Genomic DNA, 72,089 nt, shown 5'->3' with positions numbered 1-72,089 from the left:
CCACAGAGACCCCTGACTGAAGGGACTTCGGTCAACAGAGCTGTAGGCTGTGATTGACAGCTTCTAAAATACAGCTGCAACTTTGATTCATTCATCTCCCTTCATGGAGATATTTGTAAACATCAACCACATCAAAGAACATTGCAAGTGTAGACGTGCATAATACGCATCTGATTATCACATATCAGCTGCACGTTCATCGAGTGGAACCTATTCTGGTTTGTGTAGAACGGCCTGTCATCTGCAGGTGCTCGTAGGGTAACAAGCATCCCATCGGTCATCCCCTGGACCCGTGGCATGTCGTGATAGTGGCAAACCCCACTGTCTAGGCATCCTGGCGGATGTATTGTGCTGACTAGGGATATAGGGCCTCCGTGATGGAATGGATGCATCTGTGCAAAGAACGGAGAGGGCCCTACTTGCTGCCTGGAAAGACCCCGTGGCATAAAGGTTCCGGGTGATCATCACTTTGACGGCCACCAGGTTGGGTATCCTCCCCCATTCCCCTGCGATGACAGGTGTGCCATGATCTGGCAGATATGTTGCACTGCCTCCCTGCTCAGCCGGTGTCTTCGACGGCATGCCCGGACCAGCAGGTCCTCGAATGACAGGCGCTACCGGTATACACGAGGCCCCTTGCGGCACCTCCTTCTCTTCCTCAGCCTGTTGGGTGGCCGGCTCTCCATCCTTGGCAGCTGCCTCCCATTCCTTTGGAACAGGCTCCACTGCTGCAGCTTCTTCCTCAAGCAGTGCCAGCTCGTACAGGGGCCGGGCATTCCCAGGGCAGCAGCAAAGAAGAGGAAGGCTACCATTGCTCGTTGAATTCCAATATCCATTGTGTGCAGGAGATGAAAGACCTACATGTTAACGTGGTGCATGTTACCCTCATGCCCAACCTGGTCCAACGGGGTACATGGTGGCCCTGGTTGTCATTGGGGGCTCTGCCCCGACATGTCTCCCTCCATTCCTACACCCCTGGCCCCATCGGTCCCGGCACCATGGGCACTTTGGGACTGGTGCCCGTCCCTGCTACCACTGTCAGCGGTACGCTCTACAGCCCTGCCCGGCACCCCCATAGGGGCGATAGTGGGAGTTGCCGGTGGTGACCAGTTGGGTGGGGGGGGTATGGTGGAGGGTGAGGTGGGGGGTAGGGCCACCTATACAGCCTGTGTCACTCTGTAGAACCAGGGGCCATGGTGGGTGGTCAGGAGGGTGCACGGCAAGATGGCTGCCTTGCAGGCCGCGGTAATAGCGGTCCCATGATGGGTCACCCTGGCAACATGGCGCTTCCCACCCTCACTCCATGGCCCTGACATGGCCCATACCAACCTGCCAGTATCCGGCCCAGCAGCCCACAGTCACGCCTCTCCGTGTTTTACCCCCTTTCTCTTCTTCAGCCATGACGCCGGTTTAAAAACACAAGTATACCGCGCCGTCGGGAATTCGGCCCATCAGAGGCGGAGAATCGCGGAGGTCCTGGCGATTACCGGATCCGGCCCGCTAATTATACGCAAATGGTGTTTACTGTACGTGGGTTCCAGAACGCATTGTCGCCCCTGTTGAGACAACAGAGAATTGCGATTTGGCAAATCGGCACCCGCCGCGATTTTGGGATTGGAACCGATTCTGCGCCCAGTCTAATTTCCCGATTTCAGCGTCAGCTGATGGAGAATCCCACCCCTTACTACCTTTGTGGATACTTTATCCAGAAGTGATGGTCCAAGCTGGGAAATGTCCCGATTCCTACTACCCGCCTTGAGGATGAAACTTCAGGCTTTGGTGAGAGGCATCCCATGCCTTGGGCAAAATCAAGTGCAGGCGTCAAATGGCCCACAGGTAAGGGATCTGCCTCATGCATCACCCACTGTGGCTAAATTGCAGCAGGCGTGGGGAGGAACGTGTAGGCAGAGGGAACAGCGTGTATGCCATGTTGTGCAATTTTACCCCCCTGTCATCCTGTCTCTGAGGGACTGTAAAGGTCTGGATCATTTCCTCCTGATAAGATGATTGGCCAATGTCACCTCCTTTTGGCTGCAGCAATCAGATTCCTTGAACAGCGCATTTTTAAACCTTGTTTCACCAATAGCAGACAATGTTACACTGACAGGAATTCACTGTCCAGTAAGAGTTCCTCAGAATCAACCATTGCCCAGTGGAGCTTCAAGTTCATTGGAGATAAAGCCCGTCCTCACATCATCCAGGTTTCATGTGTTTATGGAGCCTTAATCAATCTGTTTTTACGCCATCTCCTTCTTAATGGACTTTGTACAATGACCAATGGCCAGTTTTACTGCTCTGATGTTGCCACTCTTTGTTCACATGGGCAGGTTGTCCGTTATTTATGTTCAGAGATCTTCATAACGGTTATCCAGTGGCAAATGATCATATCACACTACTGAAACAGAGGGGTTTCATTGATAAGGCCTACATGCTATGAACATTACATTCCAGGAAGCAAAATGACATCACATAGATTAGGAGCAGTGTTGTGTTTTATGGCTGTGAGCCTCTTGGCTAAACATTCCACGGTGCGGTGGTGTTTGCTTATCTGTGGAAAAGCAATCGTGAGCTTTTTACAGATTACTTTACTTCAAAAAGCTTTTGACCTTGAAAAGCATTATTACAATCCAAGATCAGATCCCAGCAGCGGCTAGGATACTGGACAGAAACCCCAATATTTATTTTCATTTTGCAAGACTGTGAGGAAACGTACCTCGCTCCAGCAGTGATTTCATCGAAGAGATAGGGATGTGGAACATTAAAACAAACTTTATTACGGACATAGTATTAAAATATCTTTAACACCACACCAGAAAATAACTTAATTACCCCTTAAACAATACTACTCAATACAGTGAGCACAATACCCTTAACTGCCATCTTTATTCCCACTGAAACAAGGAAAAACCATCTCAGCTCTCAATCCACTCTCAAATACCATTAGCACTCAGGATTACTTGTTTTACAGATGTGTTCCTTCAGAAAGAAAGATCTTTTCACACTGTTTTAAAGACAAGATCTAACTACTGTCAGAACCATGCAGAAACTCTGGCTGTATGTCTTCAGAAGCTGTCTCAGCTGGTTTCAGTTCCCTTTGCTCTCAGATAGGTCAGCACTGCTTTAAAGACTGTTAATCGGTTTTAACTGAATTGCAGTGAGAGAACACTGCTTCACGTCTGGTCACAGCCTCATTCAGCTCACAACTGAACTGCTTTCTGCAAAAATGCCTTAGCTCCACCCAGCAACGACATCATTTTACCAAGCTGAAGTCTAATTAACTCCACAGAGAATCCCCTTAATCCTAACAAAATTGCATTAGCCCAAGTCTGCCATACTGGTTTAATTGCACACCTGGCTCCCAAAATATACTTACCTTACAAACCAGGATTTATTTTAAAACATGACTGCAGCAGTCAAACACACTCTAACCCAGGCTTTTAACCCTTACTGCACCAAATACCAATAATACAATACATCTGAAATTCTTACATTCTTCACAACATGCTAGTTATAGTTTGGTCAAGGTTTTATATTCAGTCAAGTCACATCAAACCTTTTTCTACGCAGGGATGCTTCAGCATGCAGTGTTGTTGTCACCGTTAACGGTCTGAGGATCCATCTTCAGCCAATGAAGCACATGGAGAGGAGCCTCTATTACTTCCAGCCTGCTCCCTCCCCTGCCCTTTCAGGCCCAGCACACACTCACATGGTTTACTGGAGTAATTTGGAAATGCCATTATACACTTAACCTGTCAGGGACTGTTCCTGAGGACTCTGTTGGTGGCCTGGCTTTACCACTAATTCAGATCTCGATTTCCCAATTCCCACCCAAAGTGTGATATAGGGTGCAATTCAAGTGCAACATGTCTAAGTGTCATTTTGGGCCTGTTTGGTGGGGTGTTTCTCGGCGGCCATGTTGGAGAGATGGCGGCCCGTATTCAACGGCACGCAGTACTGAAAATGAGCCAACACGAGCTTCTCAACATTACTGACTCCCTCGCCGTCTGATCCGCCTGACTCGCGCCGCAGCTTCTCACCGCTAACAAGGGGAAGCTTGGGTATATCTTGCAGCAAACTCTCCATGGTTCATTGGAAAATGGCACAGGCTGATGAAACGCCAAAGAGCAACTGAGTATACTGGTACAGACCCTTGTGAGCATTCATCATACGTACTTCCTTGAATCCTTATCCAGCTCCAACTGCTGGTACACGTGGGCTGAGTCGTCCGAGTTTGGTAAATCTTTGTCCTCTTGCTAACATTGCGTCTAGGTCCTCAATCTTCGAACCACTTCAGCTCTGTCTCAAAATATTCATGCAAATCATAGGGCACTGGCCAAGATGTAAAAAATTTGGGATTGGAGTCTGAATTAACATAGGGCTTTGACTCCCTGCATTTTTCCCAGTTCATTGTGAAAGACCTCTTGGAATCTATTTCTGAGCAATTAAATTTTCTCTGGCTCATCCAGTCTTGTCCCAATAGGCTGGGGCCCCGGCCCTTCACAATGATGATAGGTAGTTCAGTTGATTGATACCAGTACATCATGTAGTCCCCAATATTTTAAAAGATTCTCCTGTATATGTAGTTAACCTCGCAGAAGTGTCTTTCAACTTCATCTCCTCGGACCCACCCTTTAAATATTAATCCCTCTGTTCTCCCATCCAGTGGCAAAATCTCCAATGTCTACTTCCATGAGGAGCAGAAGGTCATTGACCAACAACTCAATTCTAATAGGAGCTGACTGTTAGGCCACCCTGGGCAAGTGTGAGGTCAATTCCAGTCCCATGTGCCCTGGACTTACAACACAAGTGAATTAACCAATAATTCTTATAAAAATTCCCGAAATCTTTCGCCCTTGTCTGCCCAATAATTACAGTCACACGGTTTGAAATTGAAACATAATTACTGTTCATTTATAACAAGGATGATGAAATATGCAGCAAATGCAACTGAATAACAAGCTCACCTACCACCCTCTTTAACTACCCCACCCCCTACCCACACACAAGGCAGACAAACACAGAGAGGGGTGGAAAGGGGTGAAATAATAAGGGTGAAGGTCAAAGATAAGAGTCTTTGCTTCAAATAGTGATTCTCAGTTCCTTCACAGTATGCGTGTGGATTCAAGTCTCTGGTTTACAGCCTGCAATGATATTACACAATTAGTAATATTACACACAGCTTCTCCTGGAGAGACCCTTTGCTTCACATCAAACTTTGCTTCCAGGCCTCTGCCTTTTCTGGAGAATTGGTTGGTTCACACCAGCCTCTTCTGAAGAGAGAGTTGGTTCTCACACTGGCTTTTGGACAATTAGATGGATATTTTTGGTGAGAGTTATCAGATTCTGAACCTTTTCTGCACAGCCTATAACGGTTCTCATATAAACCGATTAATCCAGACTTTCTGCTAGGTCAGAAACACAGGGAGGATTCTCCATTCCTGAGCATCGTGGGTGGGACGGCTGACGACGCGCTAATGGCCTTGCGGCAGCGCTCGGCATGAGTCCCAACGATGGCGATTTGGAGGGGGCAGAGCATTAGCAACTGCCGTTAAACCAACACCTGCCGTGAATCCAGCATCGGAACCCATTCTCCGCCCCATTGCTGATCCCGATTTCAGGGTAGGGCTACGGAGAATCCCAGTATTTTTGGAGAAAAATGGAATGGAAAGTGAATGGATCTCCCCCTTAATCTGCCAAAACGAAACAGAAAGTTCCTTAGGTCTCTGAACCATTTCAGTGGGATCAGATCCAATCACCACCTTTTACCAAATAGCTTACAGCCTTTTGGGCCAGTTCATCGGCCACCAGCCACATCAATCAAACTGAGTCCCAGTCAATCTCTGTCATTGATCAATCTCCAGTTTAAACCAGCACAGCCTTTTTGGATTCTTCTGTTTGAATTAAAGGCATAGGCCACTTTTCTTAAAGACACATGCCCACTCAACATCCGTGGATTAAAAATGTAACAGCAAAGGAAAAGAAAGGGAAAATAAGGGAATAAACAGGAACAAACAGGAAAGATCATTACAATATATACTTACGTGATGTAACTGTAATACGCGGACCTGCCTTTGGAGTCATTCTGAAAGTTGCCCTTTATATTTTATTACACACTTAAGTTGGACTTATTTTCTTTCTGCTTACCGCCCCATTGGTTCTTCCTCTCGCTGTCATGAATGCAATGTAGCCCTTCTGGTTGCATTCGAAACACACCCAGCTCTTAAATCTACACACTTCATGATGGTGCTCTCCCCCGCACCAGGAACACCCTTCCCATCTCCGGGTTGACTGACCCCATCATCTGTCCTGCTCTTGTTCACTGCTCCTTGCTCATGTAGTCTTCCACACTCACACCAAACTCAGTAGGAGCTTCTCTCCAAAACTATTCACCTCTCAATACTACACGCACTGTCCTTCCATAGCACCTTTCTCAGCACTCTCCATAGTTTGTGCAATCTCCATGGCTTTGCCCAATGTAACATCTGTTTCAGCCAGCAAGTTTTTCTGTTTGGTAAAATTGTTCATACCACAGACTAGTCTGTCTCTGAGCATATCTTAAGAGTATGGTTCCAAAATTGCATTAGTCAGTCAGCTGTCTCAATCTGACCACAAATTCCCTGATAAATTCTCCCGGGATCCTGCTTGTGAAGTTAAATTTATATCATTGTGTGATTACAGATGGTTTGTGATTAAGGTGCTCCTTTACTAATGCACCAATTACTCAAAATGTTTAGTATCAGGGGCCTCTTGAGAAATTAAGTTCCGGATCAAGTAGTATGTTCGGTCTCCAGATACTGACAAGAGAATTTCTGCTGTTTTACTTCCCCCTCTATTCCATTGGCTCTAATGAATAATTGAGGGCACTCGATGTATTAATCTCACGTTTGGGGCTACGACACCACAGGTTTGACCTGACAGATCATACACGGGCAGAATGTGCAAATCCCACACAGCAGTCACCCGAGGCTGGAATAACTCGGGTGCGGCGCTGTGAGGCAGCAGTGCTAATCACCGTGCCACCGCGCTGCCCAATTGCCGCCCTTTAATGCACCAAGTGTCCGGGGCAACCTGCAAACAGGAAGCAATGGTCTGCAAAGTGCTGCATCAGTCATCTAATCAGACTTTATGTTTTTCCAGCACTACTTTCCTAACATTGATCTCCTCCCAGTAGACTTTCAGAAGTTCAAAGGTTACCTTCATGTCTCTCTCTCTCTCTTTCTCTCGCTCGCTCAGTCATTAGGTTTATATCTCTCATTTATATCTCTCACCTGGTTGAAAATGGTCTCAAGTTCTTTAGGGTGCAGGGTCCCTGAAATATTTACTTCAGCAGATCTCACAGGGGGCTCATGATTTGGTTATAAAATGGTGTCTCCTCTTTGATGTTACCTCTTGTACCTTTGCCCTGGTCCAGTTTTAAAAGCACTGCTCAGAGCGGTTTGAATCAATTGTTTTTACGATCCATGTTGGAATCAACAAACAATAAAGAAAAAAAAGTGATTGCCAAATGAACCCAAGGAAAAATCAATAAACAAGATTTCACCCTATTTCTGGAGGTCAAGATCCAAGTCGGTATGAATTTTTCATTGCAGTGGAAACAACAAAGTTAGATCTTACTTTTATTCCAAGGTTGCTGCTTGTAATCCACGGTGAGTGTTCCATTCCAATTATGTCAACTGTGAGTTTATATGTAGGTGAAATCCAATATGCTTAAAGAACAAGCGAGGAGATCAAACTCTGACTGCCCAAAACATCTAAAGGCACAAAATGTTGAACTACTATTATTCCCCTGAGAAACCTCCGAAAATGGTTTACTCCCACCCAAACAGGTTTCTCAACCCAATACAATTAACAGCTCAGACAAGTGCCATGTCCATATAAAAAACAAACAGCTACCTTACATAAACTGGCAATTTCACTGACTGACAGATTTTCTGATGAATTGAAGAGGAAAGCCTCCACCACTGCCTCTGAGTACTATTAGGATGCCGTCTGAACTGTAGGAAGGTAGAAAGACATGTCTCTGTGTAAAAACATTCCCCCTCAGGTTCCCATTAATTCTTCCCTCCCTTAACTTAAACTATGCCCTCCAGTTCTCGATTCCCCAACCATGGGGAAAAGACTGAGTTTATTCACCCTATCTATGCCTCTCATGATCTTATACACCTCTATAAGATCACCCCCTCAGTCTCCTACGCTCAAAAAAATAAGGTCCTAGCCTCTCCAATCTCTCCCTATAACCCAGTCCCTTGAGTCCTGGCAACATCCTTGTAAATCTCTTCTTCACTCTCTCCTGTTTAATAACATCTTTCCTATAGCAAGGCGACCAAAACTGAACACAATACTCCGCGTGCAGCCTCAACAATGTCCTGTACAATTGCAACATAACTTTCCAACTTCTATATTCAATGCCCTGACTGATGAAGGCCAGCGTGCTAAAAGCCTTATCTACCTGTGACTCCACCTTTAGAGAACCGTGCACCTGAACTCCAAGGTCCCTCTGTTTCACGGGCAGCACAGTAGCACAAGTGGATAGCACTGTGGCTTCACAGCGCCAGGGTCCCAGGTTTGATTCCCCGTTGGGTCACTGTCTCTGCGGAGTCTGCACGTTCTCCCCGTGTCTGCGTGGGTTTCCTCCGGGTGCTCGTCTCCTCCCACAGTCCAAAGACGTGCAGTTTAGGTGGATTGGCCATGATAAATTGCCCTTAGTGACCAAAAAGGTTAGGAGGGGTTATTGGGTTGTGGTGGAAATGAGGGCTTAAGTAGGTCGGTGCAGACTCGATGGGCCAAATGGCCTCCTTCTGTACTGTATGTTCTATGTTCTATGTTCACAGCACTCCCTAAGGTCCTACCATTCAACGTGAATGTCCTACCTTGATTTGACCTTCCAAAATGCAACAACTCACACCTTTCCCTAGGACCAAGCAAGTCAAGACTCACGAGCTCGTAGATTTGCCAGCGTGGCCGGGATACCGAGGGTGCAGGGGGCAATCGATTGTGTTCACGTCCCCATGCACCCGCCTGCAGGGGACAGGGATGTGTTCACAAACAGAAGGGGGACATATTCCATGAATATTCAGGTGGTATGCGACCCCCACATGAGGATCATGAACGTCTCTGCAAGGTTCCCAGGGAGTGTGCATGACTCCTACATACTGGCACAGTCGTTCATCCCTGCGATGTTTGAGGGACGTCCCCCCCGGCTGAGGGGCTGGTTGCTAGGCGACAGGGGTTATCCGCTGAGGTCTTGGCTGATGACGCCTATACGGAGGCCTCAGACCAATGCGGAAACACGATACAACGAGGCCCATGCAGCAACCAGGGGTGTGATGGAGCGCTGCCTTGGCCTCCTGAAGATGAGATTCAGGTGCCTGGACCGCACCGGAGGGGCCCTGCAGTACCAGGCCGAAAGGGTCGCTCACATTGTAGTGGTCTGCTGTGCGCTGCACAACATCGCGATGCAGAGGGGAGATGACCTGCTGCAGGAGGCGGAGGGAGAAGCCAGTGGCAGTGGTTCCAGCACAGAGGAGGAGGAGGAGGAGGAAGAGGAGGAGGAGGAGAGGGAGGAGGAGGAGGCTGGTGGAGTGGCGGGCGCAGCACGCAGACACGACCCAGGTGCTGGTGATGTCCAGGAGGCGGCACGACGGACCCGGCGAGGACGGCGGGCATGCGACGCCTTGGTGGCAGCACGGTTCACGCATCGCATGTGACGTCCCCGCTGACCACCAAACCACCACCTGCATCGCTAGTCGTGCAGAGGGTCAACACACAACTTCCACCACCACAACCGCCCCACACCCCCTCTCAGTGTACCCTGCTCCACTTCGACATCACCCTTACCACTGGGTCCAGACGGTATGGCACAACATTGATGGCTGTGTCAGCGGGTGTGATCAGTGCCATGTGGAATGATGACAGCCCGCTCTGCGATGAGCTGTGAGCTCAGAATCGTTAGAGAGAGTCTGACCCATGGCAATAGCTGAAGCATCCACCTTGGTGGCCGCTGAGATCGTCACTGACACTCCATCACGTGCCCGTGTGGGCTAGCTGTGGGAGGGGTGGGGGGGGGAGGGGCAGGGACTGCACACCCGGCACCGAAGTTTCACCACTCGTCAACCCCAGCGACACTCGGTCACCATCACAAATCCTGTGGCTGTGGAACAATCACACGGTATTACAAGTAAGGTGGAACAGTGCGTTTAATGTTAACAATTATTTACAGGTGCCCTAGCCCCTACAACTAAACTGTGCCCTTCACCCATGCCAACTTACTCAGTGTCTATCTTAGTTGCCTTACGGGCCCTACCACTACGTCTAAGTGACTCCCCAGATGATACAGCAGGAGTGGAGGAGGATTGCTGTGAATCGCCCCCCTCGACTCGTTTCTCCTTGGCCAAGTGTTTCCTGGGGCGACCCGGTCTTGATGGGCCAGGCTGCTCTGCGGGCGTCTCGGGTGACATTGTGCCACCCTGCTCTGCCTGCTGCCCACCCGATGCACCAGGGATGGGACGGGGGGAGGCCGAGAACTCCGGGACGTCCCGTGATGGACTTAATGGGACAGGCCCCGAAACCTCCTCCTCTCTCGGGGAGCCCGGTGGCCCCCGGGCCTCACTTTGGGACAGAGGTGCGAGCGGGGAGGTGCCCCGTCGCACCACCGACACCTGGCGCTGCCAGTCCTGGAGACCTGCAACGGTATCCACCAGGATCCGAGGGTTTGCAGAGACGGAGTCCAGGGAGTTAGACATTCCCGCCAGGGACTGTGCGATCTCAACCTGTGAGTGCACGACGCCATCCAGCACATGTGTCAGGCGGTTGATGCTCTCGGCGACTGACGGCTGCGACTGGCCAATGACCTGGTGAAACTGGGCCAAGGCCTGCAGGGCGCCGGCAATGTCGTTTTGCCTCTGGCACATTGCTGCCTGTGAGAGGGCAACCCTGTCCAGGGCCGAGGATGACGGTGCATATGAACCCCAATGCCTTGCATCACCTGGCCCATTGCCTCCACCGCGGATGCCACCCGTGCGGTGTCGGACTGGGTCTCTGCCATGAGCGGCACCACTCCCTGCTCGTGGACGCGGTTCGACTCCTCTAACAGCGTCTGCAGAGTCTGGAAGGAAGCCCTCATCCCGTCGTTGTTTCCCTGGGTTTCTTGGGTTAGGTACGTTTTGGCGCAGCCATTTGGGTGCGGCCGTTGTGGCGCGGCCGTTTTGGCGCCAGCCGTTTTGGCGCCAAAATAACATTTCTTTATTTGTGAATTAGCCTCAGGTGAGTTGGCTGCTGGTGCGGGTGCGTTGAGTTGGGTGCTGGTGCGTTCTATCACCATCTTTTTATATATTTTTTAACTAAACCAATTCGCATACCCATTTGATGGCTGAGGCAGTATCAACGAAACGTGGTAAAGAAAAATTTGTTCATAACGGATTCCTTTACGTCTTTGACAAAACAAGCAAAGGTGACAGCGAAGTGAAATTTTGGCGTTGTGAGCAAAAAAACCGGTGCAAAGCACGTCTCCATACTAAAGCTGCAAACGTGGTGAGGCAGCTGAACAGCCATTCGCATGATGCTTCTGCTGCACAAGTAGAGGTTGCACTCGTGAAAACTAAAATAAAAAAGAGAGCACAGGAAACCCTTGAGGCACCGACTGTAGTTGTTAATGAATGTTTGACAGACATATCCCAAGCTAGTCTACCAGCCATTCCTAATATATCTGCATTGAGGAGAATGATAAGCAGAAAGCGTAATTATGTATTGAACGCCCCCACCAATCCAAGTGATTTACAACAATTGATTGTGCCAGAATGCTACAGGATATATGTCCCTCAACCAGGAGTGGAAGAAAATTTTTTACTTTGTGATAGCGGACCAGGTCACGACCGGATATTAATCTTCGGAAGACAGAGCTGGCTACAGCACTTATTGACATCTGATATGTGGTTTGCAGATGGCACATTCAGTATTGCTCCCAGCCTCTTTTCTCAGATATATGTAATTATGGTAAAAAAAACACGGAGGAGTTACTCCTACGGTTTATGCTCTTTTGCCCAACAAGCAACGCACCACATATGCGAGAATATTCGCATTATTGAAAGAAATCGAACCCAACTTGAAATCCAGTTCAATCGTCTGTGATTATGAACAAGCTGCGCACAGTGCTATGAAAGACATATTCCCTGATGTTCAAATAAAAGGATGTTTTTTTCATTTAGCTCAAAATATGCAAAAACATCTAGCTAGTATGGGGTTCCGTAGTTTGTATAACACTGATCCAGATTTCGCGTTAAAAGCTAAAATGATTATTGCCATTGCCTTTGTACCTTTGAACAAAATCGATGAATATCTGGATGCTTTAGCGACCCAACTGCCGCAAGAACTTCAAGACTTACTCAACTGGTTTGAAGATACATATGTTGGTCGTCTGAACAGACGAGGAAATGGTAGACGAACACCTTTATTTCGCCCTGAGATTTGGAACCTTTATCAGAGAACATTAAACGGGGAAGACCGCACAAACAATAATGCGGAGGCAGCCCACCGTCGATTGAAATATGAACTTGGCATGCATCATCCCACCATATGGAAACTAATTGATGGCCTGCGTAAAGTACAGAAAGGTAGAGATGCATATTATGAAAGGTTACTAGCCGGCCATGAACCGCCACAAAAACTAAAAAAGTATAGAGATGCAGATAAAAGAATACATGAAACTGTTCTTAAATTTGAAAACATGGATGCTATCGAGTACTTGAGGAGCCTTGCTCATAATTACCAAATGAACTAAACTAAAGGTTTTTTAACTTTAGTTTTTAACTAAATGAACTAATTTAAGGTTTTTAACTAAATGAATTAATTTAAGGTTTCTAATTTACAATAAAGATAAAAGAATACATGAAAGTGTTCTTAAATTTGAAAATTTGAGTACTTGAGGAGCCTTGCTCATAATCACCAAATGAACTAAACTAAATGAACTAATTTAAGGTTTTTAAATTTACTTGCAACAATTTGCAACAAGTTACTAGCCACAAAAACTAAAAGAATTTCTGTCGTCTGCGCCCAAACGGCCGCGCCAAATTGAGGCATCGGCTGTGCGGGTGGATTGAGAAACTCCAGGAACTCCGAAAACGTCTGGGAGCCAGCTGCATCCTGGGCCTGGTCTGGCCTCCGCGAGTCCGGGCCCTCGGTTGCTCCGACCTCCACCTGCTGTACCTGCTCAGCTGTGATGTGCAAACCAGACTGTGACCCAGGAGACTCATCACTAAATAGGCCAGCCGGGGTGAGTGTCTCTGGGATGATGGATGTTGTGGGAGATAGCAGTGCCGCAAGCCCGATGTTTTCGCAATTTAGCCCCTCCTCAATGGTGTGGGGCCGCTCAGAGTCCGGAGGGTTATCCCTGGCCATTTCCGGGGGTTGTGTTCTCGCCACCCTCTGGGCGTCCTGATCCGCAGATTGGGTTGGGGAGGATGGGGCTCCCCGCTGATCGGGCACCCTCTGTCGTGCGGCCCCGGGTGAGGTGGCGGAAGATGCCTGTGTCCATCTGCAGACAGACGCCTTGGTCGTTCGGCATCACGTCCTAGGGAAGAGAATGAGACGGGTTATTTAGATTTGCTCGGCAGGCCGCTGGACGGTCCCAGTGGGCAGCGTGTGAAGGGACAGAGGATGGGGGAGGTATCCCAGTGGGCAGGGTGTGTGAAGGGACAGAAGATGGGGGAGGGGTGGGTGTTTGTCAAGGAGGGTTGTCTCACTTGCTGCAGATCTGCCAACCTCGCATAGCGCGACATCCCGGGTGGCAGACCCCCCAACAAGGTCCAGTGCCCTCTGCTCAAAGGTGGTGAGGGGGTGCAGGTTGGGCAAACCCCCTCCAGTCTTGTGCCGCTCACGGTTGTTGTGAGCGGACTTGGCCTGTTGGGGGAGGGTACATAAGTAGATCATTACAATACGGCAGGTATCAGCAGTCCGTTCAGATACTGGCACAGTTTGGGGTTCAAGTTGTCATAAGACGATTGCATCTCTCCATCGGGGCCAGAGCGCTGGGTCTGTGACAACTTTGTGAACCATCCTCAAATAACTCTGGCCCAATCCCCCTCCACCCCCCGTGCCGGGGGGGGAGGTGGGTGATTAGGTAAAGGGGGGGGAGGGATGGTTGTGACCAGGGGGCACCTTCTTGGCACTTACCCTGGCAGCCCTGGTGAGGTCGTGTAGCTTTTTCCGGCACTGCTCTGCAGAGCGAGGGTTCTGCCCCACAGCACTGACGGCAGCGGCCACCTCACGCCAGGCCTGGCGTACCGCGCTAGCAGGTTGGCGATGCCCTCTCCGCGGGCGGAGGATGCCCCTCCTCTACTCAACAGCATCGAGCAGAGTCTCGACATCGGCCTCCACAAAACGAGGTGCAGTTCTCCTGGACTCCGACATCATGGCCGACAGATTCTGTGGTCGCCCGCGCCTTTTTACGGCGTCGGGCGGCGTCACTTGGGCGTGATCGTGTCGTTGCCGTGTTCCGTCATCATCGCGCACGTGATTGACGCGGCCGCGTTACTAGCCCATTTCCCGGAAGTGAATACGTCGGGAAATGGACCCTTCCCGACCGTCGTAAAACGCGCCCGTTTTTTACGACAGTTTCGCGATTTTTCGCGGGTGCGGAGAATCGCGCCCACAGTTCTGGATTCAGCCGCTTGAAAATGTGCGTAAACAGCAATGCCACAATGATGTCCCTCACACAGAGAAGATGACTGAGCAACATCTTAAGAGAGGAGCTCCAGCCATGTCTTGATATTGTTTAATATTGCTTAATGTTGTTAGTATGTAAACAAAAGACCATTGTCTCCAGTAAGGTCTCTTCAAAAGTGAGAATCTAATGATTCCTGAGGTAATACCATGATAACAGAATCACCGTCTAAACATGTTATTTGTGTGTTGACAGGAATCATACTCCAAAGGATTGAAGCTGCTTTGTGATGTCATAATGATGTTCTAGTGACTTCAGAGCATTCCGCTGTGGCGTCAGAGCATTCCGCTGTGGCATCAGAGCATTCCATTATGATGTCAGAGCATTCTGCTATGATGTCAGAGCATTCTGTTATGATGTCAGAGCATTCCACTTTGGGATCAGAGCATTCTGCTATGGCGTCAGAGCATTCCACTGTGATGTCAGAGCATTCCGCTGGGTGTCAGAGCATTCCACTGTGATGTCAGAGCATTCCGTTGTGGTGTCAGAGCATTCTGCTGTGACATCAGAGTGTTCCAGTATGACATAAGAACAGAAAATGCTTCTCTATTCACTCTTCTCCTTTAAATCCTTGTTCTCAACTCCCTCCCAACCCAGATTTTCCAACCACCTATCCTCACTGCATTCGTTCTTCAGGCTCTGGAATTAATGAACGCTGTTGATCTTTATTCATTAATGTTGGCCTTTTCTTTTATGTTGTTAATTTCCCTACGATGAAAGTCGCTCAGTAAGCTCAGGGCACCACTAGCATCTCCTGTATCTGATCTGATGGATTCCTCATTCTCAGTCTATTAAGCCCTATATTAAAAAGATTGTGTGCTGTGTGCTGTTCGAGGACTGCTAGAAATCACACAATCTCCGCCATTATATCCCGAGAACTGGACGCAGAATGCTAATTTAATATTTGTGGCATTTAACTATAGCTTTGTACACATCTCAAAGACAACCTGCTAACTCACAGAATTAGTATTTTTTCCTTCCTTCATGGACAGACAATTTAAATATTTTAATGAGGCTGGCAGGGTCTGATTTAATGTGTTTTACAGGCTTAATTGTGGCTAGCTGAAGGGAGCGGAGGACAGCTTCTTGAAGAAGGTAACTGCCTTTACAGCAGTGCTTCTGGGCCAAGAGAAACAGTGACCAGGGTGCTCCATTTGGGAGACTAATGTGTTGATGCCAGGACTGAATTGCATGCAGTTGGCGTTCCTGTTGGGGGCACTATTTGGGGAGCAATTCAGGACATGCTAATGAGCCTGTACTCTGCCCACGTGAATCTAGAACAATTCGCATTCCCGCCGGCGTCTGATTCGTTGGGGCTGGAATTGATGCTATCGAGCCCGACAAGCTGGAGCTTCTTATAAGCGCTCCATTCCCCACACGCACTCTCATTCCAGCCAAGAAGATGGCACTGAGGAGACCTGCCCCCCACTTTCTGGAAAGTGAGCTAGGCAGGATGCTGGACATGGTGAAGGAGAGGCAGACACCCTCTTTCCCAAGTGAGCAGGAGGCCTCCCTTGGAAATCGCCTCCATGCATCTCATTATGTCTTTTATGTGACCCATGGAGCAAGGCAGCCCATAATTACAGGGAGCGAGAGTAAACCGGAGGGGTAATCCCGGACCTTAGGGTACAGACCCCAAGGAGCAAAGGGTGCTGGAGTTAGCCGCTGAGGTACAGATGAGGGCTATCTCCAAGGCGGAGGTCAGCATGTGGCAATCAAGTCAGCCCCTAATGCAAAATTATGTTCCTATAGCAAGTGAGTCACCCCTCTCCCCGAGACCACTACTTCCAACATCTCACCATGGGTGCGATCTAATGGAAACATTTCTAAGTGTCATTTGTGGCGCTTTTTGCTGAGAGTTTCTCCCCAGCTCTGTTGGTGAGTTCCCCACCACTATCTAACCACACTTAGCCACTTTTTGGGGGCCCTGGGGAGTTTCTCCCCGGTCAAGCCCATAATTAGAATTATTTTCATCACTGGGAAGCTGAACCCGCTGGCCAGACTGGCTCCTCAGAGGTCGGGCCATCATTTTGAAAGGGTGCCTCGATTTATAAGTGGGCTAGTTGGTCTCTGACACCCCCCACCCATGGACAATGTCACCCCCACACACATGGCCATTACTCCACACCCCCCAAGTGACCAACCCCACAATGGGGTTGCTGAGGACCCCCCGTTTTCAGGCCATTCCATGTCCCCTTTTGGGCCCCCACTGTTTGGCCCCCAACCTTCCAAAGGTCCCTTCACACCCGCCCGCACCACTCCCACCATTCATACCCCCCTTTCTTGAATGGGCATGACCCCTCTCAGGCCCTGACCCTTGGCATTGCCACCCTGGCACTTAGGCACCCTGGCACTCAGGCACCCTGGCACTACCACACTGACACCCTGGCAGTGCTGCATCCAGCTTGGCAGTGCCACCCAGGCACCTTGACAGTGCCAGGATAGAAGTACCAATGTGCCAGCCTGGCAGTGCCAAGGTGACTGGGTGCCGGGGGAGGGTCAGCAGGCCACTCTGCACTGTCCTGACCACCCAGGGATCTCCAATGGCCCGGGAGACCCCCGGGTGCTGTTCCGCCTGGCCCACGTTTGTGTGAATCAGTCCTGAATGGTGCCTGGCTGGGGTATCCCTGGAGAGACCGGTAGATGCCAGGAGCCCGATAGATCCTGGGACAGCATACCAAAGCGGGTTTTGAACCTACTTAGGCGTGGGAGGCCATTGTGGGCAGGACCAAGAGGGTGGTGAATCTGTGGAACTCTTTGCCGCAGAAGGCTGTGGAGGCCAAATTACTGAGTGTCTTTAAGACAGAGATAGATGGGCAGCACGGTGGCCTAGTGGTTAGCACAACCGCCTCACGGCGCTGAGGTCCCAGGTTCGATCCCGGCTCTGGGTCACTGTCCGTGTGGAGTTTGCACATTCTCCCCGTGTCTGCGTGGGTTTCGCCCCCACAACCCAAAAATGTGCAGAGTAGGTGGACTGGCCATGACAAATTGCCCCTTAATTGGAAAAAATAATTGGCTAATCTAAATTTATTAAAAAAAAGACAGAGATAGATAGGTTCTTGATTAATAAGGGGATCAGGGGTTATAGGGAGAAGGCAGGAGAATAGGGATGAGAAAATATCAGCCATGATTGAATGACAGAGCAGACTCGATGATCTGCTTAATTCTGCTCCTATGTCTAATGGTCTGATGATCCTGATTGCGACGCCACGTAAGATCTGGGATCTGCGACACCAGCCGTGTCACGCTCCCATTTGGATCCAACGCGGCAGGTAGGTCGTGTCACATGCCCTTTCTGTTTTGTCTTGAAGGATTACCATCAGACCAGGCCGGGCCACTCGGGCTAGCTCACTCCCAGCCAGATCTTCAGCACACCCTGGAGCACCAGTCCAGGGAAGATACCGACTTCTTGTCACTGCTGTCACCTGTACCCTCCAACATCGCAAAGACTATCACCTCAGTAGGGCATTTTAGTGATGAGGCTCCTGCGCCACCTTGTGTTGCGCACGTCACATATTCTGCAGCACATCAGGTGGAGGCAGGGACCCCTGAGGCAGCAAGTGGTAGGAGGACTTAGAAACTCTTAGGAGACTCAGAAACCTTTCCACTAGATCACGCCCATGCTGAGATCTTGGGAAGGAGTGGTCTGTGGGAGAGCGGTGACTCAATTGCTATAGGGAAATCCCAGGAAACAGCTGTAGTCTGGACAGTTATCGCGCTCTGGAAAGTATGATCCCATCACTAGTATAGATGCAGACACAGAGCCAGGGTTTACAGGAGGGGGTGTCAGCAACTTTCCAGCACCTGCAGGTGCACCTGGAGGAGTCCAACCACTTTCAGGTGAAGGAGCTGGTGCCGACAATGCGTGGTATCCAGGCCAACACTGAACGGGTGGTGGCCACGGTGGAAGCCTTGAGTCAGAAAGTCAGAGCCATGGGGCATATTGTGCGGCCGATGGCTGAGGCACTGGATAGGGAGCCTAGTCACAGGCCTACATGTCCCGGGCCCTCGTGGATATTACTGCAGCACTCCAGTGCTTGACCCATTCACAAAGACTGAGAGCATCAAGAGCCAGGTCTAACTGACCTTGACCAGTCACAGAGGGACATGGTACACTTTCAGATGGACATTTCACAGTGCCAGAAGGACATGACCGAGGCAGTGGAGGACATGAATCTCTCGCTGAGGGACTTGTCCCAGTCTCAGAGCTCCATGGTTGACGGCATCGAGACCCTAGTTCAGATGAGGGTTGGCCTCCAGGACTGGCAGTGCCAGGTGATATTGGAGCCTCCGGAGCTCACTCTGGCCTGACCTCTGTCCCATGGAGTAAACCGGAGGCCATTGAGCACCCCGAGGTAGAAAGAAGTTATGGGGCCCGTGCCGGTGCCCAAAACACTTGAACGTTCCACCTGGGGTCACCCTCAGAGGTGGCAGGGAACGGGACCAGAAGTATGAGGCTGCCTTGTATGACAGCTTACGCAGTTAATGACCCGTCAGCGCTCACCATCTCCATAAGGCCCATCTCCGCAAAGGATTATGGGCTTGTGAGATGGAATAGCCAGCACACATGCAGGGATCACCTGTTGGGACAATGGACTGTGATCCTGAAGGCAGCAGTCAGACTTTGTCAAACGATGACGAGCACCAGAGCTCATCTCACAGCGTGTCGTCATCATCCTCCGTCCCATGGACAAGACCTGATGGTATGGCCAACCCAGGGCCTGTGGTGATGCTGGTGGGAGGGGGAGGGGGAGCTGGGGTGGTGGGATGCAGTGAAGGGCAGACAGGGAAGGTGCAGTGAAAGACAGGAAAGGTTGTAAGCGTCTATGGGGAAGGAGGTGCCATTGGGAAGGGTGGGGGTGAATCGAGAGTTGGGACAGGGTGGCAGAGTTGCCGGTGACCAGACACCGGGTGCATGATTTTACGCCCGATCACGATTCCCGTTCCTGACATCGCGAGGCGGAGAATCCAGCCCAATAGTTCAATCTCACAGCCTTCCAAGTTCATCTCCCTCTATCAGACTCTCCCCAACCCATTTTGGGATTGAACCCTGCCTCCTGCCTCAGGATCAGCCCATCCGAGTCCCCCAGAACTATAGGATCTAATCTACCTGGTCCTGTGCCTCACTCCGGAGTCTTCACTGGCCAACTAGAAGCACAGCCTGGCAATCAGGCTGCTTTGAGGTGGGAAATGTATCAATGACTGAAGGAAACTTGCTATTTCTGATAGGTAAAAGGGTCATTGATTTAGTCATTTTAATGTAAATATGAAACGCCCAGTTTAAAATCCATTTTAAAATGGATTTCATCATATAACTTCAAGCATAATTTGGATTACAAATACACACAGCTTGCAGAATTTGCAGTGGCAAAGCACAGAATCTGAAACGTCTAAAAAGCTAGCTAAAGCTTATGCAACATTATACTGAAGGTCAAATTGACATTATAGTTCATATGAGCTCTGCCATTGTTCAAATGAACAGAATCACAGAGTTCAGCACATACCAGTTTAATGATAAGAGCAGAGTTTGCATTCCAACACACATTTAAGAATTCTACATGCAACATTTATATTAATTTTAAAAGTTCAACAAGATAATGTTGCACATTGATGATTGACAACTAACCACCCAACCAAATGCATTTGAGACCCATCCAAGCCAATCAGCACATTGCAGGGATAGGGACAGATGGAGTCAGACTGATAACATTCTCCTTAAACATAGAGGTTCGGGCAGCCATTTTCCATCCAGGATCACCAGTGGTGGACCTACATTTTTGGGGCCTTGAAGCTTGAACTGTTATGGGGGCCCCTTCGCAACCAGCAACGAAGTCTGGGTAACCACTGTTATCTTCTTCGATGGTGTTGTTCCACGACAGATCACCACAAAGGTTTAAAAAATTTAACCACTACATCTCAGATTTTGATTAAAATTGCTGTACTGGATTATCTGACATGTCAAAGTCACTGGTGTGAATAAAAATTTCCTATGCCTTATAGTTTTCGAGTTATGGGGGGATGAAAATTAGGGAAATGTTATATACATGCATGATGCATCATAGAATGATGAAATAAAACACAGAAAAGACCACAGTCAATATAATCTTTTATTTTAGACACCTATGAGAATACATACTACATGAAGCACATTTTACAAAATACTCTTTTTTTCCTGTTTTTTCTAGCAACATATTCACATACAGTTTTGTCACATGAGAGCTTCCTTGCAATGGCATTTTCTAGAGACAATATGCATAAAGAATTTAAGCACTCTTCAGTCATGGTAGACCAAAATTTGTTCTTTATAAAGGATAGCTTTGAAAAATTATTTTCTGCTTCACAGCTCGTGATAGGCATTGTCAAGTACAGCTTAAGCGCAGTAGTAATATTGGGGAACATTTCAATTAGGTGTTGTTCACAAATTACCTAAAGAAATTCTGCACATTGCATTTTAGATGGCGTGTTTTCTTCTGTGTTCTAGGATTTCCTAAGGTGAAAATATTCTTTGAACTGATAACACTCGTTTACTAATTTGTGGTCAATATCACCTTTGTAATACGATGTTATAAGTTTAATACTGTCCTCATCAATTTCAGAATTGTTCACCAATTCTGAGAGGAACTTGAACCTTTTCGCAATCTGCTCATATGGGTCAATCCTCTTGTGTAACTGGATTATCAAACAGTCATAGAGTTGATATAGATCTTCTATCCGAAATTTGTCAGCTCCTCTCAAAGAAGCAATACCACTTGTTCCATCTGAAAATGTCCTTGTAACAATGCGTTTGGAAGCATCAGAATAACTTGAGGTGATATCTTCACACAAACCTTTTGCTTTTGATTCATAGTGTGCAATCCTATCAGCTGAATTTTCTCTGATTTCTTTAACAAACGAAAGTAAAGACGATAGCAGAAGATAACCTTCAAACACATCAAAACCAGGGGTTTGGAGTTTCTTACTTGTTTTGTTGAAACGCTCCAGGACTTCTTCCCAAACGACTGTTAAAATAGCATATTCCAGCTTTACCAACTTGTGGTATAAATTCTTTGCATCTCGTTTACATTCAGGCTTTTCTTCTGAGTCTTCAAAAATATGTTTGAGAGTTTGTAAAATACCCAATCTCAAACTTTGGGATTGTTGAAATATATACAACAAAAAATTAATCAATTTCAGTCATGCGATATTGTCGCATGCTTTGAAAGGAAAATATTTTCAGTCTACTTTCTGAGAAAGGGTTTGTTTAAAAACCCCTTCTCAGAAAGTAAAGTGCCATTTTTAAAGATTTATAATAAATATGCTAAATAGGCTAAACTAGGCTATGTTCAAGCTAGCCTACACTAGGCTAGACTAAGTTAGGCAAGACTAGGCCACCAAAACTCATAGGCTAAGGTAATGTAATTTTACCATTATTTGAACATTTTTCATAATGAACACCTGTAATTTAGCGCAAATTCACCCTTTTATTACTTTTTCATAAATACTTGTAATATAGTATTAGCCTAGGCTATGTGGTCGTAGCCTACCTTCCGTTCACCTCTTCATAATAACAATAGGCTTAGGCTAATCTAACTCTATTTCACCTTTATTACTTACCTTACTTTTCTAAATATAACATTTATTTTTGAGTAGGGGTAAGTAAAATATTGTATCCTTATGAACACTTTATTGAAAAAAATTCTTGTCTAGATCGCTATCATGTTGAAAATTCATGTTAGCATTGAGATGCCTTTTCAACGGCTTCCCTTTTTTGTTACGACACGTCATCTACTGTTTGTATTTCTGTCATAAATGTTAATAGTGTTTAAATTATTCATAATTATTTTATATTAAATATATTTAGAATGAAACATCCTTAATTTGAATGTTATTTTGTTTATGACTAGCCTACATGATACTTTAATAACCTTTAAATTTTTATTTTAACTATTATTTTGTATTGAATTACACTATATTATTAATATTATTATTTTTTTAAACCCCTTCTCATACAGTAGACCCAAAATTTTTAAGCAATGTGGACTAAAGTGGCTTCTGGGGCCCCTCCGGGATTAGGGGCTCTGAAGCTTAAGCTTCATTAGTTTCATAGTAGATCCGCCCCTGAGGATCACTCTAGACCTTTCATCGAACTGCTCACTATCCTTATTTTCGTATTTTCATATTTCCACTCTAACTCTTGAAGTTCACGCAAGCCGCTTTGCTTTAAGCATTACTGTATTTTTGAAAGTTAAATCTATTGTAAACCATTAAGCCAATTATTTATCTTAAAGTCTTTTGCTGGCAAGGGCTTTATTGGGAACATTTGATTTGTAACTGCAAGAAGATCTTAGTCTCTCAATTATAATCTATTAATAGACACAAGAAAATATTTTTATTTCGTACCCGAGAAGTGTAACTTAAATTCTACTGAGTTTTGAAGTGTATATGAGACTACACTTAAAGTGCACGGCAGATTCCTACAATGATTAAAAAAACACATAAATCTACAGCATGTGGGGGAGCCGGACTTCCAGCTTTCTACCGAATGTCCAATGCTCTGTCCCCCACAGCAACTTATGCAATCCATCTCTGTTATTGTCGGACTTTATCTGATGACCCAAACTACGGTAGCATGGTGGTTAGCATAAATGCTTCACAGCTCCAGGGTCCCAGGTTCGGTTCCCGGCTGGGTCACTGCCTGTGCGGAGTCTGCACGTCCTCCCCGTGTGTGCGTGGGTTTCCTCCGGGTGCTTCGGTTTCCTCCCACAGTCCAAAGATGTGCGGGTTAGGTGGATTGGCCATGCTAAATTGCCCGTAGTGTCCTAAAAAGTAAGGTTGAGGGGGGAGGGGGGTTGTTGGGTTACGGGTATAGGGTGGGTTTGAGTAGGGTGATCATTGCTCGGCACAACATCGAGGGCCGAAGGCCCTGTTCTGTGCTGTACTGTTCTATGTTCTATGCTCTATGCTCTATTCCTGGCCACAGACTGAAGTAAAGGGCAGATAGTAATTGAACTACAGTGGCACAGTGTTTAACACTGCTGCCTCACGGCTACAGGGCCCAAGGTTCAATTCCGGCCTCGGGTGACTGTCTGTGTGGATGTCTGCACATTCTCCCTGTGTCTGTGTGGGTTTCCTCAGGGTGCTCCAGTTTCCTCCCATAATCCAAAGATATGGGGCCTCACGGTAGCATGGTGGTTAGCATCAATGCTTCACAGCTCCAGGGTCCCAGGTTCGATTCCTGGCTGGGTCACTGTCTGTGTGGAGTCTGCACGTCCTCCCTGTGTGTGCGTGGGTTTCCTCCGGGTGCTCCGGTTTCCTCCCACAGTCCAAAGATGTGCGGGTTAGGTGGATTGGCCATTCTAAATTGCCCGTAGTGTAAGGTTAATGGGGGGATTGTTGGGATACGGGTAACGTGGGTTTAAGTAGGGTGATCATTGCTCGGCACAACATCGAGGGCCGAAGGGCCTGTTCTGTGCTGTACTGTTCTATATGGGGTGGAATTCTCCGCTCGCGGGAAAAATTGGGAGGGCCGTCGTGAACTTGGCCGAGTTTCACGACGGCCTCGGAGGCCGCTTCTCGCCCCCTATTCTCCCCTCCCGGCGGGGCTAGGAGCGGTGCTCCGTAAATCTCGGCCACGGGGGCGTTGCGCCAAGAATGACGCAGCCGGCGCGCCTAATGACGTCAGCCGCGCATGCGCAGGTTGGCCGGCTCCAACCCGCGCATGCGCGGCTGACGTCACGATGCTGACAGCTCGAACCTGCGCATGCACGGTGGCCATCTTTCCCCTCAGCCGCCCCGCAAGACGTGGTGGCTTGATCTTGCGGGGCGGCGGAGGGGAAATAGTGCATCCGATTTAGACGCCGGCCCGACGATCGTGGGCACCGATCGTGGGCCTGTCCCCTCCCGAGCACAGTCGTAGTGCTCTTTCCCCTGTACTCCCCCCACAAGCCCCAAACGGGCATATCTCACCCGTTTCACGATGGCAGCGACCAGGTGTGGTTGCCGCCGTCGTGAAACGGTCGCGAACGGCAGGCCGCTCGGCCCATCCGGGTCAGAGAATCGGCGTTCAAAACGGCGAGCGGCGATTCTTCCGAGCCGGGGGGGGGGGGATCGCGGGGGGGGGCGCCAAGGGGGCGTGAATTTTGTTGGGGGGCCCTCCCGCGATTCTCCCACACCGCGTGGGGAGCGGAGAATCGCGCCCATACAGTTTAGGTGGTTTGGCCATGCTAAATTGCCGCTTAGTGTCCAAAAGATTCGGTGGTGTTACGGGTGTTGCCTTTTCTTTCTTATACTCCTTTCTCGGTCCTTTCTGTGGCTCTGTTCCAATTATGGAAATCAGTGAATTTGCCTTTCTTTCTATGTTATCTATGTCCTAATGCTTAGAGTCGCCAGGTATCAAATAATACCACCACAAGTTTCAACCGGCTATCGATCAAAGAGCCAAGCGCCAGTGAGTTAGTTCAAGGTCAAAGGTACTTTATTTACACACAATTAGTCATGCAACATAAACGCTACTAATTAACTACACCTATCGACTAAGATAACCTGTACTTAACTTCGGGCACCCGGCTTAGGTCAGAAAACAGTGGCCACTGTTTGATTCTGGATCTTCTCGGGTCCGGAGGAGTAACTGCTCAAGTACCAGTTCTTTGTTTTGGTGAAAATGGGCCATCAAATGCTAATCAGCCCCATTAAGATGCTAATTGGTAGGAGTTTCAATACTGTCTGGACTTCTTGTTGACAAATATGCATTTCAGGCTCTGAGCCTGCCTGAGTCTTGGCTTGTCCATTTTACCCGCTAGGCTTTGCGAGTTTCTCTGTACCTAGTTGGGAGTGACCATCCAAGATGGCTACACGGGGTTACGGGGATAGAGTGGAGGCATGGGCTTAAGTTGGGTGCTCTTTCCAAGGACCGGTGTAGATTCAATGGGCCGAATGGCCCCCTTCTGCATTGTAAATGTTATGATACAAAAATTTTCCCAAGTACCTAAAAATGGTTCCTAACCATGAGATCCATGAAGACTGATGTTTTCTGTAAGCGATTGAGTGTAACATTCTGAAAAGTACAGTGATTTCTACAGCTTTCATGCAGGCTTTTCATAGAGGGCTGACTGCTGTTTTGAGAGATTAGCTGTGTGGAACAACAAAATCTCAACTCTAGACAGTGTACAACGATACTAAGTTACTATCTAAGCACTTCATACTCCATAATAAATATTTTATTGAAGAAACCTGCCATTTGTTTCACACTTGAGAATTGTATTAATAATGAAGTACATACATTGCTCCATTGGGCTTTTTGTTGCCAGATTGAAGTCACATTTAAGAGCAATATGCTTGAAAAATGTAACTCTCAAAAAAGAATAGGCTTTTCATAACTAAATGGATCACTCAAAAGCTGGTCTCATTGCTGAGTTCAGTGCTGCAGTATCACGGTTCAGGAGCCATCATATAACAAAGCTTGTCAGGTTTCATTGGGCTTCCAAAATATCATCGACTTTTAAGATGTCAGGGCATAAATAAAGTAAAATCATTGGAAACAAGTTGACAATTAAATTTCAGTCGTGGTTTTTTAAATGTATTTACGGGATGTGGACGTCACTGGCTGGGCCAGCATTTATTGGCCATTCCTAGTTGCACTTCAGAAGGTGGTGGTGAGCTGCCACCTTGAACTGCTGCAGTCACCGAGGTGTAGGTACAGCCACAGTGCCATTGGGAAGAGAATTAAAAGACCATAAGACCATAAGACATAGGAACAGAATTAGGCCACTCAGCCCATCTAGTCTGCTCCACCATTCAATCATGGCTGATATTTTTTCATCCCCATTCGCCTGCCTTCTCCCCATAACCCCTGATCCATTTATTAATCAAGTTCCAGGATTTTGACCCAGCAGCAGTGAAGGAATGACAATATATTTCCAAGTCAGGATGATGAGTGACTTGGATGGGAATCTCCACGTGATGGTAGTCCAGGTATCTTCTGCTCTTGACCCTCTAGGTGGTAGTGGTCGTGGGTTTGGAAAGTGCTGACTAAGGAACCTTGGTAAGTTCCTGCAATACATCATGTAGATGGTACACACAGAAGCTACTGTGTATCGGTGGTGGAGGGAGTGGAAGGGGTAGAAATCAAGCAGGCCGCTTTGTCCTGAAAGGTGTCGAGCTTCTTGAGTGTTGTTGGAGTTGCACTCATCAAGGGAAGTGGAGAGAGTTCCATTATACTCCTGATTTGGACCTTGTAGATGGTGGACAGGATTTGTGGGGTCAGCAGGTGAGTTACTCATCACAGGATTTATAGCCCTTGATTTAGTCTGATAACCACAGTATTCAGGTCAATGGTAACCCCAAGGATGTTGATTGTGGGAGGATTCAGCAATGGTAATGCCATTGAATGTCAAGTAGCGATGGCTAGTTCCTCTCTTGTAGGAGATGGTCATTGCCTGGCACTTATGTGGTGCGAATGTTATTTGCCATTTGTCAGCCCAAGCCTGGATATTGTCCAAGTCTTGCTGCATTTAGACATAAACTGCTTCAGTATCTGAGGAGTCGTAAATGGTGCTGAACATGGTGCAGTCATCTGTGAACATCCCCACTTCTGACCTTATTATGGAAGGAAGGCCATTGATGAAGCCGCTGAATATGGTTAGGCCAAGGACGCTACCCTGAGGAACTCCTGCAGTGATGTGCTGGTAATTGATCTCAAACCACCTCAACCATCTTCCTTTGTGCCAGGTATGACTCCTATCAGCGGAGAGTTTTCTCCCTGATTCCCTTGACTCCAGTTTTGCTAGGGTTTCTTGATGCTGTACTCAGTCAAATGCCTCCTTGATGTCAAGAGCAGTCACCTCACCTCTGGAATTTAGCTTTCTTCCATCATTCAACCAAGGCTGTAATGAGGTCAGAAACTGAGTGACCGTGGCTGAACCCAAACTTAGCAGGCTATTGCTGAGTAAGCTCCACTTGGTAGGGTTATGATGACTCCTTCCATCACTTCACTGATGATCGAGATTAGACTGATGGGGAGGTAATTGGCTGGGTTGGATTTGTCCTGTTTCTTGCTGCTTGTGCTATTTGGCACACAGGTAGTCCTGTGTTGTCACTTCACCAGGTTAACATCTCATTTTTAGGTGCGCCTGGTGTTGCTCCTGGCATGCTCGCCTGCACTTTTCATTGAACCAGGTTGATCCCGTGGCTTGGTGGTAATGGCAGAGTGAGGGATATGCCGGGACATGAGGTTACAGATTGTGGTTAAGTACAATTATGCTGCTGCAGATGGGCCACAGCGCCTCATGGATGCCCAGTCTTGAGTTGCTAGATCTGTTGGAAGTCTATCCCCACACTATACGGTGGAGGGTATCCTCAATGTGAAGACGGAACTTCATCTACACAGGACTGTGCTGTGATCACTCCTACCAAATACTGTCATGGAAAGATGCATCTGTGGCAGGCAGGTTGATGAGGATGATGTCAAGTATGTTTTTCCCTCTTGTTGGATCCCTCACTACCTGCCACAACCCCAGTCTAGCAGCTATGTCATTTAGGACACAGCCAACTCAGTCAGTGGTTGTGCTACCGAGCCACTCTTGGTGATGGACATTGAAGTCCCCCACCCAGGGTATGTTCTGTGCCCTTGCCACCCTCAGTGCTTCCTCCAAGTGCTGTCCAACAGGGCAGAGGACTGATTCATCAGCTGAGAAGGACAGTATTGTTGAATCAACAGGAGGTTTCCTTGTCCATGTTTGACCTGGTACCATGAGACTTTATAGGGTCTTGAGTCAATGTTGAGAACTCCCAGTGCAACTGTATACCATTGTGCCACATCTGCTGGATCTATCCTGCTGGTGAGACAGGAATAGTGATGGTGGTGTCTGAGAAATTATCTGTAAGGTATGATTCTGTGAGTATGACTCTGTCAGGCTTGATTAGTCTGTCAGACAGCTCTCCCAATTTTGGTTCAAGCTCCCAGATGTTAGTAAGGAGGACTTTGCAGAGTTGACAGGGCTGGGTTTGCCATTGCCGTTTCTGGTGTGCAGGGCAGGTGAATTAGCTACGCTAAATTGTCCCTTAATTGGAAAAAACAGAATCGGGTACTTTAAATTTTGGGTTTCAGTCCAGTATCTTAGCCACTGTTGGGGTCTAGTCTGGGATCGTAACACACTGAGGAAGGACTCACAAAAGCATCTTGAAGATTCGCATGAAAGATGTCTTTTCTGCGGAGAGCAGGTAGAGAGGGTGACCGCACAGTGTGGGTAGCTTGCACGGTGCCCTAGGACCAAATCCAGAGCAGTTGTAGTCTTAGGAAGGTTGGCGGTTTCAGAGGTAGATTGGCTCTCCATGTCTGTGTAGATTGGCAGATCACGAATGGCGACAGGGACTCCTCATGTCACTTTCCTCACTTCGCACTCCAGTAACTTTCCCTCATCTTGCTGCTTCGCCCCCTCAGCCTATGCTTGTGGCAAAAAAGAGGTAGAGTTTCAGTTCCATTTCACTACAGACTGCTGGACATTTGCACCATTCTATGCTCACCTTTTCTTTAAAACATCGGTTTACATTTAAGTAGAAATTTAATTGGCTGAATGTGTGCTGTACAAATGAACTTTTCACTTTGTTCTGTTTCTCTTGGGACTTGGTGATGCTGATGTACTTACAAGTTGAGAACCATTGTCAATCCTTTTGTATAGTGAGTTTCGTCCTGCATGGTTTTAATTAACAAGACATATTGTGAATTAATACCATGAACGAAGCCAAAACCTTCAATCTCACTATGAACCTCTCCATTGAAGTCAATTGCATTCCATGAAATTCCTATATTTACAGCATTAGTTCAAACTAATCTCATTTAGATTGGCTTCTTATTCTAATTGAGCGGGTTAGTGGAGAATGCCATTTGAGAATGTGATCCAAACATGCGTATGGCAGCACTCGGTGAAGCTGCTGCCTGTCCTGGGAGCAATTCTTCTCAAAGTAAAAGCTTTAGCTGGGTCTCTTGTGACACACAATTAACTGATATATCACATTTTCAGGCCATTAAAAAAAAATTCCCTGTAGTGGCAACTCTCTCAACCTTGTCAATCCCACTCCAAATTTAGTAGTTGCTTTCATTGGACTCTTGCGAAGTAAACACAGAGACCCTAATATTAACAGGGAGGTGGGGAGTGAGCGGCGATGGGATGTGGGTGGGGGGGGGGGCAGCACAGTGATTAGCACTGCTGCCTCACAGAGGCAGGGATCGAGGTTCAATTCTGGCCTTGGGTTTAGGTGGGGTTACGGGGATAGGGCAGGAGAGTGGGCCTAGGTAGGGTGTTTATTTGGAGGATCAGTGCAGACTCGATGGGCCAAATGGTCTCTTTCTGCACTGTAGGGTTTCTATGATTCAGGAAACAAAGGGGAACAGGTTTCTGTCTGGTCCTGCCAGTTTGGTGAAAGAACCAAATCAATATCTTTTGTCCGATTGAAAAACTGGCTAGCTGTCATGTGGGTAGGCCTTCAGCACCAGGTCACAGCTGGAGAATGGAGAGGAGGGAGGTAATGTAAAGGCTGTGGTTAGGGGAGTTTGTAGGCTGGAGTGGAGTTGGGGAAGGCGAGGTGAGGGGGGGTTGGTGAGATTTCAGATTGGATGATGGGAGATCAGAGGCCAGATCAAGAGGGGGAGTTTGGAAAAGTCAGCAGAAGATAGCGAAAGTGGAAGGGGGAGGGGGGGAGAATCCAAAGTTGTCAGCGGAAGATCGAAGGTGGCAGGCAGGGGAGGAAGGATGGGATTGAAAGGACTATGTCAGTGGGAGATCATGGTCCCAGGTGGGCAGCCAAATTGCACAGACCCGGGTGGTGGAGAGGGCAGTTGAGAGTGGGTACGTTTGAGAGATCAGCCTGGAAGAATGGACGCCAGTGGAAGGAAGAATTCCTGCCCTTCCTAGCCCGCAAGCAATGCTGGAAAAGCATCTCCCATTTACATCGAGTGGTCCTCACCTTCCTGTAGCACAGGAAAATTAGCTGGCTATGTTACCTCTAGAATAGGAAAACAAATGAGGTATGTAGCCTCATTAAATATTCAAGTGAGTCCTCCGCCTCCCAAGATGTGAGTTGATCACCTCCCCCATCGAAGACGGCAAACAGTAAAAAGAGCAGCAGAAACTGAAAAGGATGAACAAAAGTGAGAATAAGAATTAAATAAATGAAAGATGACAGGAAAATTTCAGAGATGAAGAAGATACAGAGAAACGATAAGGGATAGGTGTTGAAAGAAAGCGACAGCAGTATAAATGTGAGGTACAAAGATAGACTTTCCTACATGTTGCCCTTGGTCCAGTTTGTTAAACAGTAAGTAACTGGAACCTGCTGTAACAAGCTTCACCATAACCAATATAAAACCAGTTTACTTTACACTGGATAAATGGCCCTACAATGGGCAGGCAGGCATTCAGCCAGATTGTTTTTCATCAAAGTGAGGACGTTGCTGAATCAATAAGAAAATCTATAGTTTCATTCAGGAGGAAAAGGATCTGGGGCTAGGTTCTCCATCGATGGGATCCTCCACTTCACCGGCAGTGCACTCACACCGGGGATTTCCCGGCGGCGTGGAGAGGCCCACAATGGAAAATCCATTGGCCGGCTGCCAGGGCGGAGGATCCCGCAGCCGGCGGGAGCGAACCACACCAGAAAACAGATGTGGCAGGACAGAGAATCCTGCTAAGGTCTTGATGCCGGCGCAGGATTTGTGGAGATGACAGCGAAGCTGGCGCCGCACCTGGACCGGACCTGCGACCGTTAAGGGGCTAGCACTGGCGCTATGTGGAACACTACTGAAATGGTGCCAATTTCTCCGGATTTGCAATTGACACTCATCAGGCTGACAAGCTGCAGCCTCATATACACACTGCACTCCCCACACACACCATCCCAGCCAACAAGATGGCAGCAAGGAGAGTGGTCCTGAGATTCACGAATGGCCAGCTTGAGACCCTCCAGGGCACCATGGAGGAGAGGCGAGCCACCCTGTACCATGGCCCAGGAAGGAGGCTGCCAGCTGCCGCCATTTGCCGTGCCTGGCGCAGGTGGCAGAGGACGTCAGTGCTGTGAACAACACTATCTGGACCGGCCAGCAATGCAGGAAAAAACTGCCCGATCTCCTTAGGCGGCCAGGGTGAGTAGACAGCATGGTGCCTAGGCACCAACCTCCATGCCACACATACGTTACCCCACCCCCACCCAGAGGGTGGCCGAACCCCAGCTTGCACTACATGCCGGCACCCATACCGGCCGCCATGGCGGGTGCCCTGGCCACTGAAGCCACCAGCTACCACCCCTTGGGCTGCATGCATCAGACTGTCTAACACTGTCGTTTTATGTGTCCTCCCCCCCACCCCACAGGAGAAGGCAGCTCATAACCGCAGGGAGCGGGAGAGGACTGCAGGAGAACCGCCAGGCCTGCGGCCCCTCACTGTGGCAGAGCACAGGACCCGGGACGTGGTCGGTGGGCCTGAGGAAAGGGAAGTCGCCGGGTTGGAGTTTGGCCTCAGACTATGAAGTGAGACCCCACTGAGTTGTGGTTCCCCATGACACATGTGCCAACCCCCACCAACACCATACACACACCACACCCAACCCGCAGTCTAATTATGCATCTTGTCTTGTGTCTTGCAGGACTTGCTGGTGATAGGGCGGGTCGTTCTGGTGTCCCCCACCCCCAGCCACAGCCACAGCCAGAACCAACCCTCCAGGAGCCGAGCAGCAACAATGACACCGACATGTGGGGGATCCATGTGCCAGAAACCCAGAACACCCCCGGAGCTTGAGTCCGATGTTGACACCGATTTCCCGTCACAGCTGTCTCCAACACCCTCCCCCATCCCAGAGACACTCGCCTCTTTGGGCACTTTAGTGAAGAGGCTCCTTGGACACTATCTGGTGCTCACCAGACAAATGCTATGGTGCATCAGGTGGAGGTAGGAACTTCCGAGGGGGCGGACGGTCAGAGGGCAGACCGTACCCTGGAATGAGCTGCCGTCCAGACGTGTTTTGGGCTTCTGGAATAAACAGTCCCATCGATTGTGGAGATGCAGATGCAGAGCCAGGGACTACATGAGGGGTTGTCAGTGAGCATCCAGCACCTGCTGGTGCAGTTGGAGGAGTCCAACTGTGGGCAGGAGCAGGAGGTGATGCCAGCCATGCGTGCCACCCAGGCCAACACTGCATGGGTTGCATTCGCGGTGGAGACATTGTGACGAGGGTTTTGGCTTGAGCGGCAGCCCGATAGCGAGATCCCATGACCGGCAGCCCCCCCATTGCAAATCGGCCCTGACCACCCCCTCCCTACCCCACTTGCCCCCTTGTCCCACCACAAGGACCACAACGCCAGGGCCACGATTGTAGAGAGCACAAATGAACTGCACCCATGTGTTTCCTGGCTGCGGGAATTGGAGAATCACGGGAGGGCTGAGTATAGGGCACTGGGCTCGCTAAATAGATGCAAATGCATTACGACCCATTTGCATGTATTTACATGCTCCCGCTGGCATGCAGTGTGAAATTCATTCACACTGCCAGTGGAGGGTCAGAGAATCATGTTCAGGTTGGCGCCCAGTGCCGATCCCGATTTTGTCCCAAAGCACAATTCTTCAGGGAATGCATTCCCGGCGTCCCGGGATGGAGAAATCTGTTCTGTTCTGTTCTGCCGGAGGTGAATTGCAACTGATTTGCGCTCCCAGGACGCAATTCATTATCCTTCGCATGCAAATTCTTGCATGGCGAGGATTACGAGAGGTTCCATCGGAATCACCCTATCGGGCTGCCATCTCAAAAATGGAGGCCCTATCGCATGATTCCGATGGAATCTCTCGTAATCCACGCCTTGCATGAATTTGAATGCGAAGGATAGTGAATAGAGGTCGCACGGCTGGCCACCCCCTCCGCATCGCAAAGCAGCCCCCATCCCGCTGCATCGCAAACACCCCTGAGACCCCCTGAATAGGGGGGTCCCCCAGAGATTCCCTGAATAGGGGGACCCCTGAGACCCCTGAATAGGGGGACCTCCACTGAAACATCCTAAATAAAGGGACCCCCCCCCCCCCCCCCAATAGACTCCCAGAAAAGAGACCCCTGTCTGAAAGCTAGTGAGCAGTTCAGACAGGGGCAAGTGAAAGAAATGACTGCTGTAACACTCACCTGGGCATACAGCTGCTGGCTCAGACAGGAAGCATCACATGTCAATTCCTGGAAAGAGTTAATGAGTGACCTGTGTTTATCCCCCTCAAATCCTTGAGCTGGAAACCATTCATTCATTTCTCTTAATGGGTTGTGGTTAACAGCTTCCACAAACACAGCTGTGAGCCTTACTTCATTCATCTTTTTCATGGTTGAGTAACTCTGAAGAACTCTGACCACAATCTTTGTGAACATCAACCACTTCAAAGAGAGTTAACAGCATTCCAATCACTCCTCCCTCCTCACGCTTGACTGATCCACGCGCCATGCCCCCCCTGCTAGAGTGATTTTGAAGTGCTCAGCTGGAAATTGACAGTCTCCATTTGATTTGGATTTTTGCATTCCTTCAAATTGCATTTCCCTTTATGGACAACTTGGATTTTAAAGGGATTTTGGCCTCTTTAGAGGATTCCAGTTCTGAATCCGGTTTGGGTGTTAGTATAACTGGTATGTTCCAGTGTCTGTTCCAGTGTCTGTCTAAATCACCACATGATTTAGGTTGGCATGAACTTGGGCCAGCATTTCTGGGCCCAGATGGTAGGAAGATGGCCTTCTGAAAGGAGCCTTTCATGCATCGATAACAGGGTCAGGATTCTCCATCCAGCAATGCTGGGATTACTAAATGCGATTGGGCGGAGGATCGCGCGTGAGCCGAAAATCGTGGCCACGCCGGGTGCCCGACGGAATGCCATGCTCCGGTGCCTTGACAGCGGCGTGAATGCATTCTACTCTGCACATATAGCAAATGCCGTTGGCATATCATTAACAGGCCCAACCCAATATTCTCTGGAGCTCCCGCGATGCTCCACCTCCGCCAAGAGGAATTACCGACGGCGAGGTTCATTTGTGGTTTTAAAAATCAGGAACAGGCACCATGGCTGCTAAGGGGGGGACACTAGTGGGGGACGACCAGGGGATGGGCCTTGGGGTTGGGTTGACTCCCCCAGTACTGGGTGTCAGACACCCCCTCATGTAGTTCCTGGCTCTGTGTCTGCATCTCCATTATCGCTAGGACCGTCCTTTCCAGAAGCCTGAGGCCTATCTGGACAAGTCCCTGGGGTCGGGCTGCCCTCCAACCTTCCGCCCCCTCGGGTGTTCCTGCCTCCACTTAATGTACTGCTGCATGTGTGCGGTATGCACCAGATAGTGTCCCAGTGGCCTCTGCACTAACATGCCCAACCGAGGTGAGCGTCTCTGGGATGGTGGAGGGTGTTAGTGAAAGCTGTGATGGGAAGTCAGTGTTGTCCCCGGACTGCTGCTCTGGGGTATCTCAGGTTGGTGTTTGGGGGCTCGCATTGCTGTCCTTTGCCAACTCCTTGCTGGAATCCACTTGGGGTTGGGGTCAGGGGACACAAGAAGGGCCTGCCTCGTCGCCAGGTGATCTGGCAAGACACAAGACATAATGCATGGTGCGAGGGATGTGGGGTGGTGAGGGGCTGGTATGGGATGATGAGGGGTGATAAAGGGGTGTGAGGGGGTGGTGAGGGTGTAGTGAGGAGGTAGTGTTAGGGTGGTGAGGGGGAGGTCGGGGGGATGAGGCGGTGGTGTGGGGATCATAAGGGAGCGGTGTGGGTGCTGTGCCACGTGTGCCATAGGGATGCCGCAACTCAACAGCGGCTCACTTGGCTCTCTGGTGCCGACCTCCACCTCGATGACTGCCCTCTCTCCGGGCCCTCCGCCAACTCCACTGATCAGTGCTTTGGCCTTCAGGGAGAACTCATGGGGTTGGTTTAAGTTTCCATCCAATATAAAGGATTGAGTGACCCCTATGCCTCGGATCATTACAACACATCAGTCTCTTTTCAGGCGGGAGATCTTTTCGAAGCCTCTGTTGTGTTTTCATTTCTGGATTGAGGGTCTTTCCTATCTAGATTTCCCTGCATATCCTTCCAGTTGTGGTGATTTGGAAATGGTGTGCCTGGGTGCGATCATAGCTGTCTGCTGAGGCTGCTGCAGCTTGAACTGTGAGGATACTCTGCACTCCAAATGTATTCACAGGTTGTTGGAAGGCAATTTCTGAATTCTTGCAACAAAACCAACTCGTGCAGCCCTTGATACGTGCGAGGGATTCTTAGGGACTTATCCATCGGTTGAATGTGATTTGCTTCACCTGTTCAAACTCAATGTAGGTTTGGTGGGCTTCTTACGGGAATTCCGGAATTGCTGGCGATAAGCCTCTGGGACTAACTCTCAAGCAATTATGATAGCTGCCGTGGTCTACTCATAATTCATGGACAAATCAGGAGTCATCGTGGAGTAGACTTCTTGGTCTCTCCCTGACAACTGCCCTTGAATTACATAGAAACATACATAGTAATTAGAAGCATTAGGAGGCCATTCAGCCCTTTGAGTCTGCTCCGCCATTCATTGTGATCATGGCTGATCATCAAGTTCAAAATCCTGATCCTGCCTTCCCCCCCCATATCCCCTGATCCCTTTAGCACGAGTGAACCTCGCCATCAGGAATTCCTCCCAGTAGAGTCAGAGAATTGCGGAGGCCTCGGAGAATGCCGGGTCAGGCCTGCTAATGATATGCAAATGGAGTGTACTGATCCCTTTAGCCCCAAGAACCATAGGCAGGATTGTCCATTAGCCGACTCTGAAATCAGGAAAGGTGATTGGGCGGAGAATCAGTTCTGACGCCGTAATCATGGCAGGCTCTGGGTTCACGCCAAATGGCAATTCTCCGATGCGTCGACAGCGACGTCAATGCTTTCCACTCTGCGCGTACAGTAAACGCCATTTGTATATCATTAGCAGGCCTGACCCGCTGTTCTCCAAGGCCTCTGCAATTCTCTGACTCCACTGGGAGGAATTCCCATTGGCGAGGTTCACTTGTGCTTTTAAAAATTGGGAAACAGGTGCCGTGGCTGATGAAGGAGATAGCAGGTAGGACACGGAGAGGCACAACCTTGGGCTGCCAATCCTGACACTGGTCGAGCTTTATTAAACTCCTGGAAGCAAACTGCGGTCTCTTGTCTCTATCGATAGTCTCCGGAAAACCCATTTCGTAAACAATTTATCTAAAATGCCAATGACTATGGTTACGGAATTTTTTGTGGCGACTTTCAGCCATTTACTTTGAAGATTATGGACAACAAGGAAAAAAAGTTGAATGCTAAGAGTTGCCTGTACTTCTCAAAAAATATTTACTTCCTCTATTTTGCGAAGCCATTTGGTTTTAGACATTGGCTTACTCTCCGCAGTGCCCTGCCGGTTGCTAATTCCGCCTGCAACTCCTTTCACATAACAAGATTCATGGTTGCATTTGAAATCACCAAGATCATGAAGTCATGAACGTTGTAAGCCTCTTTGCTATTGTTTAATGCTATAGTAGTAGACTAAGCAGGCTCAGTTGCATGAACCTATGAGATATGCAACCTCAAAGTTGTATTGATGAAGATGTTTTGACCATCTGCAGATGTGTAGAGGTGATGCCACCAGTTCTTGTTGATCAGTATGGAGAATGAACTTTCTACCATAGAGATACAAGCGTTCACAGATGCAAGCTAGTGCTTCCTGCTTTCCAGCAGACTATTTGTGTTCAGTTTCAGACAATGGACACGATCGAATGGCCCCGTCACGCCCGACTCAGTGACATAACAAAATCGTTAAATATGCGAGAGGCCTCTTGCAAGATTTGAAACGCTCGAAACGCCTCACCAGATTAACATATTTTAGTGCACCATTAAGCTCATTTAAACATGTCGTGCTCGACTCTCCCGAGGCCCGGGAACAAAGGACCTGAGAGACCTTGCCATGGCACCATTTAGCACTGGTTCAAACAAACATGGACCAGGCATAATGGCACCTGGGCAGGTCATTGGAGGCCACAGGTGGTCATGCTCTAGGCAGGGTAGTACCCTGGTACATCCAGGGCTGGCAGTGCCAAGGTGCTCAGTTCCAGGTTGCCTGTGCCAATGATCGGACCCAGGGGTGCCCTGCCCTTAAGAGGTGGGGAAGTCTCGAGGACCCCCTAAGAAGTAATTTGGGGCAGTGAAGCATCCCCCCATCTCCAGAATCTGTGGGTCCCTCCTTCCCTCCTCAGTATGGGGGTGGCCCAACCTGACCCCCACCCCCCACCCCCCGCCATTGCAGAGATTTCTTAAATAAAGAGACTCCCCACAGGGACCCCCTAAATAAAGAGACCTGCCACAGAGGCTCCTAAATGAAGAGACCCCCACAGAGACCCGAGGAGATGTACCCCTGTCACTCAACTTGGGCAATACACCTGCTGGCTCAGGCACAGGAAGCAGCACTTGTCAATTCCTGGAAAGGGAAAACCAGTCGGCTGGGTTTAAACTCCCTCAGATCTTTAATCTGCAAGCCATTCATTAATTTCTCTTTGATATTAATTTTACTAGGCAGTGATTGACAGCTTCCACAGACCCCCGGCTGTCATCATTGTTCCACCCATCTTCCTTCACAGTTGAGTAACTTTGAAGTGGTCTAACCACAACGTTTATAAACATCAAGCTTTGATTGACATCTCCTGGACCACTTCAAACAGAATTAAGTGCTTTCCAATCACCTCCCTTCACAGTTGAGTGACTTTGAAGTGGTCAGCTAGAAGCTAGCAGCACTTAACTCTGTTAATTGACCTCTCTACTAACTGAAAAAGTGCGTTCCTATCCACCTTATATATGCTTCTCATAATCTTATACACCTCTATCCAATCCCCCCTCAACCTTTGCTGCTCCAAGGAAAATACCCCCAGCCTATCTAATTTTTCCTCGTAGCTCAGATCTTCCAGCCCAGGCAGCATTCTGGCAAATCTCCTCTGTACCCTCTCCAGTGAAATCACATCCTTTCTATAATGAGGTGATCAGAACTGCACACAGTATTCCAATTGTGGCTTAACAAGTCCCTGCTCTTGTAATCTAGGTCTCGGCTAATAAAGGCAAATATCCCATATACCTTCCTAACCACCTTATCTATCTGCTCTTCTACCTTCAAGGATCTGTGGATATGCACTCCAAGGTCCCTTTGATCTTCAATACTTTCCTAAGTCCTGCCCTCAGTGCTTTATACATCTGGGGACTGGAGTCACACTGTGTTAGGTTGCCTTCCATAACTGAATAGCTTGTGGTTTGTGGTGACATTGAGAGGTAGGTGTGAGACTGATGGCATTGGCGGATGTGCGAGGGTGAATACCTTTGGATTTTAGACGTGAAACCTGAGCACCAGGGGCAGTGCGCATTGAGCAGCATCAGAATCTGGCAGCATGATGGGTGGGAGATGTCATGGGTCGGAGCTTTCATTGAGCTTGACCATCCTCATGAAGTTGTTAGACATCTTGTGGTACCGCTTCCAAGTTCCTGGGTGCCACTGGAGCCAAACTGCTTTGATTCCTTTTGAGGGTTATCCTTCTGTGTCCTGTCCACCACCCATTCCCCACAACCACCCAATGAAACTATGACTTCTCTCCTCTCCACATCCAATACTGAAACCTCCAACACCACATCAGTGACTCTCTGCCTTGGTGTTCCATTGACCTTGCTTAGAACTGCAGCAACAGTATTCATCAGCAGACTGTTACCATTCAGTGCAGGGTCCCTTTCAAAGGGAAAGCCTGACTTAAAAAAAGAAAGACTTACATTTAAATAAGACCACTGGATGTCTTGCGTATGAGGAGTATGACAAATCTGTGTACTGTCCCCAAGATTATTCAATCTGTATACAGAACAAATATTCAAATAATTACTTCCGGGGGTCAAATCAGAGGCAAGAACACAAGTCAGTGGTACATTGACAACACAGTGCTACTTATTGAAGCAGAGGACGTCCTGCAAAATATCATAGGTCAAGTAAAAAGTTTGTAATATGGATTGTGTATGAACACCAAAAAGACAAAAACAATGGTGGTTAGAAGGAATATATTGGAAGAAACCCGAGTGAGGATTGAAATGGATGGTGTCACACTGGAACAAGTAGGTAAGTTTGTCTATTTAGAAAAAATGATCACAGAATATAGCGGATGCGATGCCGAAGTCAGAAGGATACAGGCAGCCAGAGGTAATTTTGTGAAATTGAAGGACGTGTTAACAAGAAAACTCAAGCTTGTAACAAGGAAACAGCTCTTAGCTTGGACAATAAATAGAGATCAGTGGAAGAAATCAAGAGCTTTGAAATGTGGATGCTAAGACCTTTGCTAACAGGTCCATGGACAGGCTGTAAGACACACAAAGAGGTGCTTCAAATAGTCTAAATGAAAAGAACTCTAACAAGTGACACCCAGAAAAGAAAATGACAGTATTTTGGCCATTTGATCAAAGCTGAAATGCTACAGAGGTTCTAGAGGGCAGAACGAAGGGCAGCATGAAGACAGGTTTGGTTGTTTTTTCGCAGACTGGGCCAGCATTTATTGCCCATCCCTAATTGCCCTTGAGGGTCTTCATCTTTATTATTATTGTCACAAGTATGCAGTGGCGGACTGGGTCTAAAAATATTGGTTGCCAGGAGACAAAGGGGGCCCACCCACAACTACAATGCTATCATTTAATTTTCATAACGAATATATAACATTTTCAAAAAATACATATGGAAAAAAGGGTACAATTAAAATTTTTGTGGAAAAAAATGTGTATTTCTTAGTAATTACAGTGTACATGTACTGTACGTATTACTGGCAGTAGATACCAAATGTAAATACAGAATGTTATAATTGAATTTTTTATTTATTTTTTTAATTTTAAGTAATTGGTTGATATTTTTAAATAGTTTACTGCACAATTTACACATTAACAGATAGTTCAAAAGCACAATAGAGCATTGCATGCAGTCCACTATATTAAGAGCAATCGTTTGTGTTCGCTAGATGATTGTGCGAATCTGCCAATAATTGCTTCTGCATCCAATTCATCTAACAATTCCTTTTCAGTGGATAGCAACATGTATGATTCCAAATTCTCCTCAGACAGCAAATTTCTTAACCTTGTCTTTAAGATCTTTAGCTTTGAAAATGTCCTCTCACATGGGACATGAGTAACTGATAGTGTGCAGATGACTTTATAAAGTTCATAAAGGTTATCATATGCCTTGTCATGAAGTCTGTTGGATGCCAGAATTTTTAGTACACACGATGGGCAAGTGCTGCAAATTTTACAATTGTTGCAACTGGAATCCATATTCTCACCATCATTAAGCAATAGCTTTAATACATCAAAGTTTGAAGCAAAAGAAAACAATTCCAATATTACTTGATCTTTGCTGATTTGTGGAAGCAGCTTAATAATACCTTCCAATGCTTCATCTCCAAGGCCCTTCTCTGCAATAGTTTTAAACTTTGCTGGGTCCAAGCAGGACAAACCTTTATACAACTGTGATTCTAGTGACTGGACAATGTGATCCATTATTAGGTTAAACACATTTACTCGAAAATCAACTAGAGAATCTGAGGAATTTCTTTCATCATCAATAGCTCATCTGCCATTCTTTTCTTCTTCCTCTGCCTCTTAACTGGCAATACTGTTTCCAACGCATCAATTTCCAATGTTTGATTTTCATCCATATTCATCTGTGAAATCCTGTCATTACATTTATTTACAAATTCCAAAGCCTTGCTGTGAACGTTATCAAATGTTCTTGTCTGTTCCTTCAACTTTGTTGTAGCTGAATCTACCAAACTCCATGCAGTAAACATATCTAAACCACTTGTCTGTAGATAACTTGATAACGGGGTTGTAGTTTCAAATATATACAAGTAAGTAAATGCTGTCAATATGGTTTCAAACTTTAGAAGACTTTGAAGTAAAACATTTGCTTCATGTTTTGTTTTTGCATCAAACGTTTCTGATTCTTGTATCATTGATAAGCATGTCAATAGATTTACGAAAGTACTGGCAGCGGCATCATCAAAACGTCCAAATATAGTTGTTGCTGCATTGGATTTTCCTGACCATCTGGTCTCACCAATTAGCTTTAATCATTTCATTTTTTCTTGTCCTAGATGTTTTCCAACAACTTCTATCCATACAGCCATTCTCTTGTATGGTGCTTTCACAAAGGTTGCTATATTCTGGAGCAAATTGAAAAAAGAAACTGCAGGCACACAACATTTTGTTGTTTCAGTCATCACCAAATTCAAGACATGGGCATAGCACCATATATGAACATGTTGATCAGCCACATCAGCAATTTTACTTTGTAAACCATTACACTGGCCATGGTAGCTTGCAGCGCCATCTGGGCTATCAGATAAACATTTTTGGGGGTCAATTTTAAGATGCTGTAATGTTTCAATCAATAGATCAAAAAGTCCATGTCCTGTACCATCATTACTTGGCACAACTGAAAGTAGTCGCTCACAGATAATACCTTTAAGCACATACCGAATAATAATGCTAAACTGATCGATGGATGAATTATCTTGTGTTGAATCAACCTGAATAGAATAATATTTTGCTTGAGAAACTTCATGACTAATTCTTTCTTGTATCATATTCTTCATAATTTTGATTAACATGTTTATAGTTGTTTTACTCAGGTATGTAACAAGTCCACCACGGCCTTTACTTTGAGCCTTTCCTTGTTGCTCTAATCGTTTGATTCTTTGTTTAGACTTGTTTCGCACTGCAGAAACGTGAGCTGCCATCATGTGGTCATATTTTGCCATCAACTGCACTGTAGCTAACACATTGGCATGATTCAGAACCTCATTATTTAGAGTGTAGGCCGATTCATTGCTGTGACCTCGAATAGGAAGTGCTTGCTTGCCTAACATCTTTATGATGTCTATAATCCTCATGACAATACTTCTCTGCTTCAATACTTCTTCTTTCCTTTTAATTAGTGATGCTGCAAAAAATTTATCTAAGGTGCCATCATTAACCACACTGATATATTGCTGAGCATTTCTGACATGTGTTGTCGATTCATGTAAAGTCAAGCTCTGGCTAATACGCCTGTAGTCACTAAAGCCACGTACAAAGGGTGATGGATTACAAGTGTTGGGAAACTCAAAGGCTAAGCAGTATGAACAATATAAGCATCTATTTTCTTTGTTATATGTTAGCCATTTTCTTGGGACTGAGTCATTCATAATTTTCCTCTCATACAAACGAGCATCAAATGGCAGATCATCAAGTGGCTGAAGTGGATGTTCAGCAAAAAAACTGTTTTAGCTTTGCTCGTGATGGATATTGGAAGATTCCAGTAATTGATCTTTCATTTTCTTGCATAGCTTCATTTACAGGATGTGCTTCAGAAACCAAGTCATTTATGCTTGAAGGAATATCTGATTCCCTGTCACTAGTGAAGCTATGTGTTCAAATGTTCCAACTACAGGCAAGACAGATACCGGAACAAGGAAGCCAGAAGAAATATTGGGCCTGGATTGATTAGTAATGGATGCTCTTGTATTTGTCTCTACATTCAAATTAGCTCTTCTCTGTTCTTGTTACTCGCATGTCATTGCATCATCACCATGAGCATTGTTTCTTGCTTCTTGATTATTTGTTGCAGAACTGGATATTGATGTGGATTGTGCTTGTGGTATTATAAACTCTGTAATAGGCCTGCATCGCTTGGCTGATTCCTTCCTTTCTGCTTCTTTTTGTTCTTTGCATTTTAGTGACCCAGATTTATGCTTTTTCTTTTCCATGCTGGTAGGGGTAATACTCCTGAAATAAAAACTTAATTAATAATAGCCCACATTGGGAAAAATGAATATTGATGATTGCAAGAATAACTTGAAGGAACGCCAGATAAACCCCTACTTGATAAAAAAATAAAAAATAACATACTTACACTTCAATAGGCTATGTTCATTAGTCAATACTACTGTGGCCTATGCAGCTTCAGAAGAGGAGACAATCCACTGTCCAGTGTTCACACCAGCAAGCAACTGAGACAACTGTTGAAACTTAGAAGTTTGGTCCGACTATAGCAAGACATTAAGAATGGTCCCACGACCAAAGTTAACATGTCCAGTTTGATACCAGTGTAGTGTTACAAGTCGCAACCCTTTGAGTTTACCGATCATGGCTTATCACTTCAATATCTTTGACCTCATGATTCACGGTCAAAGGTACCGCTTCTCCTTTTCGGTGACCTCACGACCCTATGTACGGCTTGATATCCTTTCAAGTTGCCGACCATCTCAAATCACAAACTGTAACTTTATCTTTAAATTCACACACTCTTGCTGAAAACGTGGATTTCCAACTATGTCCGACCCGAGTGAACCAGCCCCCCCCCCCCCCCTCCACTCCTTTTCACATCCGTTTAACACTGCTTCGTTCCTTCATACACTGAGTGATTATTTGTTTGTTTCTTTATTGCATTTTTATTTGGTATTGCTCTTTTTAAAAACAATTATATTTTATTAAGTTAGAATACAAATCTCAGGAAAGAAGTTGGAGATTTATTTATCTAATTAATTATAGTTTTTAAGGGCCTTTCAGAGATTCACGGGCCCCTTCTTGGCTCTCCGGGCCCCGGATCGATGTACCGGCTGAACCAAGACTACTGCTTGATATCCTTTGAAGTTGCCGACCATCACAAATCACGAATTGTAACTTTATCTTTAAATTCACACACTCTTGCTGAAAACATGGAATTTCCTTAATTATGCCCGACCCGGGCCCACTATTCCACATCCTTCCACTACCTCCCCTGCTTCGTTCCTTTTCATGCACTGCTTATTTGTGTCCTGTCCTCTTTTTTTTCTTATTCCTTTTTATTACTAAAACAGTTGTCTGTGTTTGTTTCTTTATTGCATTTTTATTTGATATAGGGGGCCCACTTCATCAGGGCCCCACTTGCCATAGGGCAAGCTGACACCCTGGCCAGTCCGCCACTGCAAGTATGCTTCTCAGCCTTTTAGCTAAGATGAGCGTGAAGTCAGGTGTAATGCCTGGATCTGGTATGTCTCTCTTGTGGTGACCATGAATTGGATTCAATTTGAATTGGTTTTTGGAGTAGGCAAGGAGCTGGTTTGCTTCTGTCCACACTCTGAGCTCTTGCTTTGTAACTCAAAAAAGAAAAAAAAAAAGCTTACACAGCAATAAAGTTACTGTGAAAATCCCTTAGTCACCACATACCTGTTCGGGTAAACAGAGGAAGAATTCAGAATGTCCAATTCGCCTAACAAGCACATCTTTTGGGACTTGTGGGAGAAAACCAGAGCAAACCCACGCAGACACAGGGAGAACATGCAGGCTCTGCACAGACAGTGACGCAAGCCAGGAATCAAACCTGGGATCCTGGTGCTGTGCTACCATGCCACCCCCACTGAGTCAACCACATTGCTGTGGGTCTGGAGTCACATGCTGGCCAGACCAGGCAAGGATGGCAGATTTCCTTCCCTAAAGGACATTAGTGAACCAGATGGGGTTTTACGACAATCAGCAATGATTGTCATCATTAGACTTTTAATTCCTGATTTGTATTAAATTCGAACCCAGTTCCCAGAGCATTACACTGAGTTTCTGGTTTATTAGTCCAGTGACAATACCACTACGCCACCGCCTCCCCTATATATTGGATGACAGATGTCACAGAGTGGTTGCAGACTAGATAACAGAGGATGTGTGAGTATGGCACAAAATAGATGAGTGTAACCATGACAGCAGGTCTCCTGGTAGGAGTATCTCCAAGCAGCAACAACAGCAGCAGCAGGATGTCTTGTAACCTTTACAGCTGTCAATTAAGCAATTTTGAAGTATAGTCACTGAGATAATGTGGGAAACTCAGCACCTAATATGCACATAGCAATCTCTCACCACAGTAATGTGATAATGACCACATAATTTATTTTAGAGACATTCATTGAGGGGTAGATAGTATGAGAGCACCAGAGATAATGCCATGCACTTCTTCAGAAGTGTATCATGGGATCTTTTACATTCACCCAAGCAGGTTGATGGACTGCAGTTTAACATCTCAGTTGCAAGATGGCACCTCCAACAGCGCAGTACTACACTGGAGTGTCAGCTTTAATTTTTATGCTCAGTCTCTAGGATGGGCTTTGAACCCAGAAACTTGTGAGGCAAGCGAGCGATCAACTGAGCCACACCTGGCAAGTGGCTGCACCACTTGATCTCAGCACAACACTGTTCAGCCCCCTGCTGAGCGCAAAGCCAGTCAACAGCAGGGCAATGGCAACCAGCAGCAAGCGGCATGATATACGAGGCCGCAACACCAACTTTGTATGTTGCCCCCCTCCACCGGAGCCAGCATGAGCAGCGTAACCCTTCAACTGGATTATGAACACTATCCAATTTTTAGCCCTAAATGTTTTATTTGTTATGTAATAATTAGGAGTCCCTTAATAGTTGAGTTAGCAAAAGCAGCCTGAAAATGAGTCACACAGGCCAGAAGATACCAACTTCACCTCCTGGTCTCTGCCAAAGTAACTGACACCAGTTTGTGTGATAATTAACATGCAGCGTAATAGGCTCACTACCCTGGGTTAGATAAGGATAATCAGTCAGAGCTACCACCCTTGATCATTATCCAATGGAACAAAATAAAGACTTGTATTTATATATGTGTTGTTCCTCGTGTCTTAATAAAATTTGTAGTCTCAAATGTGGAGAAGATGCTTTATTGTGAATTTGTTCTCTCTTCAGAGCTTAACATACGGCTACCTCAAGTGCTGGCTGCCTGCCTGCCTGCCTGCCTGCTTGTGCGTCTGTGTCCTGCTACAAGTTCTGCCTTCCGTGAAGTGTGTCCTCACTTCCTGTCCCGGTCTATTTATATGGCTCTCCCGTGCTCCCTCTAGTGTTTGCTCAGTTGTATTGCATCTAGTTAACTTGTGATCACCACATCCCCCTTTTTCTCTTTACATATTTTCTGTACATCGTTAAAGAAAATTGTACATCCTGTCCCGGTGTATTTATAGCTCTACCTCTAGTGTTTGCTCAGTTGTATTGTATCTAGTCAATCTACGATCACCACATCCCCCTTTTTCTCTTTACATATTTTCTGTACATCGTTAAAGAAAATTGTACAAAACAGTTACTTATGATATGCGTATCTATACAAGTGATGGTGCTATTGCATATTTTACAAAGCCAATGTATTTATGTGTCCAATCTTAATAAAACATTTATGAGTCCAAACTTGATGAATTTGTTCAGAGCTTTTTTTCTTTTTTGTTGTTGATGACGTGGTGATATTGATATTGCAACTCCGTTGTGAATGTTGTTGGTGTTCCTTGTTATTTTAAGTAACCAATGCGTCATCCCGAGGTGTTTGCATGGTCGAACCACTGATATTGACGGACATGGACTTTTTTCTGTGCTTGTGGTATCGATGTATTATCTCATCTGCCTTGAAAGCTGGTGTGCTTGCTTGTTCTAGAGCAGATGTGAGTTTGTGCGATTCGTTGTCATCCCATGGCATGTTTGTAGTCTTGTCATTGTTTTGCAGTGTGCTGTGGCATTGTCCTTCATGTGCCGAGTAGTACCATTGTGTACAAGTCGTTGTTTCATTGCTGTTGTTTCTGTCGTTCCTGTCTTTGTTGTTTTCGTTGCCTTTCTTGTTGCTGTTTTTGTCGTTTCTCTCTTTGGTGTTGTCGCTATCTTTGTACCTGACTTTGTTGTTTTCGTTGCCGTTCTTGTCGTTTCTGTCTTTGTCGTTGTCGCTATCTTTGTTCCTGACTTTGTTGTTTTCGTTGCCGTTCTTGGTGCTGTTTTTGTCGTCGCTATCTTTGTTATGCTTCTTGTTGGTTTTGTTGTTCTTCTTGTCGCGCTTCATGTTGCTTTTGTTCTTGCTGTTGTTGTTCTCGTTTCTGCTGTGCTTCTTTTGGCTTTTGTTTTTGCTTGTTATGCTCTATGAGTGTCCCGTGTGGATAATTTGAGTCATTGAACATTTCATCTCGAGAATGGTGAGAATGATCTGATGTTGCATCGGTGCTGGTGACATTAATCATTTGTGGAGGATTTGATTCCTCATCTTTGCTTTCTTGGTGCTCCTCTTCTGGAGTCAACTTCTTCTCGATTTCATTTGACACGGTCTCTCTGGATTCTTGGCGCTCCTCGTCTGGAGTCAAAAACTTCATGATTACAATTGACGTGGTGTCTGTGGACTCTTGGCGCTCCTCTTCTGGAGTCAAAATCTGCATGATTTCAGTTGACGTGGTGTCTCTGGACTCTTGGCGCTCCTCTTCTGGAGTCCAAATCTGCATGATTTCACTTGACGTGGTCTCTCTGGACTCTTGGTGCTCCTCTTCTGGAGTTAAAATCTTCATGATTTCTGTTGATGTTGTCTCACTGGACTCTTGGTGCTCCTCTTCTGGAGTCAAAATCTGCATGGTTTCTGTTGGCGTGGTCTCTCTGGACTCCAGGTGCTCCTCTTCTGGAGTCAAAATCTGCATGGTTTCTGTTGGCGTTGTCTCTCTGAACTGTTGGGTGGCCCGACTCTGTGCTTCTGTACAGACAAGCTGAGAACTGTCAGTCTCGCTGTGATCCTGCACGTCGAGTGTGATCACCTTGTCACTGTTTTCGCATGCAGTGGGTAGAGGTACATTGTCTTCTCCTTGTTCATGTGAGCTTGGTAGACTTTCATAGTCTGCTTGTGGTTGCTCAGATACGGCGGGTTGACCTTCATGGTCTTGTTCATGCATGGTGTCAGTGGTTAGATGTACGTTGTCTTCTTCTTGTTCATGTGAGCTTGGTAGACTTTCATAGTCTGCTTGTGGTTGCTCAGATACAGCGGGTTTACCTTCATGGTCTTGTTCATGCATGGTGTTCGCCAGGGAGTGTTTGCTTGCATCCCTTTTGGAGTCTTTCATCACTCGCACTGTGGAGCCTGTCATCGCTCGCTCTGTGGAGTCTTTCATCACTCGCACTGTGGAGCCTGTCATCGCTCGCTCTGTGGAGTCTTTCTGTGCTCTCTGTGTGGCGTCGTCTTCGTCTTGGGTATTGCTGTCATCCAATGTATCGACGAGCTGCCATGGCATCATGGTGTTGGATTCATCTACCACGAGTAGATTCGTGTTGAGCTTTGCAACGGTGTCACTGATGCTGTGATCAGCATATCCAAATAACTCAGCCATCTCTGAGTAGTATTCTTTGAAAACCAAATCATCTTGGTTGGATTCTTCTACCACGAGTTGATTCGTGTTGAACTTTGCGACTGTGTCGCTGATGCTGTGATTAGCATATCCGACTAACTCAGCCATGTCTGAGTAGTATTCTTCGAAAACCAAATCATCTTGGTTGGATTCATCTACCACGAGTTGATTCGTGTTGTACTTTGCGACCGTGTCGCTGATGCTGTGATAAGCATATCCGACTGACTCAGCCATGTCTGAGTAGTAATCTTCGAAAAACAAATCATCTTTTGTTGTTTCGGAATTCTTTTTGTTCTCTTCACTTTGGGTGGTGCAAACTGCTTTTTTCAGGGCGTTGTGCAAGTTGTTTTTTACTGTTGGTTTAAGTTCAGGCGTTTTTCTGTGTTCTGAGGCAAGAAAATTTGGTTTTACCACTTTAAGTGTCTTGTTTTCAATTTTCGGGCATTGCCCTTTTAAGTAGGCATGGTCGAGATGCTCAGACGTCATGACGTCACGCGTAGGAATGAATTGCGCATGTGCAAATCGGCCTTCCTCCTTCACTGTGCGGTTTTGTGTCCAGTGCGCATGCGCGGCTTGCGCATGCGCATGCGCATAACGATCCGCGACCTTTTTTTAACTGCGCATGCGCGGCTTCCGGTTCCGGCGCATGCGCAGACGCAATTTGTAGTTCTTTGCTTGCCCGAGACTGCAAAATGTGCTCCGACGCCATTTTATCACGGATGATTTCAGCTTTTTTTTTCTAAAAGTTGTAAGTTACCTTTTCTTTCCGATCTGGACTGGATTTCAGCGTTTTGGCTTTGTGAAAAATTCATGTTATTTCTTCTTTTTGATCTGTACTTTTCATTCGCGATTTCTTGTTCTTTTCGTGATTTTTTAAGTTTTGCATCACTCAGCCTCTCTGCAGTTTGGCCTCTGAGCATGCCTTGCTGTTCAAATTCCTTACAGTACTCTTCGAATTTGTTTAGTATCGTTTGTAAGCTGTTTCTGTCTTCACCTTTTGAGTATTTAAATCCATTATAAACTTTCCTAGCTTCATGTCCTTCGATGAGCATTGCTATTTTAATTTCGTCTGAGGCTGCTGCTGCATCATTTGCTATGATACCTAAATCGAACCATTGTTTAAATATTTTCCAGACATTTCTTACATTTCCAGTCATGTCCAGCTGAAGTGGGTATCCAAGGCACATCCTCCCATCAGCGATGTCTTCCCAAGTCGAATGTCCAGTAGGAGATTTCCATGCCATTTTGTTCTTTCTGTGTCTGCAGCTGAGTTGTCCTGTAGTTAGCGTCTGAAGCCACTGCTGGTACCATGTGTTGTTCCTCGTGTCTTAATAAAACTCGTAGTCTCAAATGTGGAGAAGATGCTTTATTGTGAATTTGTTCTCTCTTCAAAGCTTAACATACGGCTACCTCAAGTGCTGGCTGCCTGCCTGCCTGCCTGCCTGCTTGTGTGTCTGTGCCCTGCTACAAGTTCTGCCTTCCGTGAAGTGTGTCCTCACTTCCTGTCCCGGTCTATTTATATGGCTCTCCCGTGCTCCCTCTAGTGTTTGCTCAGTTGTATTGCATCTAGTTAACTTGTGATCACCACATCCCCCTTTTTCTCTTTACATATTTTCTGTACATCGTTAAAGAAAATTGTACATCCTGTCCTGGTGTATTTATAGCTCTCCCTCTAGTGTTTGCTCAGTTGTATTGTATCTAGTCAATCTACGATCACCACAATATAGTGGCTTCCACAACTTCAAGATGTCCCAAAGCACCTTACAGCCAATTAAGTACTTTTGAAATGACGTTATTATTGTAATGCAGGGGGACATTGCAGCCCAACTGCACTCAGCAAAGTTCATAAACAGCAATAAGATAATGAGCAGATAATCTGTTTAAGTGAGTGGTTGAGGGATTACTATTGACCTGTTATTAGAGTAAACATACCTGCACTATTTTTACATTCATCTGCGAGGACAAATGGGAGCTCAATGTAATGTTACATTTTAAAAATGGCACTACTGACAGTCAGCAATCCCTCACTACCTTCACTGGGGTGTAAACCTAGATTTTGTACTTTGGTCCCTGGAGTGTAACTTAAACCCACATCCATCCAACTTAGAGTCGAGTTACTAGCTGGGCCACAGCATGAGGGCATCAGGCGAAGACAGGGTCATGCCTGACCCACAATGTATCCCCACAATCAAAGTTCACGGGGGATTAGCCCTGCTGCCTCACGGCGCCGAGGTCCCAGGTTCGATCCCGGCTCTGGGTCACTGTCCGTGTGGAGTTTGCACATTCTCCCTGTGCTTGCGTGGGTTTCGCCCCCACAACCCAAAGATGTGCAGGCTAGGTGGATTGAACATGCTAAATTGCCCCTTAATTGGAAAAAAAAATTAATTGGGTACTCTAAATTTATTTTAAAAAAATAAAAAAATAAAAAAATAAAAAAAAAGTTCACGGGGGAATAATAGTCACATGAGCCACGTACTCCAACATGAATCCACATCTTCATGAGAAGAGTCTGTGGTGTTCTTTGTAATTTTGTTATCAGGATGGATGTCGTAGTCTTCACAAAGACCACAGAAACTAAGTTAATTAATGAAGCTAACTTTTATTTACACTACTTGAATTAAGCTCGACCACTTACTTCTATAGTAATCAATAATTACAGTAATCTGCACTCTACTAACTCTAACTCTAACTGTACTCTATCCTTTCTAGATCTCTCCTATGCACTCTACTGCCTCTCCCAGAAGCCTGAGAGTCAGTGCTTTACATAGTACTGCATCTAGCTCCATCTAGTGGATAATTCTAACATGACATTAACTCTTTGTATACTGAATATTTCTATAATGTCACAGAGTCCAATGTTATTCTATAGCAATCTGCCAAATCTCACAGCAATATCTCATTCCTCCAACCCTTTGCGTTAGCTAAAGAGCTTTCAAAATGTCACCGGCCATCTGTTTGAATTTTAGCCTGAGATTCACATTTATTTTCTCAGAAAAAACAAATGAAAATTGTTTCAGTCATTGCTGAGCTGCACCTGCTTTATGGTTTATTCATTTGAGGAGCATCACCTGATTTAAAAACTACTTGCAGAAATGAAATTGAAAAATAAAAGCTTGACTCAGTTCAGGTCAATGTCACATTGGACTCATTTTACACAAATACTTAGTGTGCAAATAGGATTGATAACTTTTCTTTGGAAGTTCCACTTTTCTTGTCATGTTTAAACCATTTTCTGCATCAAACATTTTTACTGTGAACTCATTTATGAAGAAGAAATTGTGCTCGGTATGCCAGATCCTCTTGCTTGCCTTGTTACAGATTAGTGTAACTTGTGAGAAATTATCCTCACCTTTATACCCAAAGAATGTGGAGACCAATTACACTGGGTCCCTACCACTTTGCATTGCTCTGGGCAATTCAAGACTTCCGGCTTGGAAGGGACTTACACACCATCCTGCACATTTTCTTTGTTTCAGGTTTTAAAAGCTATATATGTTTTAGACTTAACCTGGTTCAACAGGTTGATCATCACTCTCTTAATCCAACATTTTCCCACTATTCCCCAAGAGGGAAAAAAATGTGAAGATGCAATCAGTCAAATTTGGTTAGAAAAGGGTTAAGAAGGGAGGGCATTGTTCCATGTGACGGATAAAATGGTTCACTAAGGAGGCCGTTGTTTCATGTGACAGGTAAAATTACCTGACAGGAACATTACTTGTTCCAGAAGTAAAAAGGTTGTGGATACCTGTTTTGGTAACTTTAAAAATATATTCTGGGAAAGCCAGTCTCATTCAAGTGAGAATGCAGATTCTGGGCCACGGCCTTAAAAAAAAGGGGGTTTTGGTTTATTGGATTTTGTTTTTGAATTGGAACAGCTAAGGAGGAATTCATTAAGTATTAGACATAGTGTACTGTAGCTGTGTGGTGTCTTTATGTTTGTAATTGATAAAAGTTCTTGCTGTGTGTTTATATATATGTTAACTACGATCTTAGAATAAAGCTTGTTTTGATTCAAGTGTCTGGGAAGACTGATGAATCACACTGAAGGGAAGGCTCCTGTGCTCATCCTAGCCAAATTCAAAATAAAGGTTGTCGGTCAGATGGACTTTATAATATACCTTGGAGTTTCTAAGCCCTGGCCCATAGTAGATGGGTAAAATAGTTCAGGTGGGAGGGTGTTGTTCCATGTGATGGGTTAAATGGTTCAGAAGGGAAGGCGTTATTCCACGTGATGGGCAAAATGGGTTCAGCCTCAATCCTTTACTCACAAAGGAATGACATCAGAGGTCACATGATTCAGAGGTCACATGATTATGGCAAGGCACAGTACACAACAGGCAGATAGGCACAAAGTTATTTCTCCAAGCATTCCTCTTTTTCATTAAAAGTAAATAAACACATTGCATGCACTATAATTTGCAGTTGTAAGTGTCCCACATACAATACTGCATTTAGACAACGTTATCACCCATAAACAGAAACCTTTTTGTACTACTTCGGTCTGTCTCTACACATGCATTCCACACATAGGCATAAATTTCAAGCCAATCTGGTCCCGCTAACAGCGCATCCCCCCCTGCAGGTTCCCTGGTGGTGCGGGATATATTTGACAGGAAATTCCGTTGACAAAGGCGGCATTAGAAGGTTCAATGGTGGACCCCTCCCGCCTCCACGAATCATGCAGCGAATTATGCGGTAAATCCCGCCTATTATCTTTAAAGCATTCAAGTCGTCTTATGATTTCCATGAGGGTTACTACTAACTGCTCATCTGGTGTCTGCTGGTTCCTGGGGTGACTTTGCTCCAGTGGTTTTGTAGGTAATTAAAGAGTAGGTTGGATGCAGAGTGGCATTAGTTGTTGAACTCAACTACTTACCAGGTCATCATCAGATGTGTTTCTTCCCTCTAAGATCACCTTGTACACATCTGTGCAGGATCTACTCGATTTCTTGATGATCCTTTAGCAATTTTCACTACTGCCTCAACCTTTCCTTTTGCCTGGGATAGAACATAGAACATAGAACAGTACAGCACAGAACAGGCCCTTCGGCCCTCGATGTTGTGCCGAGCAATGATCACCCTACTTAAACCCACATACCCGTAACCCAACAATCCCCCCCATTAACCTTACACTACGGGCAATTTAGCATGGCCAATCACCTAACCCGCACATCTTTGGACTGTGGGAGGAAACCGGAGCACCCGGAGGAAACCCACGCACACACGGGGAGGACGTGCAGACTCCACACAGACAGTGACCCAGCCGGGAATCGAACCTGGGACCCTGGAGCTGTGAAGCATTGATGCTAACCACCATGCTACCGTGAGGCCCCATTTAAATATTGGATGGCAGCCTGTTCATTTGTTTGTGGAGTATAGAACATAGAACAGTACAGCACAGAACAGGCCCTTCGGCCCTCAATGTTGTGCCGAGCCATGATCACCCTACTCAAACTCACGTATCCACCCTATACTCGTAACCCAACAACCCCCCCCCCCCCTTAACCTTACTTTTATTAGGACACTACGGGCAATTTAGCATGGCCAATCCACCTAACCCGCACATCTTTGGACTGTGGGAGGAAACCGGAGCACCCGGAGGAAACCCACGCACACAGGGGGAGGACGTGCAGACTCCACACAGACAGTGACCCAGCCGGGAATCGAACCTGGGACCCTGGAGCTGTGAAGCATTTACGCTAACCACCATGCTACCCTGCTGCCCCTAAAGATAGTGCAGAGATTATGTGCTCTGCCAAATTTCCTCAATCATTCATGAAGAGTCTGAATTCTTCACTGGTGAACTGAGGGCCATTGTCACTCATCACAATGTCAGGACTGACAAAGCAACTGAAGTGCATTTCAGACATTCTACAATCTCACTGATAGTCATTGTGTCTAACTCCCAGTAGTCTAAATAGTAGTTGGCGGTGACAAGATATTCTGTTCCAAAGAGAGTGAAGGGATCTATTTCTGGCTTCATCCACGGTCTGTCTGGGACATCACAGGTCGTAGGCGGATCATTAACTTTCTTCGCTTGATGTACATTACAAACACTACACTGGCTGATGTAGTCCTTAATCTCTTTGCTCTTCTTTGGCCAGGAGAGTACTTCTCTTGCCTTCCTCAGATGAGACTATCATTTCTTGATGCTTGTATGGATGTGCCTCAGTATCTCTTTTCCCATCTTCTTTGGGACGATAATTTTGCCACCTTGGGAAATCCCTTCATTTCTGTATGCCAATACTGACTTACAGCATTAGGTGTGTCCCAGATGGTTTCAGGCCATCCTTTCATCACTACCTCCTGTAGCACCTGAAGAGTTGCATCTTGTTGTGTAGTTTGCTTGATCTGAGCAAGACAAGTCTGCCAGATTCAATGTCTGCTGGGTTGGTGACTTCTAGAACATGTTGTGCTGTAGCTTCTATTGAATCTGGAATATTTCACACTCTGTACAAGCATCAGCAACTTTCTTCATCAAAGGGAGTGCAGTTCTCGACAGCACATTACTGATGGGCATCTGTTTCCCCTGCTTGTACTTCACTTCAGAACTATATATTTGCAAACAGAGTAACATCCTTTGCAGATACGGAAGAGCAAATAAAAGCAGCCTGATGAAGATGCTTTGAAGTGACTTATGGTCAAACCTCAAAGGCATCACTTTGTCTCTCTGAAACAGGTATTCATTAAAATGCTCACAAGCAAAGACATCTTTGCCAAGCATCTTTCTAAATCTGGGTCTGGCGTCATTCTGTTTGAATTAATGTTCTGGATGCAAAGGCCTTGTTGTATGAGTATTGCTCTAAATTCTGCTTTGCTGGCATGACACTGCAGGATAACTTTGTTGCTGACTTTGTAGTTAACCACAGCATTGGCATTGTCGTCACTAGTTGGTTAAAGCAAATGAAAGCTGCTTCTTTTTCTGCGCCCCTGTACCATTGTACACCCTTTACTGTGGGTCGCGGGCGGGTGTTAAGACTGTCACAGAGCAATTGGTCGCGGCGTTCTCGATCACGGGAGAAGTTCCCAACAGCCGCGACCAGTTTTTAAATTGAGAATGCCACCCACAACTGGCTTTTAAGTGGAATGCTGTAATCTTCTGGCCAGAAGTAGCAGAGACCAGATCACACGCCCAACACGTACACGGACGTCATGTGCCATATATGTCCGTGCTATTGGTGCAAAATCAGGAGGAGAGATTCCGCCATTTTCTAGCTGCGAGCAAGCAAGGCAACCACTGTAAAGAATTGCAGATTGAGCGTTTTAAACAAAGAAAACTCTGTAATCGGGAACAAAGCAGTGTAAAGGTGATTTCTTGAGGTATGGCTTTGTGAATTGTACTAATGCAAATAAGGATGCAAGCACAAGTGTGTTATATGCAGGAAAGTATTGGCAAATGAGAGTTTAAGCCCCTCAAAACTTCAGAGGCATTTGGAGCCTAAGCATGGCGAGTCCAAGAAAAAAACCTCATGATTTTTTTCAAAGGATGCAGCAAGAACTTAAAACATCAGCTGAAGTCCTCAGCAATAATGTAACATTGAATGACAAAGCAAGTGAGATCATGAAGGCCAAGCAAGCCCACTTGTCACGTTAAAGATAAGCAAAGATGGTGTTTCATGAAGGACAGTTGGCGTGGGTCGTGAGGGTCAACTAGTGTGGGTCGTGAAGGCCAACTGGTGTGGGTCACGAAGTTCGGCCAATGTGGGTCCCGAAGGTCAGCCAGTTGGTAAAAGTGGGTCCTAGGAAAAAAAGTTTGAAAAACGGCATTACAGTGAGCTTGTGTAGATGTTCACACACCAAAGACAAATTGGACAGGAAATTGGTTAGGTGGTTCACAAATCCTATAAATCGTTGAACCACCTTCACACCTCTTGGTTGCTGCATCTCTGGTACAATTTGCACCCTTATCATGGAAAAGTCCTTTCACTGTCAATTCATGACTTAACTTCAGCCATCTTCAGTTACAGTTTTTTTCCCCAAGGAGGTGGGCAGTCAGGTTAAATATGCAAAGGCCTAATAAGGGCCACTTTACTAGGTCAGTGGCAATCATCCCTTGTCATGTGAGGAAGTTGACAACTAAATGGAGGTAGCCTCCCAGGATCAGCCTAGGGGAGAGTTTAAAACCATAGAGGGGGTCACCACAGGCAGGGAAGGCAGCCCCTAACACCACACTGATTTCCTTGGAGGACTGTCCCCTTCATCATTTGTATTTCAATGTTTTTAAAGTTGTTTTATGACCTGTCTACTGAATACAGCAGATCTTCTGTTGGCTTCAGCAACAGCCACCATTCCTGATTATGCAGCTGAGGCTCCTGATTTTCTGGCTGTGTGACATGATTATGTGATGACATCAACAGTGGCACTTGGGAGATTTTCCCTCTCTTTTAGCTAGGACTGTAAGCAGGCAACATGTCTGACTAGCTGGTTAAGTAATCTAATGTGTGGCATCCTTTGTTTGTACTGCAAAGAAGAACAGAACACCTAAAAATATAACAGTAAAGGCAAGGCTGGTGACGAGTAAATGGAGTTTTCCAGAAAAATAGTCAGAAGAAACAATTCAGGCCTTGACCTGGAGTCAAGGATAGATTTTCAGGAGACCACGTCACCATCGATTGAAGTACGATAAATTTGGCCATTGGAACCAGTTTTTAGCCTTTGCTAAGGGTGTGCATTAATTTTAAAACTGATAGAAAACAATTCAGACTGTTCCTCAATTTTTTTTAAATCGACCATTGTCCCGGTAGCACTCGAAGAGTCGGAGGCGGGAATTTTTTTTTCTTTAGCCAGCATGTCGATGGTATTACTGGGTGATTCAAACAATCGGTGGTTCAAAACCTCCTGGAAAATTAGTGAGAAAAGAAAATTAGGGTGTGTGAAACCAGTTTACTTACCGAAGCTGGGGAGACTATTCCAGCTGCCCACCTTCGCATATAGTGGGCTGCAGCATCACATCCTCGATCTGAGAGAGAGAAAAAGAGAGAGACCTGCAATTGGAATAACCACTGCCCAGAATGGAAAAACAAATAATAATAATGCGGTAATAATCAAGCTTAAGCAGAATTAAAGCCCAGCTGTTCTGGTTTTAAAACAAATGTTGTTTGTAGAAAATAAATTAGAGGGGATGGAAAGTTAAAGAAAGTAATACAACTTAAGAACAAGTAACTGTGATGGCGGAAAAAGATAGTGCTATGGAATCGATGAGAATGCATAAGCTTGGAGCTCCTACAAAGAGAGATTTCAATATTACCTTGATGCAAACAGGATATTGGATGAAAGTAAAGTTGCAACTTTCTTGGCTGTAATAGGATGGGAAACCTTCACCCTATTACAAACCATCCTGCAAAGCCTGGTACAAAAACTTGCAAGGAATTAATAATAATACTCACTTATTGTCACAAGTAGGCTTCAATGAAGTTACTGTGAAAAGCCCCTAGTCGCCACATTCCGGTGCCTGTTCGGGGAGGCCGATACAGGAATTGAACCCGTGCTGCTGGCCTAGTTCTGCATTACAAGTCAGCTGTTTAGCCCACTGTGCTAAACCAGCCCCTCATTGACCAACACCTTGATAAATACTTGTCAACCAAACAATTGATCATTGCCGAGAGATTCTGATTTCATCGACAGAACCAAGGAGAAGGTGAAAATATTCAACAATTTTGTAGCTGTACTATGCAAATTAGCAACAAATTGTGAATTTGGGCCCACCCTTGAGGACACGCTGCAAGACAGACATGTGTGCGGATTGAAAAATAAGGTAATTCAGCGACTATTGCAAACTGAAAGCTCTCTAACCCTCAACCCTGTTGTTGAAATGGCAGTATCTATGGAAATAGCAGATAAAGAAGCTTCCCAATTGGAACTGGCATCAAAATAAACAAGACGGTTATTGAGGAACGAAGATCTCTCAACATGCAAGCATGTCAATGCTGTGCCCAGATGGGTCATTCTACACAGGAACGTTGGTGTTAAGAAATCAAATGTCTTAATGGTGGAAAGCAAGGTTACATAACAAAGGCATGCTGGGCCAAGCAGAATTGTCAAACCTTGAAGCTAGGTAAACACAAGAACACACCCAAATCCACATAAAAAGTCTATAGATTGACCGAAAACAGTGAGAATTTGCAGGAAGAACTAAACTTTGTAGGGAACTAAAACTCGGTATACTATCGATGCAAGGCAATGCACAGAGATTTTGGTTCTATCCAAAACTGAATGAGAACAAAATTAAAATGGAAGTAGATATCAGAACCGCTGTATCGCTCATCTCTGAAAATTTATATCAACAAAAGCTCAAGAATCATCGAATCCCTATCGTGCAGAAGGAGACCATTTGGTATACACTGAGCCTCTGAATGAGCAGATTACCAAGACCCACTCGCCCACCCTATCCCTGTAACCTCATAATCCCACCTAACCTTTTGGAAATTACGGGCAATTTAGCTTGGCCAATCCACCTAACCTGCACATCTTTGGAGAAAACTGGAGCACTCGGAGGAAACCCATGCACACAGGGGAGAACGTACAAACTCCATATAGAGTGTCACCCAAGGCTGGAATTGAACCAGGGACCCTGGCACTGTGAGGTGGTTGTGCTAACCACTGTGCCACCATGCTGTTTCATTCAACTGTCTGATACAATCCTGAGAACTAAGGGGGGGGCTCTTTATTTAGGGGTCTCTGGGGGTGGGTGGGTATGGGGGAGTCTGGTGGGGGTGGGTGGGAAGATCTGGCATTATGGGGGCAGAAGGTGGCCCTCAGATGGTCTTTGGGGGAAACTCACTTAAAAGGTTACCCCATTGGCCCACAGCGAGGGCCACCATGTCAGGGCCACGGTGGGAAATACCAGTAATAATCCATACCCACGTGATTCCGGGTCCAGAGGACCAGAGAATCACAAGGGCCTGGCAAATGACGGTGCCCAGCCACTAAGTGGATGTTAATGGGTCATTCAGAACCATTTGCTTCCTCCGGCTGGTGCGCGGGCGAGAACCCCGATTCTTCCGCCAGCGGGGGGGGGGGGGGGGGGGGGGGGGGGGGGGGGGAGTATCACAAAGACACCGATCCCGTTTTTATACCAGACGAATGATTTTCTGCTGCACCAGGAAATCCTCTACCGGCGGTGGGTGGCGGCGGAGAATTGTTACTGTTACTGCTGCTTCCTTCATCTACCCAAAACCATGAGCGGTACACTTGTAAGACTGTCATTTGCAATGCAACATGAAGGCTTAAGGTGGGGGATAACTCTGGCAATGTTTTTTCTTCATTCTTTAGACTTCTGAGGCCTTCTATGGTTTATAACCCACATGAGGGGCCTCACGGTAGAATGGTGGTTAGCATCAATGCTTCACAGCTCCAGGGTCCCAGGTTCGATTCCCCGGCTGGGTCACTGTCTGTGGAGTCTGCACGTCCCTCCCCCGTGTGTGCGTGGGTTTCCTCCGGGTGCTCCGGTTTCCTCCCACAGTCCAAAGGATGTGCGGGTTAGGTAGATTGGCCATGCTAAATTGCCGTAGTGTAAGGTTAATGGGGGGATGTTGGGTTACGGGTATACGGGTTGCGTGGGTTTAAGTAGGGTGATCATTGCTCGGCACAACATCGAGGGCCGAAGGGCCTGTTCTGTGCTGTACTATTCTATGTTCTATGAGACATTACGGGGTCGAAGCAGTTAGTCTCCCCATGAGCCTCGTGAGTAGGAGCTCCACCGGTGAAGGGCAGGACCCGGCTGGGATCTGAAGAATATTTCTACATATTATTACTTTGTAATAAACCTAGTTTCTCTTTATCCACTTGCCTCGACCCGTTCTGTGGTCACTGAAGCCTCCTTTCAGCTTGTGTTGTGCCCACACACACACCACACAGCATTTCTTTACACCTTCTTGAACTCGTGCCTGCTGTATTGAATCCCCCCCCAACTCTGTTACACCCTTCTCTTTTGAGGTACTGTTGCAGGATCCCACATTAGTCTCTCTTATCCCATCAGATTTGCAGCCATCACACCAAGTTGTGAATTGCCGAGCAGTAGTGTAACACTGTTGAGCTGGCCTGTTTTGTTTAAGTGAGGTACCAATCACAGAAACCAATGGTGCCAACTGCCAGAGTCCATGTGTCCATTGACACATCAAGGAAAAATGCATTTATTCGCAACAACTAATCCTGTTAGTTTCTGCAAAAGGTACAAATACCAGGCAGTGGTTCGCACTGCTGGCATCACGGTGCCGAGGACACGGGTTTGATCCACGCCCTGGGTCATTATCCGGTTGTGGAGTTTGCACATTCTACCCATTTCTGAGGATCTTCACCCCCCATCCCAAAGATGTGCAAGGCTAGGTGGATTGGCCCTTAATAGGAAAAAAAATCATTTTTAAACGTTGCGAAAACAACCCTAACAATAGGATCAGCAGAAAATTCATCTTGTCCTAAGGATTTGTCATACGGTGTAGAATCTAAATAAATAGACCAATTCATCTTCCATCCCTTCAAAAAACATCACCAGGTGCACATGATTGGCAACTTGCAGTACTACAAATCATTTTTCGGGATCAAGATCAGGATGCTGAGATTTTCTGCCAATTTAATTCACAGCAAAACGTTCCTGTTAATTTCCATCACAACAAATCTTCCAAAACAATTCCAAAACGGGCAGCACCGGCAGCACGAGTGTGTAGCACTGTGGCTTCACAGCACCAGGGTCTCCAGGTTCAATCCCCGCTGGGTCACTGTCTGCGCAGAGTCTGCACGTTCTCTAAAGACATGCAGGTTAGGTGGATTGGCCATGATAAATTGCCCTTAGTGACCAAAAAGGTTAGGAGGGGGTTATTGGGTTACGGGGTATAGGGGTGGAAGTGGGGCTTAAGTGGTTGGTGCAGACTCAATGGTCCAAATGGCCTCCTTCTGCACTGTATGTTCTATGTTCTAATTGTTTTCTGCTATTTGTAAGACAGAAAGCAAAGAAATATAATTTAAAGGCAAACTATTTCCCATATGCCCACAGAATAGTTAGATATGAATTGACTTACATTAGCAATGAGTCGAGACTGGCTCCAAGTACAGTTTCTGAAATATTTTGGACTTCAGATCATTTAACTCTCGGAATTGTGCTAGTCTGCTCACTCAGTGGGACCACAGGTTGGAGAATCAATTTTAACTGAATTTCTTGAACTGGAATTGGGTGGGTTTTGGGCCGGGTGTGCCTTTTACTCCCTGCCCGAGTTTACTGTCTCTTAAAGTCAAATGCTAAAACCGGGGAAGAAGGTTAAAATGAGCGACTGGTTAAATTTTTGCTGCCAACTGCCTGAGATAGAACTCAAACAATTTCACACGTCAGTGAGATCAATGGAATGTAAAATCAGGCATTGTATAAAATTGACACCTGCCTGAATCACCCCATACAAACCAAGCAGTTGGGTTAAAATTGAGGCTTATGTTATTGTTTCAATTTTTCAACTTGACAGTTTCATTGGTTTTATTAAAGAAACATGTAAACACTTTGTGAAATGTATGCAAGTCATGGAGACTAATGTTAGAAACCCAATTTTATATATATTGCCTTCTTAATAATACGCATTGAGATTTCTCAAAACAGGATCTCCCCATGGCTTATGAAACTAAAATAGTTGTATTGGGCCGCTTAACTAGCCCACCGGACAAGACTTGATGTAAGGGCAAGGCCGTTTGAATCTCGCGAGGAGGTCTCTCGCGAGATTTGCGATGCTCAGAAACACCGTTGCGAAATCACCGGCATCTCGCGAGTACATCACGATCTGGATCTCGGAATGGCTTTAAATATGCATTCATGGGATTCTACCAGCATCTGGCTCCTAACGGCCGCCTCTGCGAGACCTCGCAGACCTTTAGCACTGGTTTCCACAAATGTGAACCAGTTATAATGGCACCTTGGTGGGGGAGGGGCGGGGGGGGGGGGGGTTCTCCCGGGCCATTAAAGGACCAGGGCAGGGTGGCACCCTGGTACTCCCTCTGGCATCTGGGCATGTTGGCACTGCTAGGCTGGCTGGGACACTACCAGAGTGCCAGGGTGGCAGTGCCAAGTTGGCCAGTGCCAGGTTGGTACTGACAGGAATTGGGCCCAGGCCTGGGGGGGGGGGGGGGGGGGGGGGGGCGGTTACCAGATGGAGAGGAGAGTGATAGGATGTTCCTCGGAGCCTCCCTGAGGTTGGGGGGGAGGGACGGAGGGAGTATGAAAAAAGGGGGACGGAAAGGGGGGGGGGGGGGATCGGGGCAGTCAGACAAAATGACACCTCCGATCTGCAACAGAGACTTTCTGCTGGGCTCGCACAGCAAGAGATGACTCAAGTGTGGCCTGGGTGGAGAGAAACTCTCGGGGCCAGAATAATCGGGGTGTTGAATAGCGTCGCTGCAGCTGCGAGAAACACCCGCTAAATGCGCCCAAAACCAGGCGTAGATTTTTTTTTTACGTGAATGGTGCCCTTGATATCTACATCTGTAGTAGACAACAACACTGAGATTATTAACCATCATCAACTTACATTGGATGTAAATTCTGTGGTTGTTCCACTGAAGTGTCAGTTATGCAGTTCCTGTCATCTGCCTCGGTTCAGGATCTGGAGATGATAACATTTCTGTGAAACCAACTATTTGCTACCCTTCAGTTGCTGTTTTGCAGAATCTAACAATCGTACATACAATCTTAGGACCCTTTATGCCTTTTATAAAGCCTTCGAACCTCATATTTACAACTCCCATGAGTGTTGGATGTCTGTTTTGTTCTCTTTAGAATGGGTGAAGGGGCTGATTGAAGCACATTAACGATTTATTGTTGTGTGACTCCACACAGGCCATATTAGAACAGCTGCAATAGTTTCATTTCTTCCACAATGAACGTGACTTATCAAAACTTATAAATTGTGGATTGAAAGACCTGTCATAATATACATCCATGTATAGAATGGAGTGCAGACAGGCAGTGATTGACACACAGGATGACCAGTAAGCACACAGAACACAGCAGCCAATCACCAGACAGGACACGACCACTATAAAGCCAGAGGGCACCAGTTTTCCTGCTCTCTCTGGATCCAGCCTCTGAGACAGTCAGAGCTCATGAGCATAGCCAGTAAGTCTGGTCAGACTAGCATCAGGTCTCCAGTCAAGTCAGCATATAGTGTCAACTCACAGTCGAACATGTAAAATAGTTAGATGTTAAATAAAATCGTGTTGCATCTCATCAAGTGTTGGAAGTCTGTCTCTCGCTACACTGCATCAAATGCAGTCCACATAGACCCAGCCTACCCAACACATCAAGACCTGCTCAGCTATCAAAATGCCACCATCTCTTTCACGTAATATTTGTGCAAGTTAGTTTCTGTCACTTTATTATGATCAAAGCTATAAATTAAAATTGGGAAAGCATCTAGAGCCTTAAACAGTTTTGGATTTACAGCATCCTGATTAATGAGAAAAAAATAATTTGACTTTGAAACTGGAATGATTCCAAAACCCTCCGTTTGCAAGCAAAATTTGTAGGTCCCCCCCCCCCCCCCCCCACCCCCCCTCCCCCCCCCCCCCCCCCAATCCCTAACCGAGCTTCAATCCCCAACACCCCACAACATTGGTCAACTTAGTTTCAATTTAATTTTTCCTTATTTTTGTTGCAATTTTCGAGTCTCTTTCACGTAGGCTGAAGGAAAGCTGGAACGGTGCCGCAATATTCTCAGGGATAGACAGTTAGAGGAAAGGGTGGAGCTAGTTTCAGTTCATCTGTTTTCCTTTCCACAGAGCATTGTACCTGGCAGCCAGGTCAACAACTGACAGTATTATCAGAGCGAAGACTCTCAGATTTGCAATGGCAAAGCAGCTCTTGAAAGAACAAGGGCAGGTGTAAGAATACTCCATGTTATACATGTGACTGTCCTTACCACAGGTCTTGTATTTACCGGTCCAGCCAACATTTCCTTGATATGTGCTTATAACCTGCCTGCTTACCACTGGCTGGGGACTAATGACAATCCCACAACCTATGGGAGTATGAGCTTCCCCAATGAGGGGGGGCGGAGAAAGAAGAAATCATTAGCAGACTCCCTGCGTAAATAGATGCTGGCCAGTTGGAAACAGCAGAGAGAGGAGTGAGCAGCAAGGGAAGTTGCTGCTGCTGTTGTATATATATGTTATTGTAAATAAATATTATTTCTTTGTATCCTGAAAACTCGTGCTGGATTCTTCATGGCCCTCACAAAAATATGTCAAAGGACAATATATTGTTGGCTCCTTCAGGAATGAAATGCTATCATAAAGGAGGCTGTAACATAGTTATGCTGGTTCCCTGGATGGCCAACTTTCCCATCGCAAGGGCATGTTACACACATGTGATGTATGTGTCTTGGATATAAGTCTTTGAAAATCCAATTACTTTCTTCAGTTTGTTTAGGAAAGGGACATTAGCTTGACGGACAAATACTTTCCAAATATTTAGCATTGCTAAGAGTAATACAGCAATTGTGTATGTGGCTCACTATGCAATACCAGCTGTTAAACTTTGTTGATCCTCCAGATAGGTGAGGTTTTTCTTCTAAAAGGTGCTAAACAACAGAATGATGGTGTAATGGTTATGGCACTGAACCAGCAAACCATGATGAGTATTTATATTGTAACACTACAAATAGTGAATTCAATGAATCTGGCCTTTAGGCCGACATCATTATTTGAAACAATAATCATAAAAGCTGCGATTGTGTTAAAAATCCACCTGAATGTCCTTCAGGAATGAAAAGCTATCATCCTTATCTAACTTAGCCCTTACAAGACACAAATTTCACACTAATGTGGTTAACAGTAGCTGCCGAACTTGCCTAGCAACACATTCAATCCCAAAAAAGATAACGCTCAGAAAGATGTTCGATAAATGTGCACTTGTCTTTTACAAGCTAACTCCAGTTAAATCTAATGTTTGAAATATATATATATATAAACACACATAATGTTTGCTGTCAAATGTAACCTCACAAAAAGACCAAAGGTTCATGCCCTATGCTATTTTGTTTATATACAAAAGAAATTACCTTCAATGCTCCAGTAATCGGATCCTGGTTTATACTGACATTACTTGTCAAATGCCGGACAGGGACTTGCAAATAACAAGAGTCCAGAGAATAAACAGATTTTACTGTCAAATCTGAAAACAATTCTAGGAATTGTAGCTACAAACACATGCCTGTTATTGATTGTTGAGTTTCTTCAGCTGACAAGAACTCCAGAAAGTTCTAAGAACTTAAGACCAAACTTCTTGTGAGATATAGCACTTAGGGCAAAAGAGATCAAAGGATCTGGGAGGGAAAGCGGGATTAGGCTTGAGGATTGAGTTGAATGATCAGCCATGATCATAATGAAAGGCCTCCTCCTGCTCCTATTTTCTATGTTTCGATGTTTTTCAGAGAGGCACTGGCATTTTGAGGGATTTCAATACAAAGTGCTTTGTGTGAGGAAATGTAGTAAGTTTCTTGAAAAAGTTGCAACTTGTTTATATCTTTATCATGTTTTAAAGCTGGATAGTTTTTTGAAGAATAAAGGAATAAAGGGTTTTGGTGTTCGGGCGGGAAAGTGGAGCTGAGTCCACAAAGGTTCAGCCATGATCTCATTGAATGGCGGAGCAGGCTCGAAGTGCCAGATGGCCTACTCCTGCTCCTAGTTCTTATGTTCTTATGTCCCTGTGGCAAATCCTCAGCCTGTTAGATGAAATGTGTATCAAAACGTATTTGGCATAATTTCATTGGATCCTTCATTTTTACTGATCAATAATACAGATTACATAGGAAGGTAATTTGAGAATGCAGGAGTTGTTAGCCCTGGTCTTTTGTGTTTCTTGTTAAGGATCGCATGCTTAGACTTACGAGCCATGGGCAATATCAGAATCTGCAAAACGTTGCTGGTGATAGCAGAAGAGCGGAGGATCCTTCGGGAAAGGACTTGTGCTTCCTTTAAGTACACACGAGGAAAGCAATGGAAAACCACCTTGTGTATTCTTTTCCCTAGTCATATTGCTCATTGATATTGAAAACTGGAGGCTCCTACGAACAACTGAAGAGGAAAGTGCAAGACAGTGTGGTGAGGAAAAATGAAGGCCTGCCCTTAGGCAGATCACTACTACAATTACATATGAACATAAGAGTGCGCTGGACCAAAAGAGGCCACTACAGTCTAGCTGGTGCATTCACAGTACATTTTCACTTCACATTTATGAACTGACTTTATTGATTTCAAATTGATTTCTTCTCTGTGTGGTCACTTGTGATTCGTTGAGCCAATCAGGCAGAAGTGCAATGGAGAAATGTGGCTATATAAGAGGTACAAGAAAGTGACAGTCTAAAATGTGATGCATGATAACCCAATGAACTTAAGCCAATGACTTACAATGCAGAAAATGTGCCGGATAATTTGCAGACACCAAAGCCTGACAAACAGCAATGGAATGACCAGATAATGTGGTTCTTATGAAAAGTGGTGTTGGATCAGGGATAAATGTTGGCCAGGACACTGCTGAAATCTCCACTGCTCCTGTTTAAATAGTGGCATGGGATCTTTTATGTTCAACTGAGAAGGCAGATGGGGGCCTCAGTTTAACATCTTATCTGAAAATCATCACCTGTTATAGTGCAGCACTCTTCCAGCAATGAACTGAAAGATCACCATAGATTTTGTGCTCAAGTCTCCAGAGAGGCACCTGAACCCACAACCTCTGATACAGAGACAGAATGATACCAGTGAGCTCCAGATGATAAAGTATGCCCCTGGTGATGCAGAACTATGATACAAGATGTATGTTGGACAAAGTGCATGCAAGACCCAAGGGGCTGGATTGTCATCTTTGAGACGGGAATCAGCAGCTCAGAGATTTCTCAACATCATTATCCAGTCTCCTACCAGTGCTTGCCAAGGCTATTTTGATCCACTGGAGACAGAGGCAGGTCCATGCCAAGGCAGCCAGATTAAAAGGCCCACTTCCATTCACTGAGACATTGGCCCAATTCTGGAGATGAGTGTGAAACCCTGCTAACCCTCACCCCCTACCCCCTTACTCACTTCACCTTCATAACCCTCTCACCCCCATATATCCCATGCACCGTCACCTCTGTACTCTGGAGAATAAGAGGGCACACATTTAAAGTTATTTGCAAAAGAAGCAACTTTTTCACACAAGTGGTTTAGTCTGGAATGCACTGCCTTGACGTGTGATTGAGACAGATTCAATTGAGGCACCCAAGAGAGCCTTTATTTAGAAGATTATTTGAATAGAAACAGTTTGCAAAGGGATCAGGAAATGGCGGGGGAATGGCACTAAGTCATAATGCTCATTTAGCGAGCTGGTAGAGACATGATGGGCCTTTTGGCCTCCATCTGCGCCATTACAATTCCGCGATTCTGTGATACTCCCAAACCCTTTCATCAGTATCTACTAAAAACAAAACTAATGACCTCTATATTATTTGGAAGTCGCAGAAAATCTCAGACATTTTTCAAAATAAACAAACATTCCTTGAATGACCTCTTAAAAACATTATTCTCTTAAAAAGCCCTTACCTCTGTCAAAATAAATAAGCATGACATCCTCCTAACAGCTGTTTCAATAAACCATGCTGAGTACAATCCATTAGTGGGTTTGAAGGAAGACAAGCATTCTTAAAGGCAATCCACTGAAAACTGTATAACAAACCCTGTTAAGCAGAATCCATTAAAATCTTATTATTATTATAAGCTCAACCATCTGTCAAAGCTTTGAAAAAGTCAAACTAATGACTGAGCTGAACTTCAAGAAAAATGAGTAACGCAATTTTACACAATAGTACATTGTAATAGAATACAATGTAAACTAGCACTTTATCCATGCAATAATGTACTCTCATGCATCTGAAGACGTTTCTCCTTTCACAATGCTGTTCTTTCTCTTGACAGCTGCCATTTGCCAGCGCGGAACAACCTGGCACTACATTATTTAATGGTCATTTGCCTTTTCAAAATGAATAACTATGATCACTGTATTAAAAAAAGCAGACATAATTTATGCTATAACATTTCATTATGGCACGTAAACTGGACACTCTACCCTTTTGTATTTGCCTTTCATACAATTTCTGCATGGTACACCATGGTTCTCAGCTCTTCATTGGTATGATTCACATCACCTACCAAAGTCCACCCTCCTCCATTAAAATTGGGGAAGTTTAGAAATGCCTACTTCTACAAAACTGTTGGCAACATCAGGAAAGCTGTGTATGGGCTCCAAACCTTAACCCATGCCGATGAAAATTGCTGATGCTAGAAACAGGGGCGGGAATTCTAGATATGGGTACTGGTTACCATATTTAAAGCCCATCCAATGTACTTTAACCTTGCTTCAGAACTTCAAAGGTCACACTGCCAGTTATCAGCAACATTAGGTGAGAAAGAATCCATGACCAAAACAGGAGCGCAACCTGTCCATGGAAAAGTTTCAATGGATGAATGGGTTCTGAGACTCTGCTTTGCAGCACAGCGAAGAGGATGAGTCCTTACATGACAATTACCAGAAATCAGTGTATGAGCAGGCTACACAGGCAAGAAGGATCACAAGCAGGTAATGACGTGGTGGATGTGGTAGAGGAGACAGATTTTGAAAGTAACTGGGTAGGAAGTTATCTCCATGGCTGCTGGATTGAGGGACAACCACATCACCCATACAAAATGTATTATGTAATTTGTTATGCACAAATCCAGAAAACCTAGCAACTATTTTAGGGACATTGACTTTGCTTGTTTTTCTAATTGGAGAGAGTTTTTTAAGAGGACTGTTGAACTGGTTAGGCCATACAATTAGTAAAAAAATACAATATAAAAATATTTTTATATCTCTTACTTTAAAAAGCAAACAAAAATCAACATTTACAAATCCAAGTATTAAATATACCTTATTAATCACCTCATCAATTTGCCCAGCCGCCTTCAAAGATTTGTGAATATCTATCCCGGTCCTTCTGTTCTTTCACCTCCCTTTGAAATATTATTATTAATATTCTCCACCTCAGCCATTTGGTTCCCCAATCACCAAACTGTTTATGTCCCCCTGAAATCTGTTAGTATTCTGTTCACTATTTACCTATGTTGTCAAGTTTGTATCATCTACAAACTCCTCATATCCAAGTCCAGGTAAATGATATGAAACAAATAAGGCAATGGTCTGAATACTAATGGGATTTCACTGCATACTCTCTCCCGTCAGAAAAACATAAGTTTTGCAGTAGGTCTGAGGACAACATTTTGAAACTTTCTCGGCAATATACCAACTTGCACTGATTTTTATTGTGCTTCAGTCTGTAGTAAAAAGGCCTGGCATGTGGGCATGATATAGGGTTAATGTGGGACTGAGTACAGTACCGCTCACACACTGATGTAAATGACTACATGACCTGCACCTAGAGAATCAGCATAGAGCTGTGTGCATGAGCAAGCATGGAGACAGTTCCTTGCTTGAACTCTTTACTGTATATATGTACAGCGTTCTTGTCGTTAATAAATAAATTGTTATAACCTGACCAGAGGCCAAGGGATCTGCAACCTCCGAGTCCCTGTGGCCTCACCTGAGTACGATCTCCCTAGATGGGGAGGGCAGAGCCACCCTCCTAAACCAGGGGCCTCTGGGACATACAAACTCCAGCTGAAGTATGGTCCGGGGAGACCGTTCAGGGAGTAGATCTAATAAAATAGGTATAATACAATGGAGTTATCTTACAGTCATCGCCTCCAAGTGGTCGATTGCCTGGGATTTTACACTGGTAGGGAGGATGGGATGGGCTGGGCCGGGCCACCGGTCCTATCTCCACGTAGTTTTCACGGGACCTTTTAAAGGAGCAATGTACCTAATGATCTTGGACGCACATTCAAAATGAGTGAACGCCTACCGCGTGACCACAACGACATTGCAAGTCACCACTGAACAGCTCAGACAAACCTTTCGTATCCATGGACTTCCCAAGGTGTTGTTATTGGACAATGGCACTGCTTTTACGAGTATGGAATTTGACAACTTTCTAAAGGAAAACTGAGCCCGTCATGTACGGACTGCATCTTACCACCCACCATCCAACAGTTTGGCCGAACAGGCAGTACAGGCATTTTAGTTCACCATGTGGAAACAGACCTCCGGTTCCCCAGAGACCTGCCTCGGCTGTTTTCTTTTCCACTAGAGGACCAGCCCACAAGCCACCACTGGAGTGGCGCTCTCGGAACTGTTGATGAAATGAAATGAAAAACGCTTATTGTCACAAGTAGGCTTCAGATGAAGTTATTGTGAAAAGCCCCTAGTCACCACATTCCGGAGCTTGTTCGGGGAGGCTGGTACGGGAATTGAACCATGCTGCTGTCCTGCCTTGGTCTGCTTTCAAAGCCAGCGATTTCGCCCTGTGCTGAATGGGACGTTGGCTGCGCACACAGATGAGCCTCGTCTTGCCAAACATTGGGGAAAAGATCCGCGACCAGCAGGAACACATTGCGACGCGATGAACCAGACTCATCAGGGAATTTGTAGCAGGTGACGCCGACTTTGTCCGAAATTTCACCGAGAGGGCATTGTGGATCCTGGAGATAATAGTAAAGCAATCAGGGTCGGTCTCATACTCCGTGTGGATACAAAGTAAGGAATCAGACAGTCACGTAGACCACCTCTGCAACCGAGCCTCACAGGTCCTCAAGAAAAGATATAAGCCCCCATGACTGGTGGTGTCCCTTCCTCATTCCAGCCACTTGTGATGCCCAGTGAGGCGGTGAGCCTCTCGATGCAAAGATGCGGGAGGTTGACTCATCCGACCTGGAGTCTGACATGGAGACTTTGCCAACAGCAGGGGAAACAGGTCCGACAGCGCCGCTGGAATGAACACAATGGAACCATCCAGGCGTTCGGTCAAGAAACGGCACTCCTCGGTTTATTATTGCCTTTTGGACCCAGAGCAGCGGGAATTCGAGATTCATCCAAGTGAAGTGGGCAAAGGATCTCTCCCCCCCCCCCCCGCCATTGAGATGGGAAACATATCAGACTTTGATGGGAGGGGTGTTATAACCCGACCGGAGGTCACGGGATCTGTAAAGTCAGCGTCCCTGTGGCCTCACCTGAGTACAATCTATCTAGGTGAGTGTGGCGGCATCAGGGAGCAGGAGCTGTAATATAGTAGCTATAATAAATTGAAG

The 72,089-nt window shown here is 46.0% G+C and overlaps 1 long non-coding RNA gene across 1 annotated transcript; it reads right to left on the bottom strand.

Annotated features, from left to right (window-relative positions):
- Window positions 1-28,805: 28,805 nt before the first annotated feature.
- Window positions 28,806-57,864, bottom strand: LOC119965978. The gene is made up of 3 exons (XR_005460650.1): window positions 57,800-57,864; window positions 39,487-39,562; window positions 28,806-29,133 (listed from the first exon to the last, which is right to left on the bottom strand). It is a non-coding gene; the product is annotated as an uncharacterized LOC119965978 (long non-coding RNA).
- Between the last annotated feature and the right edge of the window lie 14,225 nt (window positions 57,865-72,089).

This window comes from Scyliorhinus canicula, chromosome 5 (assembly GCF_902713615.1).
Source record: "Scyliorhinus canicula chromosome 5, sScyCan1.1, whole genome shotgun sequence".
Classification (NCBI taxonomy): domain Eukaryota; kingdom Metazoa; phylum Chordata; class Chondrichthyes; order Carcharhiniformes; family Scyliorhinidae; genus Scyliorhinus; species Scyliorhinus canicula.
The sequence above is the reverse complement of the archived record's forward strand: the minus strand, read 5'-3'. Positions and strand labels throughout refer to the sequence as shown.